Source organism: Petromyzon marinus, chromosome 52, assembly GCF_048934315.1.
Source record: "Petromyzon marinus isolate PM22_M1 ecotype Great Lakes invasive population chromosome 52, UKy_Petmar_22M1.pri1.0, whole genome shotgun sequence".
NCBI lineage: Eukaryota > Metazoa > Chordata > Hyperoartia > Petromyzontiformes > Petromyzontidae > Petromyzon > Petromyzon marinus.
The window spans coordinates 2,509,607-2,575,552 of NC_133718.1; the positions used below are offsets into that span (position 1 = coordinate 2,509,607).

General features: G+C 53.2%; 2 protein-coding genes across 4 annotated transcripts in view; both read left to right on the plus strand.

Moving 5' to 3' along the window:
* The first annotated feature begins 13,933 nt into the window (after positions 1–13,933).
* Positions 13,934–59,727, plus strand: LOC116953548 (insulin gene enhancer protein ISL-1). 3 transcript variants are annotated; one of them, XM_076075113.1, is made up of 6 exons: positions 13,934–14,777; positions 35,401–35,588; positions 54,358–54,617; positions 56,019–56,308; positions 58,423–58,587; positions 59,391–59,727. In XM_076075113.1, the coding sequence occupies exons 1-6, from the start codon at positions 14,577–14,579 to the stop codon at positions 59,502–59,504; spliced, it is 1,218 nt and encodes a 405-aa protein (XP_075931228.1). In that variant the 5' UTR covers positions 13,934–14,576; the 3' UTR covers positions 59,505–59,727. The 3 variants fall into 3 exon arrangements, with proteins under 3 accessions (XP_075931228.1, XP_075931227.1, XP_075931229.1); XM_076075112.1 differs by having other exon boundaries at positions 35,404–35,588; positions 58,414–58,587; XM_076075114.1 differs by having other exon boundaries at positions 14,627–14,777; positions 35,399–35,588; positions 58,414–58,587.
* A 2,626-nt stretch (positions 59,728–62,353) lies between these two features.
* The window catches only part of LOC142931282 (insulin gene enhancer protein ISL-1-like), a 14,294-nt gene continuing 10,701 nt past the window's right edge, over positions 62,354–65,946 (plus strand). Inside the window, exon 1 of the mRNA XM_076075020.1 lies at positions 62,354–62,592. Coding sequence (XP_075931135.1) covers positions 62,354–62,592 — 239 coding nt within the window. The remainder of the gene's footprint in view (positions 62,593–65,946) is intronic.

The window sequence follows — 65,946 nt, forward strand, 5'->3', positions numbered from 1 at the left end:
AACACACACTCACACAAACACTCACATAGACAAACACTCACATAGACAAACACACACACACAAAGACACACACGAAGACAAACACACACTTAGACAAACACGTAGACACACCAATACACAATCGATACCTCGTATAGCCTGAATAGACTGTAAGAACACGTGCTGTTACATTGTAAGAACACGTGCTGTTACATTGTAAGAACACGTGCTGTTACACAGCACACGAGGGTTAGGAGACACAAATCAAAGACAAAGATCCCCCGCATAGCCTATCCATACTGTTGCGGCAAGTGCTGTTAGCGAGCACCTATACAGGCCACACACATAGACACAACACAAACAACAAGAACAACAACAACAACCACCGCCGTTTGCCACTAATTGGTGGTAACGTCAACCACTTCGCTTGTGCCAGGCCCGGTGCACTTTGAGGCCACGAGAAATGTGGGAAAGCCACCGGCACCCCGCTCCTCTTTTAACCCAAATCCTTCTCGTCGTCTCTCTCCCCGTTCCGTCTCCTCCTCCTCCCGTGCGCCGAACCCTTTCGCTCTCCCCTTCCCACGCCCCCTTCACGTGGCACACCGCGGGTGTAACAAAGGTTGCTGGTAACGAGCAACATCCGAACGCCGACATTAAAACTCGAATGTTTGCCGGGACCGATGTTGATTTGGTTTCGCTCCGGGCAGGATCAGCCGAGATAGTTCCAAATCGCCGCTCCGAGTCTCGCGTGACGCACTCATTACGCACGATCCCCGTCATCAGTGAACCGGGTGATTCGCCTCCCGTGGATTGTGACGTATAGCCCCCCCCCCCCCACTCTCCGGCCTCTTCTCCCCATTACCAACCCGCACTGACCACAAAGGTGAAGTATGGTTAAATTACCCCCCACCCCACCACGACTGACGCGACTTGGGGAGGCATTCCATCCAGAAGTGGTTGGGACTCGAACTTGGTTTCGCGTGGCTTAGATCGCAGTGGCCTCACCACTGCGACATCGCCCCCCACCCCGCTCCCTCAATTATAAGCTCTTAAATTAAGCATCCGTGTATTAAGCGACGTGTAAATACATTACCAATAATGCTCTCGCGTTAACATGCCCGTGCAAGTCAAGGTAAGTGAACAGCATAGTTAACACGGTGCACAATGTGTGTTGCGTAATAACACGAGCGAGGTACAGGCGCAGCCCTGCAATTGCCCGTTCACCCCACTGTTGTCGGTAGGGCCTCCACCAGAGGGAACTCTAGAGAGCGTGGGGTGTGTTCGGCCTACTCTTCCACGGCTGGCCCCGACGTCTTGGAAGAAGCGTGCAACCTCTCCGTGATGTCGTCATCATCGTCGTCATAAATCAACCCTCGTCACCCCCATTGCTGTTGCGTGATCTGTCGTCAACGTGTTCCTCTCTCTCTCTCATGCTTTCTTTGGTGCACATCGGTGCCATTGTAACGTCGACAACAACAACAACAAACCACGACCACGTCGGCGTGGTCGTGGCACGCGGTGCAACTTCGCTGGCGCCCGGAGACAAGCGGCGTCCGGGCGCCGTGGATGTCCGCTCTTGTGAATGGTGCCACGGAACCTTGAGGGTCTTTGTAGTGTCCGGTTTGATGAGCTCAAGGAGCGCTTCGGTATTAACGCCTCACGCGCTCATTCAGGTACGGGGAGGGGGGGGGATTGCGAGAGGCACGTGGGTGCGAGAGTGTGGGGAGGAGGCTCGTGAAGGACGCTGCTGCTGCTACTGGGCAGTTGGAGGCAGTCGCCCTAAAAACAACAACGGAGAGCGGAGGAGCGACGCTCACAACAACCAGCGGAGCGCCGGGTGGCTAAAGCACAGCAAGTTGGCACAGCAGGGGGCACAGGTGGTGCATCGGCCACTCATCTCAGTCAGTCGGTCGCCCCGTGGCAGCTGCTGGGTCTGCCCCGTGACCTCCTGCCGGCAGGCGTCCGGCACTTCACGTGGCCTCAATGTGCACCTAGCCTGGCACAAGCGCCGTGGTGACGTCACCGCCACTTAGTGGCGAATGGCGATTGTTGTTGTTGGTGGAGCGATAGTGGAGCGGTTAGCGCATCGCTACGAACCTGGCGATCCGGGTTCGATTCCCGCTCACGGCACAACACCAGTGACGATTATTTGAACCTGTCCTGGGCCTCCCGTAGGTCGACTTAGTCTCAAATGAGTACCTGGTGCGGTGCGTAAACATCGCCACTGGAGAGACAAAGGCGGCCGGGCGTGATGCTGGCCACCCACCCCCTCGTGTGCCGTGCTGACCTTCATAGGTGCTCGCAAACAGCACTTGCCTCAACAGTCTGTTCAGGCTATAGGGGGATCTTTGTGTGTGTGTGTATATATGTGCTAAATACAATTTATGTTTAACATAAATAGCATCCACGTTTGTCACACTACGTGCAGGCATTCTATTGTTACGTATCATTGAGTATGTGAACGCATGTCTCCAACGTTATAGTTGTATAGTACGTACGAATCCTGGTGCAAATGTATACAGTCATTGTCTACATGTGAACAAAAATAATACGATTTTGATTTAAAGCTTTCGTGACTGCAGGGATTCATATTCTTGGTTCTTTCGGTAAAGTCACCACGTAGAAGGGAAACAATAAAATAATAAAAATATAAAACAATAAAATTCTCACGACGTTTCGACTGCAACACAAACAATCATCATCAGGTGTAAAAACCACAACAAGAAAATTTTCTTGCTGCGAAAATTTTATTGTTTTACATTTTTATTTTTTGATTATTTTATTGTTTCCCTTCTACGTGACTTTACCGAAAGAACCAAGAATAATAAAAATAATACGATTGTGTACCGTATTTTGCATGATGTGTGTATCTATTTGTGCACAGCAGGCACGCATACATAAACCGCGAACGTCTCATATGTGCAAACCTGTCAACCCCTTACCAGTGCCCTCCTACCTTATTGCAGACCAATTCAGACCTTTTTGGGCCACCCCGTGCCCCTTATACATCTGAACGTTCATCATATAAAGTCCTATCACGAGGGAGAAACACAAACATATAGACAATCACCACTAGTACACTCATCACAAGTACACTCACCACTACATACCTGTCAACCCATGTTCAGTGTCCTACTTTATTAAAGACCAATTCAGACCGCATTGGTCACGCCGTTCCTTATAAATCTCAAAGTTAAGCCTACAAAGTGCCAACACAAAGGAGAAACACAATTTTTTAAAATATTTTTTGGCCCGTATTCAAACGGCTGTACGCCGTGTGTACCTGAAAACTCAATTTCCCTGTACAAGAATACGGGCTAAAACCGCCTTGGGTTGGCAGCTATGTATCGCTACATCCGGGTCGTGTTATGTTATGTGCGTGTGTGCATGTATTTTATAGCACGATACGTCCCGTGTGCACGTGTCGTGGAGCATGGGAAGGCTCGTGGCAAGGCACCACAACGAGTATCGATGCAGCCATCACAACACCGCGGCTCGCCCTCGTTCGCCCTCCCCCCCGCCACAACTGCCCATGAGCGGGCACGCTGACCTCGCTCACCGGACACATCTTCTACGGGCTGTGAGCTCGACAGAGGAAGGGGGAAGGGAGGAGGACCCCAGGACCGCCTGGGTCGTCATTTGCGACCGATGTCAGACGTGGCCGAGACTCGGAACGACGGGGTAGCGGGGGGGTGTCACGGTTAGCGCACGCATGCACATGTACAATGACAAAAGACAAAGATCCGCCCGTATAGCCCGCGCAGACTGTTGCGGCAAGTGCTGCGAGCGAGCCGCTATACTTGGGAGCCGCACGAGGGAGGAGCGACGGTAAACACCACGCCCGGCCGCCTTTGTCTCCCTCGTGGCGATGTTTTACACACCGCACCAGGGACTGGTTTGAGGCTGAGACGACCCGTTAATTTATACGCACACGCGTGCAAATACATTAAATATGGAGGCACACTCATAGATGAGATAAGGATCCTCGGCATGACCTATACAGACTTTTGGGACAAGTGCTGTTAGCGAGCTCCTATTAAGGCCGGGTCATTCGCACGATGGGGTGGTTGGTCAGGACCACGCCCGGCAGGCTGGGTTCGTAGCGCAGTGAGCTAACCACTGCGCCACCCATCTCCATAGATGGGTGGCGTCTCGCACACAGACACAACAACAACAAACCATGACGTGAAGTGCAACATCAGCACTGGGGGAAAACAAAGGCGGCCGGGCGTGGTGTTGGCCGTCGCACAGCACTTGCCCCAACGGTGTGTCAAAGACTATCCGGGGGATCTTTGTCTTTGTGATGTCAATGCACGTGTGTGCGTGTTTATACAGCACTGCATGTAGCGGTGAGCGCTACGCTGCGCTACAAAACCGGCGGCCCGAGTTCGATTCCCGCTCACGGCCAACAACCGGTGACGATTATCTCAATCGGTTCTGGGCCTCCCCTAGGACGACTCAGCCTCAAATTAGTACCTGGTGGTGTGTGTAGTAAACATCGCCACTGGGGAGACAAAGGCGGCCGGGCGTGGTGCTGGCCACCCATCCCCTCGTGTGCCGTGCCGGCCTTCATAGGCGCTCGCTAACAGCACTTGCCCCAACAGTCTGTTAAGACTATACGGGGGATCTTTGTCTTTTATACAGCACTGTATGTCCACGTGTTATATTGTCTACATTAAATTACCATTGATTTATTTTCTCACAACGAAACAAAAACAATATGTGATTGTGCCTTGAACATTTAATCTCTTTAAACATTAGGGAAATATTGCTCATTCTATTGGCGGCACGTGTGTAACTCTCTATATATTGGCTTGTAAATAAATATACATGCATTAGTGTATATATGCGCGTGTCTGTGCGTGTGTTCTATTTACATCTATGCGTATGGTGTATGCATTGTGCGTAGTTGTGTATTATCTCAAGACAGCGCATATATATGTGCATAGTTGTTCATACGTAGTACTATGAACGTCTGTACCGTTGGGGTAATTGTGAAATTGTGTATGTGTGGGTGTGTATGTAATAATTATTTATGTAAGCTTGTCTGTAAATATACTTAGGTCTTCATGTCTACAATGTGTATTTTTTTCTGATATGTATCGATGTATGCCGCGTCTTAATGTATGTAGCTATGTTTGTAATTGTGTGTAACTATGCATATGCGCGCACGTGTACTAATTTCATGCGTATTGATGATCACGTGTGATGTATGAGTTATGTAATTATTTACATATTCATACGTGGCACATATGTATAGTATGCATTTTCGCACGCTATGTACTGTCATGCATGTATGCAGATGTCATGCTCTCTGTGTACGTACACATTTGCATAGTCGCATGTGCCGTTGTGTTGCTAAGTCAGTGTATTACGTCGTGGGAATCAGCAAACGAATTCTCAATTTTAAGAGGCCATATCGTAATACGCGCTATGCGATGCAATTAAATTTGTTTAAATATTTTACGTGCAATGTGGCAGTCTTAACACACTTATCCAGTATATCTCTTGCATACATACTGCATTATGAAATAGCTATGAAACAGCTGTTGTATTTATGTGGACGTGTGCATGCGGTAGAGCAAATACGGAGGGGGAGCCCTGCGGTGAGCGGACCGCACTATAAACCTGGCAACCTGAGTTGGATTCCAGGTCACGGCTAACATCAGTGGCGAACGATATCTGAATCGTTCCAGTGCCCCCACACCCTCCCACCCCCACCTCTTTCCCTACTTCACCAACCCGCATTGACCAGCGTGGTGAAGTATGGCCAAACAGACCCCCGTCACGACCGAAACGGCGTGGCGATGCCGGATTTCAATCACCAGTGGGATTGACTCAGGGGCTCTAGATCATTGTCACCATACCCAATATAATACACGGAATGTACATGTGTACACGTGTGTACGTGTGTGCACGTGTGTACGTATGTACACGTGTATACACGTACAAAGGCGGCCGGGCGTAGCGTTGGCCACCCACCCCCTCGCGTGCCGTGCCGGCCTTCATAGGTGCTACTCGCTAACAGCACTTGCCCCAACAGTCTGTTAAGGCTACACGGGGGATCTTTGTCTTTGTGTGTTCACGGAATCACCATGAAGTGACGCTGCTTCTGCGCTGGAAGTGGTGCAACAAGCACAATTAACAACGACACTGGACACATTCGTCACGAATACTGTGGCCTTAAATCGATAAAAAATATATAATTGGCAACGTTTCGGGCAATTACCCTTTATTATCGCTCAGTTATCCTCCTTCATGTGCTAGGAAGAAGGACCATTGCCCGAAACGTCGGCTGCTATGTATGCCCCCCTGTTCCTTTCAAGCCCGGAGTGGTATAGACTTCAAGACTTCAAGTGCCCAGTGACATTCACACTGCACTTGGAAGAGGTATGACTACCCACTCTTTACCCCACCACCAGCACACGCGGCATGGCCACCGACTACAGCTGCCGCATGGGTGGGCAGAAGAGGTGGGGGGGGGGGGTGCCTATAGTTTTAATTGCCGCGTCTGGAGATCGAACTGACTACTTGGACACTTGTGCTACGTCTGATGACAACTATTGTAGTTCTATTATTAATGGTTATTGATATCAATGTGGTTACATTTAGTCCATCAATTCCGCTCACGGCTGCGAACTAGCCTCGGCAGAAATGTATCTCAACGGGTGCCAGTGGGTCTCTCCTTGGTCGGCTCAGCCTTAAATGTGCAGCCCCCGGTGCAGTGTTGTAAACATCAGCACACGGGGATACAAAGACGGACGGACGGGCGGGCGGGCGGGCGGACACGCGCTCGCTGACAGCACTTGCCACGTAGGTATGCCTTTAACGAACACGTTGTGTGTTGCAACAATCGCAATGATATTGCATCGATATAAAATAACACCGCATGATGGCGGTTACAATATATATTTTTTCTTTTTCAAAATGCATTGCATTCTTACCGAAACACACACACACATTTACTGTGGTAGTCACTCACGAGTGGACGGCAGATGGATTTCACAGCGACGGACGTTCAGCCCCCAATGGCCCAAAAACGCCCAAGCAGGCCAGCAACAAACAGCACCATTTAAGTTGTAATTGACAAATGCAACGCGTTTTCTCGAATTGCGACTTACAGTCAGAAGAACTTGGGAGCGGAGGGGAAGGGGGGTTAGAGACGATACGCACAACATATACACAATATAAAGTAAACAATGTGTTTACGTGCATTGCGGCCGGGCGCGTCCAACGGTGCTCGCCGGTACACTGATGTCCATCGAGACAGAGACACGAGGCTGCGTTGGAGTCGACTCGCGGAGTCGGCTCCAGACACCGACGCCCGGACTCTGAATTCGACATCGCGTGGCAAACAAACGACCACACGCACGCACGCGCGCGCGCACACACAGGGAAAGAAGTCCCCCAACTCAGTCATTCGTCAACAACAATGCTTGCTTGCGCGCGCGTGTGCGTGGCTGGGGTGGGGGGGGGCTTTCAAGGGAACAAAATATATAATAGGCGACGTTTCAGGGAATGGCCCTACTTCGTATCACATTGTTTGGTGAGGCCGCGAACAGCCACAACAATGAACGCGTTCGTCAACGACGGCACTGCGGTCTTAAAGGGAACACAAATATATCATAGGCGACGCATGTGCTATGAAGAAGGGCCATTGCCCGAAACGTCGTCAACGATATTTATTTGAAGGCCACGGTGTTGCTATGGACGAATGCGTTGAGTTGTTTTGCGCTATTCTTGGTTCTTTCGGTGATGATGACTGCTTTGCGCTGCAGTCGAAACGTCGTGAGAATTTTATTGTTTTATATATTTTGTATTATTTTATTGTTTCCCTTCAACGTGACTTTACCGAAAGAACCAAGAATATGAATCACCGCAGTCACGAAAGCCTTAAATCAAAATTTGTTTTGCGCTGTTAATTTGTGCCTGTGCGCCGCTGTCAATGCAAGCAGCGACAGCAGGCTGCAGTGTCACAAAATCAACGATTTGTTCAATGAGACTTCAGACGATGCGACGACGGCCCCGATAATTCAACGCGAGCTCTCCCTGCGCCTGCGAGGTCTCCCCGAAGTGGCGGAAAGTTTTAAAATAAATAAATAAAAATCCGCTCCGAGTGACTACCAGACTTGTCTCCTCCCCCCACCCCGCCCCCACCCCCTCCCACAGTGAACGTCAATTTCATCCCAACGTCCTTAAGAGGCGACGCAAAGAGGGCACCGGAGAGACGCCGTGAACTTTGTACTCTTTTGGTCATTTCGGTAAAGTCACGCGGGTAGAAAATGCATCAGGTGAGACAAACGCAGCAGGAGAACCGCTCCTGCTGCGTCAGCAGTTCTCCTGCTGTGTTTATCTCACCTGATGACGGTTGCTTGCGTTGCGATCGAAACCGTCGTGATCTCATAATTTTCTACCCACGTGACTTTACCGAAGGAATCAAAAGAATGTGGATTCCTGCGGCCACGAGAAAGCTTCAAATCAAGCCGTGAACTTTGCCGGAGTTTGCTGTTGCGAGCCTCAAAGAGGTGACGCGCGCGGAATTGGTGAGCTGCCTGGCCCATTTGGTGGCCGTCTGTCGAGGATAATGACGCAGCGGCGAGCCGAGAGGAGGGACACGGCGGGCGAGAGGTCGTCCAGCCATCTCGGAGGACGACGAGGAGCGATTGCGAAATGAGCGCGCGTAGAGAGGCAGGTTCTGTGGGGTGAGATTGCTGCTTCGCTCGGGCAGCTTGGGGGAGAAATCTTCATCCAGCAGTTGGATTGATCACGGCTGATGGTAGTGGTGGTGATGATGCTGATGATGCCGGTGATGATGTTGATGGTGGTGACGAATGGCCTCTTTGAGTTTGAATGTCTCCCGCTACAATTAGGGGCCGACTTGTGATCGCTGTCACTTGACCCGGCCCCTTAACCCCGGCCACGATCACTCGAGACGATCGCCCGGACAGCGCCCCAGCCCCGCGCTGCCACTCCGCATTGTGCCGCGCGGACGTTCAAGAAGACGTCCCAAAGCTGAATGGGAGCAGCTCCCATGGTCAATCCACTGCTGGATGAAGGCCTGCCTCTCTCTCTCCCTCCAAGCCGTCGCCACCTATCACCACGGCCCTGCGCTGTAACGATCCCTGCCCGGGATAAGCTGCACGTGAATCGATTGTGACGTTTTTTTCTTATAATTTTATTGGAATTAATGGACAAGCATCGCAATGTGTGGCAGGATCCTCCTAGTACCGCGTTATGAGACTAAGTCAGGCTCCCCCGTACGTACATACAGTGTATGTGTGCGTGTGTGCATGGGCAGGGTTTTTGGCGGTTGTTGCTGTACGGATCTCCCGCGCGTGTTCTGGTCTGAGAGCAGCTCCCGGCACGTGGAGCGAAACGTCGGACATGCTGCCGAGCAATACACGGTGGCACAGGTCTGAAAACGCAGCACGACCATGAAAATCCACGCAGCACTAAGATCGATAACTTCCGATAATACCGCATTCTCCGTATTATAAGACGCCCTAACCCCCTCCTGTATTTGAAAGCCAAAGTTAAGGGCACGTCTAATGATCCTGTAGGTCCGTGGGGGAGGGGAACGGCGGCGCAGTGGTTAGCGCGCTGCGCTCCAAAAACCGGCGCCCCGAGTTCTATTCCCACTCACGACCAACACCAGCGACGATTATCTAAACCGGTCCTGGGCCTCCCCTAGGTCGACACAGCCTCACATGAGTACCTGGTGCGGTGTGTAGTAAACATCGCCACTGGGGGAGACAAAGGCGGCCGGGCGCGGTCCTGGCCACTCACTCCCTTGTGTGCCGTTCCCGGCCTTCGTAGGTGCTGCTCGCGAACAGCACTTGCCCCAGCAGTCTGTCGAAGGCTTTTTTTTTGCGTAACCACATTTGCACAATTTGATCGACGCACCGAGGGCACACGCGGAGGGGGGGGGGGGGGTCTTACTTTCGGGAGCGGCTTATAGTCCGGACAAGAACGACGGCCGCGGACCTCGCGCGTTTGCGTGCGGACTGCAACGGCGCAAAGCCGCGCCCCCCCCCCCCCTCGACCGCTCCGTCTGGGTGGGGTTCGCGGCTCGGATCGTGGCGCGCGGTGGGTTTGGTGCACGGTGGTCTCGAGGCTTCACGGAGTGTGGGGGGGTGGAGGGGGTGGTGACGATGACGATGACGGTGCCTTTGCAATTGCGACACCTAAACTCTGTGACTCACTGCCACTTCGGGGTCAGGGGGACTTCTGGAGACACTGAGAAATCATCTTCAAAATCTCGACGAACAAAAACGTACCTGTTCAAAAAGGGCTATGTCTTTTGAGTCATTTCCAAACGTTTTTCTCACGTTTTCTTTACTTGGTTGTTGTTGTTAAATAATTTTCCGCCCTTCCACGCACAGCGAGCTGAGGGCGATTGCTTGACGGCGCTTTATAAGTGTACATTATCATATTACCACCCCCATGATGCTGCTGCCCGCATCCACGCCGCCCTATCCCCCTCCACCCATAATGTTTACCACTTCCGCTGGCGGTGGCACACAAACAACAACAACAAACAGCACTCAACATGTTCGTCAATAACAGCAGTTGTGGCTTCAGAGGGAAAGAAAAACATGTATATGAATAAGGGCCATTCCCCGAAACGTCGCCTAATTATATATTTATTCAAGGACAGGGCCATTGCCCGAAGCGTCGCCCATTATATATTTATTTAAGGACAGGGCCATTGCCCGAAACGTCGCCCATTATATATTTATTAAAGAACACGACGTCGTTATTGACGAATGTGTCGTATTTTGTGTTGTTCACTGTACAGCAGCAGCACCAACTCATTTGTTCAGTGAGAATTCATCAATGACACATTCATAAATAACGCAATCGCCTAGCCTCCCTATCTCTCCATGCGATGTGAAGAACAGCGACTGCCCGAAACGTCGCATATTTATACTTTCTCCAGCGGTCAACGTGATGGATGTCCTTCTCCTCTGCTGCGCCAATTCCACCTCTCAGTCCGCACTGATTGAAAACTTTCAGCTGCAGGGCCCTTTGGCACGTCAAGTTTTATTAACTACACACACGCATGCATAATTCTCGCGAGTATATATTCCATCCATGTATCATCATCATGTATCGTCGTCGTTTATTTAGCCATCACAGATTCGTACCCATTGCTTCCACTCATCTATTTCATTAAAGTTCGTCTCCACCAATTACATTCATACGTTGCACCGTTAGTTTAACACGTAGGAGGCTTTCGCGACCAATATAAACGTTTTTTGGGTAAGATCGCGTTATTTATAAATGTGTCGTAACCCTCCACCACCCGACACGGCCAAACACCGTTGTTAATTATCTGTAAATTCCTTTAATAATTTACGTGTATTAGTAATGCGCCTTTCACTGATGTCTCAATGCGCCCTGTAAGAATACGGTTCAGGAAAGGCTAAGAGAGCCGGAGAAGCTACAGGGAACAAAAGTGACTTACGAAGATTTGTTTTTTTTTAGATGACGCTTAGAAGAGTCCACATTATCAGATAAACGAATTTCAAACGGTAGGGAATTCCACAACCGAAGCGCAGTCACAGTGAACGAGAAGACATATATCTCGTGTGTATATATAATAAATCAAGGTAATTATTGAAAATCGAAGTGAGATGACAATTTATTGAATAAAGAGGGGAACTTGAGCTGTCTTTTTTTTGCCGCGACGATGTTGATGAGTGGCGCGGCCGGCGGAGGAATCGCCACGTCTCCCACTTGCTGAGAGCTGAGATGATGGGTAGGCGGAATATGCGAGGTCGGCTATGCGAACATTTAATTTGTTTTAATATATATAAAGATGCCTGCACTGGTCGGTTAATCGGGCGGATATGCGACGTTGTCCTCCGATTAGCACGTACGGTGCGACAAAAGTTCAACATGCACGCGTGCGTTCGGCATTGAGCATGATGATGATGATGGCAGGTGATTTATTTCGGGAAGGCTGCAGTTCTCGTGATGCGACTATGAACGCAACTCTGACACCATCGTCGTCGTCGGCTGTGATCGATCCACTGCTGGATGAAGGCCCGCCCCCCAAGTCGTTCCCATCAGTCACCATCCTGAGATTCAGCAATATCGTACATCGCTCTTACTAACTGGCTGGGTTTTTTTAAAAGGAGCATTGAACACCCCAGCGGAGCAGGGCACGCGTGAGAACGGGGCTCTCGAGAGCCGGCGACACGCGCGCACACGGCCACCGAGCTTTGAGACGCATCCCAGCGTTCGCTTTCATTGACGGAGCGGGGTGGGTGGGTGGGGGGGGTTAGTGCGTCTTATGATCCGGAGAATGCGGCGATATCAGAGGCGTATCGGTGTCAGTGTCTGCGCGGGGCTTCGCGGTCGCGCTGCGTTTTTGGCAGCGTGTCCGACGTTTCGCTCCACGTGCCGGGGAGCTGCTTTCGGACCCGAACACACGCGGGAGATCCGCACAGCACAACCGCCAATAGCTCGGCCCACGCAGTCCTTAGCGTATCATGTTTACCAAAGATAAAGAATCCCCATATAGCATAAATAGACTGTTGGGGCAAGTGCTGTTCGCGAGCACCTATGAAGGCCGGCACGGCACACGAGGGAGTGGGTGGCCAGGACCACGCCCGACCGCCTTTGTCTCCCCAGTAGCGATGTTTACACACCGCAACCAGGTACTCATGTGAGGCTGAGTCGACCTAGGGGAGGCCCCGGACCGGTTCAGATAACCGTCGCTGATGTTGGCCGTGAGCGGGAACTGAGCCCGTGTCACCGTGTTGGGTGCGCGTCGTGCTAACCGCTGCACATGCACACTGTGTACACGGACAGGGGCAGCCTGTGCGTATACACGGTGGTGAGAGGTGGCGGCGGCGGTAGGCGGCTTGCAGAGAGACAGGCCTTCATCCAGCGGTGGATTGACCATGGTTGATGACGACGAATTAATAATAATATCATCGTCATCGTCTTTGTTACTTCAGTCAACACGAAAAGGACAAGGACGCGGATAGATCTGAAACCGGCCCCAGATGCGCACCTCCGATTGGCACGGTTAGCTACGTACGGTGCGAAAGAAGTTCAGCATACACACGAAACTGTACAACCTTCCCGAGGTCGACTCAGCCTCCGATGAGTGCTTGATGCGATGTATATATATACACATCGTCGTGGTGAGTGCTGTTAGCGAGCACCTATTAAACACACTTACACGCATACGAATTGCATACACACAACGTAAACAAGACTCCCTGGCATATTTTGGAGGAGCGGTGGCGCTTCGGTTGGCTCACTGCGCTATTAAACCCTTTGCGACCTGTGTTCGACTCCGAGCCACGGGCTAACATCGGCGGCGTTGTGATTGATTTCGCAAGCGGCTCTTTGCCAAACGCGGCAACTGACCCCCCCCCCTTGGTGAAGTATGGTCGTCAAAACAAACCACGTGACCAACACGGCCGCGAGGGGGCCTTCATTGACCGCGGCGGTGATGACAGCGGAATAACGGAATTCGCGATGTCCTCGCTCGCGATATTCTCCGTAAACGTTAGTCGACCAAAGACAAAGATCACCCGTATAGCCTGAACAGTGAGCGCACACGCAAGGGCGGCTCGGTAACACGAATGGGGGAGAGGGGGGCATCACCACGCCCGGCCGCCTTTGTCTCGATGTCTCACAACATGGCACCAGGCGCTCGTTTGAGGCCGAGTCGACCTAGGAGAAATCCCAGGACCGGTTCGAATATCCCCGCTGTCCCTGTCATTGCTCGCGAGCGGGGACCGTAGCACGGTGCGGCGCTAACCACCACACCACCGCTAGCACCGACCACCACCATACTCCAAACAACACCCACCCTTCTTCACCTCCTACCTCCATCCCTATCCTCCTCCTCCTCGCCCTCTCCCCGTGCCTCCCCCCTCCCTCTCCGCCTCCCTCGCTCCTCTCCCTCCCCTCCCTCCCCTCTCCGCCAACTAAACCCGACCTCGGCTGCCCAATGAACACGCGCAGACGTGGTGCTGGGGTCGTGGAGGCTGGGCGCGCTGTCGCATTGTGGCTCAGCTCTCTCGCTGCTTGCCCCTGCCGCTGCTTCTGCCTCTCGTCCCCCCTCTTCAGCCTCTCGCGCTGAGAGTCCCGTGCGGGCGCTCTTCTCTCTCGCCTCTCGCTCGCTCTTTTCACAAGGCACACAGCGAGAGCGAGAGACACGCACGCGCGCGCGCACGCAGAGAGATCGAGAGTACGAGAGAGAGAGTTAAAGAAGGGGGTTGTTGCATCTGTGGCTGCTGAGCGGAACGGCTGTGGTGGGCGGCGGGGGGGGTGGTGCCGAGACGGAGTCGATTCGTGAAGGGAAATGCGGCAGCGGTGAGTCAGCCGGCTGCTCGCCTAACCACATACCCACACCTACCGACCATCCGACCCAGCCGCCTACCAACCAACGCACCTAACCTCCTGCATCCACCGACCCACCCAGCTACCTACCTACCGACCAACTCAACCCATCTTCCGGCAGATACAACATTCAACAACAACAGCCACTCACAACAACCTCCACCACCAGCAGCAACAACAGTCGCACCCCCGCCCGCCGCCACCCCGTGGCGCGGTGGCTCCAGAGATGCATGGCAGGGTGCACTGCGCCTGGCACGCGGCTCGCCTCATCGTCGCGTGAAGGAGGACTCCCCATCACCAGCATCACCACCGCCGCCTCTTCCTCCTCCTCATCGGCCGAGGAGATCGAGGCGGAGGCCTCGTTGGCCGTGGCGAGAAGAAACACGGCGAAGAAGACGAGGACATGGGTGATATGGGAGACAACTCCAAAAGTAAGTGGCGACCGACCCGCGTTTGGAGGAGCTATGGTGGTCGCTCTCGTGGTGCTGGTGGTGGTGGTGGAGGAGCTATGGTAGTCGCTCTCGTGGTGCTGGTGGTGGTGCTGGTGGTGGAGGAGGAGCTATGGTAGTCGCTCTCGTGGTGCTGGTGGTGGTGGTGCTGGTGGTGGTGGTGGTGGAGGAGCTATGGTAGTCGCTCTCGTGGTGCTGGTGGTGGTGGAGGAGCTATGGTAGTCGCTCTGGTGGTGCTGGTGGTGGTAGTGCTGGTGGTGGTGGAGGAGCTATGGTAGTCGCTCTCGTGGTGCTGGTGGTAGTGGTGGTGATGGTGATGGTGCTGGTGGAGGAGCTATGGTAATCGCTCTCGTGGTGCTGGTGGTGGTAGTGGTGGTACTGGAGGAGCTACTCTGGTGGTGGCTCTCGGACGCAGACCTCCACCGGCACGGGGCTCGGTGGAGGAAGATTCGTGGTGGTGCTGCTGCTGGTGCTGCTGGTGGTGGTGTTGGTGGTGCTGGTGGTTTTGGTGCTGCTGCTGGTGGTGCTGGTGGTGGTGCTGGTGCTGGTGGTGCTGGTGGTGCTGCTGCTGGTGCTGCTGGTGCTGGTGATGCTGGTGGTGGAGCCGACCGCTCACGCTGTCTGTTGTTGCTCATGCTGCTGCTGTTGACGTTGCTGATGCTGCTGTTGTTGACGTTGCTGATGCTGCTGTTGTTGATGTTGCTGATGCTGCTGTTGTTGACGTTGCTGATGCTGCTGTTGTTGATGTTGCTGATGCTGCTGTTGTTGATGTTGCTGTCACTGCTGTTGTTGATGTTGCTGATGTTACTACTGTTGTTGTTGATGCTGTTACTGGCTGCTGTCGAACCTATTGCTTCTGCAGCAGATGCTGTTGCCGCTAGTGCTGTTGCTGCTTCAGCTATTGCTGCTGCTGTTGCTGTTGTTGCTGCTGCAGCTGTTGTTGTTGCTGTTGTTGCTGCTGTGGCTGAATTTGAATCCAATGCTGCTGACACCTTGGCCATGTCGCTATTGCACACGACGGCAACTTCCGTAAACAGTTTCAAATGTGTAACGTGCGTGTGTATGTGTGTGCATATATGTGTGTGTGTATATATATGTGTGTGTGTATATGAGTGGGGAGCGATAGTGTAGCGGTTAGCGCTACGCTGCGCTATGAACCCGGCGACACGGGTTCGATTCCCGCTCACGGCCAACACCAGTGACGATTATCTGAACCGGTCCCGGGCCTTTCCTAGGTCGACTCAGCCTCAAATGAGTACCTGGTGCGGTGTGTAAACATTGCCACTAGGGAGACAAAGGCGGTCGGGCGTGGTGCTGGCCACCCACCCCCTCGTGTACCATTACCGGCCTTCATAGGTGCTCGCTAACAGCACTTGCCCCTACAGTCTGTTAAGGCTATATGGGGGATCTTTGTCTTTGTATATGAGTGTGTGTGTGTCTATATGTGTGAGTGTGTCTTTGTATATATGCGCTCGCTAACATCACTTGCCCCAACAGTCTAAGTAGGTTACACGGGGATATTTGTCATTCCATTAATATGTCTATGTGTGCATGCATGTGTATATATGTGCGGAGCGGTGGCGCAGTGGTTAGCGCACTGCGTTACGACCGTCGGCGACCTAGGTTCGATTCCCAAGAACAGTGCCAAATATTAGAACCGGTCTGGGCCTTTGCCTAGGTCGACTCAGCCTGAAAAGAGTACCTGGTGCGGTGTGTAAACTGTGGAGACAAAGGCGGCCGGGCGTCGTGTTGGCCTCGCGTGTGCCGTGCCGGCCTTAATAGGAGCTCGCTAACATCATTCACCCCAACAGCCTGTGAACGGTGTCTATTGGGGGATCTTTGCGTGCGTATGTGTGTGTACAGATGTAGGTTTATGTACAATAATATTCGCTCCGTTATATTGCATGTACGTACTGCGTATGTGTGATTGCATATTTGCGCATATGCTTGTGTCTATATTTTTTGTATGCATACGTGTAATATAATATGAACATTACATCTGCATGATGTGTGTGCATAATCATGATATTAATTTACAGTCCTTTGTCAATCCACTGCTAGATGAAGGCCTCCCCACTCCGTGTCGGTCGTGGAGGTTGTTTGGCCATACTTCACCGCGCTGGTCAGTACGTGTAGAAGAATGGGTGTGGGTCCAGACGTCATCACCAACCCACGTGTGTCTACTGTGTGTGTACTGTGTAGGTGTTTGTGTGCATTGTGTGTGTACTGTGTAGGTGTTTGTGTGCATTGTGTGTGTACTGTGTGTGTACTGTGTGTACTGTGTAGGTGTTTGTGTGCATTGTGTGTGTACTGTGTAGGTGTTTGTGTGCATTGTGTGTGTACTGTGTAGGTGTTTGTGTGCATTGTGTGTGTACTGTGTGTGTACTGTGTGTACTGTGTAGGTGTTTGTGTGCATTGTGTGTGTACTGTGTAGGTGTTTGTGTGCATTGTGTGTGTACTGTGTAGGTGTTTGTGTGCACTGTGTGTGTACTGTGTAGGTGTTTGTGTGCATTGTGTGTGTACGTGTGTGTACTGTGTAGGTGTTTGTGTGCATTGTGTGTGTACGTGTGTGTACTGTGTAGGTGTTTGTGTGCATTGTGTGTGTACGTGTGTGTACTGTGTGCGTACTGTGTAGGTGTTTGTGTGCATTGTGTGTGTACGTGTGTTTGTGTGTACTGTTTGTGTACGTGTGTTTGTGTACGCGTTTTCGTGTGTTTGTACGTGTGCTTATGTGTGAACGTGTGTTTTGTGTGAACGTGTGTTTTGTGTGTGCCCGTGCGTGTTTGTGTGTGTACGTGTTTGTTTGAGTGTGTGTACGTGTTTGTTTGAGTGTGTGTGTACGTGTGTTTGTTTGTGTGTGTACGTGTGTCTGTTTGAGTGTGTGTGTACGCGTATGTGTGTGTGTACGTGTGTTCGTTTGAGTGTGTGTACGCGTGTGTGTGTGTACGTGTGTGTGTGTGTACGTGTGTTTGTTTGAGTGTGTGTACGCGTGTGTGTATGTGTGTGTATGTACGTGCGGTGGAGTAGCGGTTATCGCGCTGCGCTACGAACCTGGTCACCCAAGTTCGATTCCCGCTCACGGCCAACACCAGTGACGATTATTCTGAACCGGTCCTGGGCCTCCCCCAGGTCGAGTCAGCCTCAAAAAGAGTACCTGTTGCGTGTGTATGCATCACCATTGGGGAGACAAAGGCAGCCGGGCGTGGTGTTGGCCACCCACCCCCTCGTGTGCCTTCATAGGTGCTCGCTAACAGCACTTGCCCCAACAGTCTGTTAAGGCTATACAGGGGGGGGGGGATCTTCGTATTGATCATGTGCATGCCCGTGTATGTAAATATAAACGTGTATATATGTGTGTGTTTATGAGTGTACGTATGTGTGCGCATTTGTGCCTGTGAGTCTGCGTATATAACATTGCGCATAATGGAACGTACATGCTGCCTGTGTTATTACATCTATGCTACGTGCTATGAAGAAGGGCCATGGTACGAAACGTCGCCTATTTGTTCTTCCTCTGAAGGGAGGCTGCGCTCGTGCGCTGCCAACTCAGCAGCATCGCCAAATTATTTGTTGATTATTTTACCGATGAGTTTGTGTGTATATGTTTACACACCTACACGCATAGTACATTATACATTTTCATGCGTGTGTGTTTTTGTGTACGTGCGTGTTGATGTTTTATATATGTGTGTAAACGTGTGTATGCGCGTGTGTACCTGTTGTGTACATGCTTGTTTGTTGGTGGTATGCGCGTGTGTGTACTATGTACGTGTGTACGTTAAACTTCTTTCGCACAGTATGTAGCCAACCGTGCTAGTTGGAGGTGCGGGTTGACTCGGACCCAAAAGAGTACCTTGGTGCGGTGTGTAAACATCGCCACTGGGGAGACAAAGGCGGCCGGGTTGTGTTGCTGGCCACTCACCACCCCCCCCCCCCCCCCACGTGTGCCGTGCTGGCCTTCACAGGTGCTCGCTAACAGCACTTGACTCAACAGTCTGTTAAGGCTACACGGGGAATCTTTGTCTGTGTAGCACACGCACGTGCGCGTGACGAGTGAGTTGTGGCTCAGAGCCCCCGCGCTACGGACCTGGCGCTCCCGAGTTCGATTCCCGCACAGGGCCACTAAAAAAGGTTAGTGGCGAATGTCTTGAACCGGTTCGCAGCGCCCTCCCGGTCGCCGTGGGTGAACATCGCCCCCTGGGGAGACAAAGGCGACAGGGCGTTTTGCATCGTGCCGATCTGCCTTGGTGCTCGCAAACAGCAACACCGCCCCTGCACCCTGTGTAAGGCTACACGGGGGATCTTTGGCTCGACGGGCAGATGTATACGCGCGTGTGTCTGCGTGTATAAGACAAAGGCGGCCGGGCGTGGTGCTGGCCACCCACCCCCTCGTGTGCCTTCGTTAGGTGCTCGCTAACAGCACTTGCCCCAACAGTCGGTTACAGGCTACACGGGGGATATTTGTCTTTGTGTGCACTGCATACATACCTACGTGCGTGTGCGTCTGTATATGTAGGACTGTGAGTTTGTGTTTGTATGTGTGTGTGTATATGTGTGCGTGTGTGCATATCGTGAGGAGCGGTAGTGTAGTGGTTAGCACGCTGCGCTATGAACCCGGTGATCCGAGTTCGATTCCTGCTCACGGTAGCGATTATCTGAACCGGTCATGGGCCTTCGCTAGGTCGACTCGGCCTCAAATGAGTTACCTGGTGCGGTGTGTAAAAAAAAAAATATCGTCACTGGGGAGACAAAGGCGGTCGGGCGTGGTTCTGGCCACCCACCCCCTCGTGTGCCGTGCCGGCCTTCATAGGTGCTACTAACAGCACTTGTCCCAACAGTCTATAAGGGGGATCTTTATCTTTGTTTTGTGTATATATTATATATGTGTGTGTGGTAAAAATGCTGCTCCCAATCCGGCAACCCGAATTCGATTCCCGCTCACGGCCAACTTCAGTGGCGAATTTCTAAGCCAGCCCCGAGCCTCCCTTAGGTCGATTCAGCCTTAAACGAGTACCTCGTTCGGTGTGTACACATCAGCACGGGGGAGACAAAGGCGGCCGGGCGTGGTGGAAGCCAACCCGCATCGAGTGCCGTTCCTGCCGCGCAAAAGGTGCTCGCTACACTTGCCCCAAATGTCTGTGAAGGCTACACGGGGGAGCTGTGTAGACTTATTTTAAACGATATACACAACATCATGTAAGAGTGTATATATATACACACACTGTATATATTTATATAAAATGCGTGCGGATGTTGTTTAACGAGATTAAAATTTTTGCATAACTTCGATTCACGTTTTAGCGAACACGGTTATTTAAAATATATTTTATTGAAAATATATACTTAAAAATATATTTTTTATAGATTAAAATAGTATATAAATATATCGAGAGGCTATATTTTGTCCCAATTGCACCCCTAAATGTGCACGGGCGGTGCTGATGGGGTGGGATAAACCACCAGCCGTGGGAAATAGAAAAATCCTTCCGGGCGATCGGTCATCATTGGGTACGGGACGTGGTGGGGGGGGGAGGCAGCGAGGAGAGGAAGCGACGCGCAACACCGTAGGTCGCGCACGGAGCTCCACATCAAGCTGCTCTTCCTCGTAGACGGATCAATCCGGAACGTCGAACCTGGAGGCGCTGTCTGTGTGGTGGTAGTGGTGGTGTAGCGGTTAGCGCTACGCTGCGCTACGAACCCGTCAGAGACACGAGTTCGATTCCCGCTCACGGCCAACACCGGTGACGGATTATCTGAGCTGGTCCCGGACCTCCCCCTAGGTCGGCTCAGCCTCAAATCAGTACCTGCTGCGGTGTGTAAACATCGTCACTGGGGAGACACAACGGCACTTGCCCCAACAGTTTGTTAAGGCTATATAGGGGATCTTTGTCTTCGGTGGTGGTGCTGGTGGTGTATCTGGTTGTCGTGCATGTGCGCGCGTTGATGTCTGCGGTGGTGTATGGGGAGCGGTGGTGCAGCGGTTAACGCACTGCGCTACGAACTCCGGCCGCACGAGTTGGATTCCTGCTCACGACCAATAACAGTGGCGATATTCACAACCGGTCCCGGACCTCCCCTAGGTCGACTCTGCCAAAAACGAGTGCCAGGTTGCAACGTATACAACTTCAGCACTGGGGGAGACAAAGGCGGCCGGGGCGTGGTGTTGGCCACCCCCCTCCCTCATGCGCTGTGCCGGCCTTCGTAGATGCTCGCAAACAGCACTTGCCCCGATCAGCTGTATCACCATACGGGGGATCGGCATCTTTATCTTTGGTGGTGGTGTGTTAATGATTACTTTGGATAGTATGTATGTACGTTGTACTCTCGTGGTAGTGCCTTACGCCGACGATTCCGACTCCGTGGTTACAACGGCTTCATTTGAGCCGTGTCTGTCTGACACGGCCCAGCAGGAGCATGCACACGTACCCGGGCACACCACATCGAGTATGCATCATCCTCGATGGCTGCGGCCGTTAATGTTCCGTGGAGAGAGACACGTGAGACCTCGTCTCGGCAATGGACGCGAATTTCTGCATCGCCTCGATCGTGAGCGATGGCTTTGTGAGGATGACGAGGAAGCAGGATGAGTCCTTCATCCAGCAGCGGATTGGCCATGGCTGACGACGACGACGATGATGATGGCTACGACTAATGACGCAACGGAGCAGCGTTCATTTAGCAAACGAATTGTAATGAGTCCGGATGCAGCGTTCCCCGCGGCTTCCATTCACGATAACTCTCTACACGTACTGCGAACGTTCGCTTACTGGCCGGAACTACGGCCGCGGACTTACGTGGGCGCGTGGAGCGAAACGTCGGACATCGTCAGCTGCATAATAGCAGCGCGACAACCCGCGCCGTGCACCGCTACGTGCACTCTTACGTCGACTCTGCGGGGGAACAAGGCACATTGCTCGAAACGTCAGCCACCGATGTATTTCGCTGTTTTAGGGCCGTGTTCATAACGAGTTTCTCGGTATGTTCATGTGTGTGTCTGTGTGATTGTGTGTGTGTCTGTGTGTGTGATTGTGTGTGTGTCTGTGTGTGTGTCTGTGTGCCTGTGTCTGTGTGTGTGTCTGTGGGGAGCGGTAGTGTAGCGGTTAGCGCGCTGCGCTCCGAACCTGGCGACCCGGGTTCGATTCCCGCTCACGGCCAACACCGGCAACGATTATCTGAACCGGTCCTGGGCCTCCCCTAGGTCGACTCAGCCTCACACGAGTACCTGGTGCGGTGTGTAAATATCGCCACAAGGGAGACAAAGGCGGTCGGGCGTGGAGTTGGCCACCTCCACCCCCTCGTGTGCTGTTCCGGCCTTCTTCATAGGTGCTCGCTAACAGCATTTGCCCCAACAGGGGATTCTTTGTCTCTGTGCGTGTGGGGAGCGGCAGTGTAGCACACGAAGCTGGTAGAGACCCGAGTTCCATTCCCTGCTCACGGTTAAAATCGGCGAGAAATATCGAAGCTTTCTCCAGTACCGAAGGCGACGTGTAAAACATCAGCATCAGGGAGACAAAGGCGGTCGGGTGCGGTACTGGACTCGCCACGCCACCCGATCGCACTTTCCCCAACAGTCTCTGTAGGCTGCACGGGGAATGTGTCTTCGCGTGCGTAAATGTGCGTGCGCGCTGAACCTCCCCTGGGTCGATTCATCCGAAAATTCGGTCGGGCGTGGTTGCTGTTCCACGCACCCCCCCTCGTTGTACCGTCCTGTGCCGGCCTTCATAGGTGTTGCTCGCTAACAGCACTTGACCCCAACAGTCTGTGTAGGCGATTTTGCGGATCTTTGTCTTTGCACGTGTATTTAGCTATGTGCGTGTGTGGGTGGGAAGCAGTAGTGTAGCGGTATGCGCGCTGCCCTACAAACCTGGCGTCCCGAGTTCGATTCAATAATACCAGTGGCGATTTATCTGAGCCGGTCCTGAGCCTTCCCCTAGGTCGACTCAGCCTCAAATGAGTACCTGGTGCGGTGTGTAAAAATTCATCGCCACTGGGGAGAGAAAATTCGGTCGGGCGTGGATGCTGTTCCACTCATCCCCTCGTGTACCGTGCCGGCCTTCATAGGTGCTGCTCGCTAACAGCACTTGCCCCCAACAGTCTGTTAAGGCTACACGGGGGATCTTTCTCTTTTTGATACATTTCGGATTATTAAATTACTCCCGAACTTTTTTTCCCCCCGCTAAAAAGTCGACTCCCGTGGAATTGGGTGACGTCACTATTGTCAGCACGAAGATGTTTTTTTTGCGCGACTGTCGAATGTAAAAAAAATCGGTCCGAACGGCCCCCGCTCCAAAAAAACAATCCCACGTGTGCATGTATTGTTTTATTAGCAATGCAGAAGGTCCATTACGGAAACGTCACCAATGATATATTTTGTTTTTGTTCCCTTACGAGGCGAGTTGTTAATGACGAACGCGTTGCGTGTCCGAGTGTAGTTTGTACGCACCGCACCGCATAGCGCACCGCACCGCATAGCGCACCGCACCGAACCGCACCGCATAGCACACCGCATAGCGCACCGCATAGCGCACCGCATAGCGCACCGCACTCCCAAGCCGGGGACGCGAGTTCCATTCCCGCTCACGAACCAATGACAGTGGGGAATATTTGCATCGGTTCCGAGCCTCCCCTGGTTGCAAATGTTTAATCATCAGCACTGGGGAGACAAAGGCGGCCGGGCGTGGTGCTGGCTACCCATTTCCTTCATGCGCTGTGCCGATCTTCATAGACGCTCGCTAATAGCACTTGCCCCAACAGTCTGTTGAAGGCTATACAGGGGGGGGGGGCGTCTTTGCCTTTCTGGTTATACGAACGGTATGTGTTGTGTGTATTCCACGCACTCGTGTCGATTATGGGGGCTCTTTGACCATACTTCACCACGCTGGTTCAGTGCAGGTTGTATCGGGAATGCGGGAGTGACGGGTTCTGATACCACGAGCCACTGACGTGAAGCTGTGGCCGGGAATCTAACCCAGGTGACAGCAGTTGGCGGTACGCTCACGATCCCGAATATATACCCGTCATTGACATTTAAAGTAATTTGCGCAAATATATATGCGTCGATGCGCTCTCAAAACAAATTGATAACAATCAATAGACAAATGTTTGGCTATAATGAATACTTTTTTAAACCGCTGCGTGACTATGCCGCTCACAAGCTGTAGCGCACAGTGAGATGAAGCGGCCACACGTGGATCGCACAACACTCGGCAGAGAAGTCGCACTGATCCTTCGTCCAGCGGTGGATAGACCGCGGCGACTGCTATCGTCGTCGTCTGCGTTGTTATCACGAAGCATGTGAGAGGCCGCGTGCCTGGACTCGCAGTGTGAGACGGGAAAGAGGGAGACGTGGATCGGAGCAGTGGGCTCACCGGGCTCGCGTTCACCTCCCCCCCACCCCCACGCGTTTCGGGGATCTCGCTGCATCCTCACACCGGGCAACCTGCGCGCGCTCTCCCGTGACCGGGGGAGTCGAGAGGGGCCGGTGGCGGTGGCTGACGGCTCTGATTTCTTACTGTATTGGGGGGGGGAGGCTGGAGATGGCGGTGGGGGTGGCGGGGTGCTGGATCGGCCACTGAACGGCACGGAGGAAGGGACCTTCTGTCCTGGATTGCATTCACCGCGATTCGTTCATCCAATTCCGAAGACAAAGGCTGGGGGGGGGGGTGCTTTGGTCGAGGCTGTGGCGGTACAGCGCCGCTTTAGAGAAGGAGGGGAGGGGGGGTCACGCAAACGTGGAGGCGTCCTCGTCACGTCATCACGTCGGCGCGTGGTCAACGCGAGCCGGGGGGTGGGGGTCGCTTGGGGCAGGACGCACGCGGGGGTCCGGGCCGCGAGGCTGGTGACGGGAACTGACGGGGGAGCCACGGGTGGGCAACCCCACAGAGAGAGAGGGGAGACGACCGCCCTGTGCGGAGACGGAGCTCGCTCGGTGCTCGCACGGAGCCGGCTCACGGAGCCAGCTCACGGAGCCAGCTCACGGAGCCAGGTCTCGGAGCCAGGTCACGGAGCCGGCTCACGGAGCCGGCTCACGGAGCCAGCTCACAGAGCCAGGTCTCGGAGCCAGCTCACGGAGCCAGCTCACGGAGCCAGGTCTCGGAGCCGGCTCACGGAGCCAGGTCTCGGAGCCGGCTCACGGAGCCGGCTCACGGAGCCGGCTCACGGAGCCAGCTCACGGAGCTAGGTCTCGGAGCCAGGTCACGGAGCCAGCTCACGGAGCCGGCTCACGGAGCCAGGTCTCGGAGCCGGCTCACGGAGCCAGCTCACGGAGCTACGTCTCGGAGCCGGCTCACGGAGCCAGGTCTCGGAGCCAGCTCACGGAGCCAGCTCACGGAGCCAGCTCACGGAGCCGGCTCACGGAGCCAGGTCTCGGAGCCAGCTCACGGAGCCGGCTCACGGAGCCGGCTCACGGAGCCAGCTCACGGAGCCAGCTCACGGAGCCAGCTCACGGAGCCAGCTCACGGAGCCGGCTCACCGTGGAGCAGTGAGTTGGACCTCTGGCGTCCATCGCGTGAGGGATGGGGAGGTGGGGTGGCCGATATTGGGGACGTGAGGTGGCCGATATTGGGGCAGAGGCTGCTGGGTGCTGCTGATTTATTTAATTTTATACATTACATAAGGCGTGCCTGACGTTTTACACGAATAGGATTGTCAAGAGATGTCTTTAGTTAGCGGTACATTGCGTGCATATATTTTTTTTTATAATGCTTAACGTACTTGCGTGCAATAACGTTGGCGTAAATGCTGATGATACTCTAGAAGGGCTCCTCGGTAGGGCTAAGCGTCGTGAGCGACGTGAACGATAAGTGACGTTCTCCAGAGGGAGCTCGTCGATTTTCAGGTTAGTTGGGTTCACTTCGAGCAGTGAGTGGTCCTTAACCTGCACTGCAGCCGTGCGCCCCTTTCTGTTCTCAATCGATCAACAATGTTAATACATACCGAGGGTTTTGTGAGACAAAGTAAAGTTGGCACGTGTACGTGCCCCCACGTGCTTAATTTGTCCTTTCGATTATCTGCCTTCGAAAAGAAAAATCTGGCCGTGCCTCGCCACCACCCGCCTCGCCCCCAGAAAGGGCATCTCGCAACCACGGGGTGTGGCGGGGGGGGTGGTGGTGGCGTGCACCCCCAGGGTAAGAAGAAGAAGAACCACACTGACTTAGGGAGGGTCAGGGCCGACTATGGCTCAGAGTCTCACGCTAACCACCCCCCCCCCCCCCCCCCCCCACACGAGTAATTCCGCCGGCGTTGGAGTGCGACGCCAAAGCCGCAAGAGAGCGAAGTGAAATCCCTCGCGAGCGCAATGCCAAACAGAACGAGGGGAATTGCCCGAAACGTCGCCGCCTGTTGATCGAAGTTACCGTTTAAGGCCGCGCAGTGAAGTGTTGAGTTTTACAGCGTGTGCGGTATACGCACGCGTGTGTTCATTGCGGTTTCAATTTACAAGTGCTTATTTTTTTTGTTTGTTACCAACAATGAATCCTTGAACGATTGTAATCGTTACTCCTATACTGTCCGCACGTGCGCTGCACCGTGGCGTAGAATATGGGAGACGCGGTGGTTGGAGCTGTTTGCGTGCATTGTGCTCTGAAACCGGCTCCCTGAGTTGGATTCCCAGGCCACGGTGTCGAGTTATATCGGCCACCACCCCCTAACCCCACAAAAAAACCAAACTTAAGCAACATGGATTTAAAGCTTTCGTGACTGCAAGGATCCATACTCTTTGGTTCTATTATTTTTTTTACCTACGTGACTTTACCGAATATAACCAAAGAGTATTAACCAACCCGCACTGACCGGCGTGGTGAAGTATGCTCAACCCCCGAAACTATTAACACGGCGTGGAGGGACCTCTATCCACAGCAGTGGAATGATATGAAGTGCTTTACCCATTATCCATAATGGAGGCTTTTTGGGTCAGAGCGTGTGAATATATAAATGTGTCGTGAAACCCGCCCACCACCCGACACAGCCAAATTGGTAAGGTTCGTCACACCGGTGTGTCGTAGAGTAAACCCACGACAATTGCAAATGTTGTGGGTTTGCTCTCCAACACGTCCGTGTGCTGAACTAGTAACGAATTGCCACGTTTTGTTTACGTGACAAACCTTACTAATTGGCTGTGTCGGGTGGCGTCGGCGGGTTTAACGACGCAACATTTATATATTGACGCGATCGCACCCCAAAAAAACTCTATCATTGATAATATTGCTCGCTAAAGCCTGCTACGTGTTAAACCGACCTCAACTATTCCAACCGAATTTTTTTTTGTCTGGTTTATAAACCGTTCCGGAAAGTAAGACGCACCTCCGAGCTTGCGTCCGATGACGAAGTTATGGGAATCTTGGTCTCCCACGCACACAGCCACCGGACTATAAGACGCGCGCACCCCCAATTTGGCTTGAAATACAGGGAGGCTAAAAGCGCGTCCTATAATCCGGACAATGAGGTGGCACGTGCTCCTCTTTTAACGGGGGGGGGGGGGGTGGTTGTGAAACGGTGACCTCAATTGTAGATCGTCGTGTTCAAAGTCGATATCCCGTTTGGAAAGTCGGCAAATCGCGAACCGTTCGGAACGAATCGCCGCATCCGCCCTGGGATTCTCGATTGAAAAGTCTCTAGACGCCCCCGAGGGGATATTGCTTGCTTACTGGGATGGTATGTGGTGGTATGTGGCGGGGGGGAGGGGGTACCCACACTTGACCCCACCTTAATACGATCGACTGCCGTGCATACTCTTTATTCATACTGCAGGGTGGAGCAGAGGCGGTGGGGGCGGTGGAGGGTGTATTTATTGTGGGCATTGCGGTGGCAAGGAAATGTTAACTACCTCGCCTGGTACGCAGGAGGTCGTGGGTTCGATCCCGACCCTAACGCCTGCTGTATATTTGCAGTTTGTGTGTCTCTCTCTCTGTCATCATCACGGTGGCTAGGAGATGTTAACTTACTCGCCTGGTATACAGGAGGTCGTGGGTTCGATCCAGACCCTGACGCCTGCTGTATATTTGCAGTTTGCGTGTCTCTCTGTCATCATCACGGTGGCTAGGAGATGTTAACTAACTCGCCTGGTATACAGGAGGTCGTGGGTTCGATCCAGACCCTAACGCCTGCTGCTGTATATTTGCAGTTTACGTGTCTCTCTCTCTGTCATCATCACGGTGGCTAGGAGATGTTAACTACCTCGCCTGGTACGCAGGAGGTCGTGGGTTCGATCCCGACCCTGACACCTGCGGTATATTTGCAGTTTGCGTGTCTCTCTCTCTCTGTCATCATCACGGTGGCTGGGAGATGTTAACTACCTCGCCTGGTACGCAGGAGGCCGTGGGTTCGATCCCGACCCTGACACCTGCTGTATATTTGCAGTTTGCGGTGTCTCTCTCCCCGTGGTCGCGTGGATGGTGCGATGTGTAAGCATCGCTACTGGGGAGACAAAGGCGGCCGGGGCATGGTGCTGACCACCTACCCCCCTCGTGTGCCGTGCCGGCCTTCATAGGTGCTGGCTAACAGCACTTGCCCCAACAGTCTGTTCAGGCTATACAGGGGATCTTTGTCTTTGCGTGACTTTGAGAGGTCGTGTGCTTAATGTAAGGATTGGGGGGGGGCGGTAGTGTAGTCGTTAGCGCGCTGCGCTACGAACATGGCTACCTGAGTTCGATTCGCGCTCACGGCCAACATCAGTGGCCCAATCTCTGATTCTGTGACCGGGCCTCTCCCTCATGCACTCCCAGAAGTCCGCGCGGCCGACGGCGCGTGTAAAACATGGCTTGGTGCGTTATTTTTGTTTACCTGGATGTGACCGATGCGTGGAAGATACTCGGCCTCAAAATGAGTGCCCGGTGCGCTGTGTAAACATCGCCACTGGGGAGACAAAAGCGGCCGGTCGTTGGGTTGGCCACCCCACCCTGTCGTGTACCGTTCCTGCCTTCGTAGGAGCTCGCTAACAGCACTTGCCCCTCGCCCAAAGTCTGTTGAGGCTATATGGGGGGGATCGGTGTGTTTGACCATACTTCACCACGCTGGTCACAGGCGTTGCTGAAGGCGGGGAGTGTCCTGCATGTGTGCGTGCGTGTATTTCTAGACGCGTGAACGTAGACACGTTCTCTTACGGTGGCGTTGTGTTGATGAGTTGGTGCCTGTGAGTGCGTTATAATTACAGTATAAAGTGTGTATAAATATATATACACGACCGTACAGATGTACACAGGATGGTAAATTAATACACCCGTCACGTATTTACGTTGTGCTCAAGGCTCTGATGCAAAGCCGCTAACGAGCTATGTAAGGGTTTTCATAACAATTGCTCTGCTCCTCGACAATAAGTTTGCTCACCGAATGTTTATCAAGTATCGTCTGTACACTCTGTGTGTGTGTCAACGGTGGGGGCGGAGCGGTGGCGCAGCGGTTAGCGCATTGTGCTACGAACCCGCTTAACCAACCCCGGGTTCAATTTCCCCGGGGCCGCAAACGATGATCTGAACCGTGCCCCCTGAGTCCCTTGATCGATCCGGCCTCAAGTGGTGCGGTGTGTAAAACATCGCCACTGGGAAAGACAAAAGCGGCCGGGCGTGGTTCTGCCCACACCCCCCCCCCCCCATTCGTGCGTTGTGCCGCCCTTAATAGGCGCTCGCTAACAGGTCTAGTATACGTTGCATGCACACACTGTACGTTTATGTACACAAAAGACAAACATGCACACACGCAAAGACAAGATTTCCCGTATAGCCTTAAGAGACTGTAGGGACAAGTGCTGTTAGCGAGCACCTATTAAGGCCGGCACGGCACACGAGGGGGTGGGTGGCCAGCACCCCACCCGTCCGCCTTCGTCTCCCCAGTGGCGATGTTTTACACACCGCACCAGGTACTCATTTGAGGCTGAGTCGACCTAGGGGAGACACAGGACCTGTTCCTATAATCGTCACCGGTGTTGGCCGTGAGCAGGGATCGAACTCGGCTAGACCAGGTTCATAGCGCAGCCGTGCTAACCGCTACACCACCGCTCCCCCACACACACGCAGACACACACACAAAGATCCCCATATAGCCTTAACAGACGGTAGGGGCAAGTGCTGTTAGCGAGCACCTATGAAGGCCGGAACGGTACACGAGGGGGTGGGTGGCCAGCACCACGCTCGACCGCCTTTGTCTCCCTAGTGGCAATGTTTACACACCGCACCAGGTACTCATTTGAGGCTGAGTCGACCTAGGGGAGGCCCGGGACCGGTTCAGATAATCGTCACTGGTGTTGGCCGTGAGCGGGAATCGAACCCGGGTCGCCAGGTTCATAGCGCAGCGCGCTAACCGCTACACTACCGCTCCCCCACACACACGCAGACACACACACACGCAGACACACACACACGCAGACACACACACACGCAGACATACACACACACGCAGACATACACACACACGCAGACATACACACACACGCAGACATACACACACAGAGGCAGAGTACATCCACTCGTGCGTACAGACGCGCACAAGCACCCGTATACGCACAACATGCACCACTTAGCCCCCAAGCGCACTGACCGATTGCTGTTGGCGAACACCCAGTAAGGTCAACCACACGGCTCGCAATGGGGTGGCGTGGCAAGGACTACGTCCCCGGCCCCCTTTGTCTCCCCAGCACACGGTGTATGTATGCGTACACACGGTGTGTGTACGCATACACACAGTCGACCTAGGGGGAGGCCCAGGACCGATTAAAATAATCGTCACCGGTGTTGGCCGTGAGCGGGAATCGAACTCGGGTCGCCGGGTTCGTAGCGCAGCGCGCTAACCGCTGCACTCCTAAGACACACGCACTAATGCACATGAAGACACACACACAGATCCACCGGATAGACGTCAACTATTTTTTGGGAAAGTGCTGTTAGCGAGTAGCACCTGTGACGGTGGGCACGGCACACGAGGGGGTGGGCGGCCGCCAGCAGCCTTCGTCTCCCGAGTGGCGATGTTTACTACACACCGCACCGGGTCCTCGATTTGAGGCTGAGCCGACCTAGAGCGAGGCCCAGGACCGATTCAGATAGTTGTCACTCGTGCTGGGCGTGAGTGGGGTTCGTAGCGCAGCGCGATGACCGGTGCACTTCCGCTCAGCCTTTGACGCACACTCACGCATCATTGCACGGTACTGTACACGCTACAGAGACAAAAGATTCCCCCGTAACTCCGTTTACAGACTATTGGGGCAAGTGCCGCACGAGAGCAACTATTATTGACACGCGACGCCAAGCGTAATTTTTTATCACTGGGAAACACCCTCCACACCCTACACACACACATTGAAACCGCGTTTCGATATTTGTCGCTAAACCATTGCGATCGACGGTGTCGTCGTGCCGGTGTGGGAGCATTGTGGGTGACGGCGAAGACGATGACGACTCGGTTTGTGCGAGTCATCGCGAGTTCATCGGCCTGTCGACTCGACCGCGCCAACATTACGCAGCACCAGAGGCGGAGTGCAGTGGAATGCAGTGGTTCGCTTTGTCCCGTCGCATTAGGAATCTAGGGTGCATTAATTCATTTTTGATAATAATCGTAAACTCCTGAAAGTTCGCCCGTGTCCAGCAATTCAAACACTGGTTTCGATCGGTTGGGTCTCATCAGCAGAGTAGTAGGCGTCCAAGTATAGTTGTTGTTATACAATCAACATCAGGGCCGAGGCTTGTTAAACCGGGTCGTCCATGCTGTTGGCAAGAGCACTCCATATAAACTCCGGGGCCCTGTTCAACACCAAATACAAAAACAACAAAAAAAAAACGGCGTTGTTTAACCGAAGCTCATTGAGCGTCTCCGCGCATAAAGTGCAAAATAACAAAAGATAAAACTCCAACGCATCCGCCAACAATAATCACTGCGCGTGTGGCCTTCCAAAGAAAGCGGAACTCAACGGGCGACGCGCCGTGCGGGACCCTTCCTCTCGGCGCATCGAGAGAGGCGTATTCAAGAGTGGCGTCACGTATAAATATATATACACGGCACTGCAATTGAAATGTTTATGAAATCTGAAATAATGCTCAGAGTGATTTCCCCGCACAAGTGAGCTCATCTCCCGTTCACAGTCATAAGCCAGTGGTGGAAATTCCACTTTCATATGGCGGGCAGGGGTGGGGTGGTTTTATCCATAAGATAACCATTTGTTGACTTCCCCACAAAATGGAACCAATTTTATAGACCCTCCCAACCGGGAAGTGTGATTGGCTCTCCTGCTGAGCCACCTGACCAGATCACGGCGGGTGATAAGTAACCATCATTCGCACGGACTCGGTGAACTGTTACGCGGGCAATTAATTTATCCATTCCAATGCACGGCCTATACGTGAATTGCCCCAGAATTGTTTTACGGACAACATTATTTCCGAAAAGGTTTTGACTGATAAAATTGCCCCGAGCGCGCGTGAGCAATTAGCGACAGCATTTCTACTCGAGCGCGCGTTCACGTTCACATTTGCCCCAACAGACTGTTGGGGCAAATGCTGTTAGCGAGCACCTACGAAGGCCGGAACGGCACACGAGGGGGTGGGTGGCCAGCACCACACCGGGACGCCTTTGTATCCCCAGTGGCGATGTTTACACACCGCAGCAGGTACTCATTTTAGGCTGAGTCGACCTAGGGGAGACCCACGACCGATTCAGATAATCGTCACCGGTGTTGCTCGTGAGCGGGAATCGAACTCGGGTCTCCGGGGTTTTGTAGCGCAGCGTGCTAACCGCTTCACCACCGCTCCCCACACAATCGGCTACACATCGTATTGGTGCAGGCAGTGTGTGTATGTACGTGGGGCAGGTGCGACCCCAATTCGAGTCCCGGTCACGGCTATCATCAGTGGCGAGCGCTATCCGACCCGGGATCTGAACTCAATCCTGCAATAAACCCCACCTCGGTCGACTCAGCCTTACGCCTGTATAGGAAGTACCTGGTGCGGGTGTGTACAAATCGCCATTAGGGAGACAAAGGCGGTCGGGCGTGGTGCTGGCCACCCACCCCCTCATGTGCCGTGCCGGCCTTCACACGTGCTACTCGCTAACAGCACTTGCCCCAACAGCCTGTTAAGGCTACACGGGAGATATTTGTCTAACGCTCGCATAAATAAACGTTGCGTTATGGCTTGAGTCACGTGGTATGTATGGAAGTTCTAGAAGGGCTAGAGCAACGACGCGTTATGGATTGAGTCACGTGGTATGTATGAAAGTTCTAGAAGGGCTAGAGCAACGACGCGTTATGAAATGAGTCACGTGGTATGTATGAAAGTTCTAGAAGGGCTCTAGAGCAACGACGCCGAGTGACGTAAATTATCATGATGATGATTCCAGAAGGGTTCAAAGATTTAGGGCTGGGACGAATGTTGATTTGGTTTCACTCCGGGCAGGATCTCCCGCTAAACTCTCATTACGCACAGTACCATCCCCATCAGCAGCGAACCGAGTAATTCGCCTCCCGTGGAGTGTGACGCTAAAGCCGATATCAATCTGGTAAAATCCACTTAGGGCAACTAAAATATACATATATATCAAAACAAAGATCCCCGAACAGCCTTTAACATAGTGTTGGGGCAAGTGATATTCGCGAGCACCTTTTATATGAAGGCCGGTACGGGTGCAAGAGTGTGTTAGGTGACCAGCACCACGCCGGACCGCCTTTGTCTCCCCAGTGCTGGTTTGTGCACTTTGCAAACCTGGTCCTCATTCCGCGATCGAAGGGCCCTGGTGGAGGCCCAGAACCGAGCTCGGATTGCCAGCTGCACCGCGCATGCAGCGCTAACCACTGCACCACCGCTCCTTACCTTACGTGTGTGTATACAGTACACACACACTGATTTCTTTGACCGAAACGCCCCCCTTATTAGATATATATATATATTTTTGTTCCTTTTAAGGCTACAGTGTTACTGACTAACGCGTTGAGCGTTGTTAATTATTAATGATAATCTTCAACTCCTGTGTCAATCCGCGGCTTTGATGGAGGCTTCCCCACGCCTTGTCTGTGGTCACGGGGGTTTGCCTGTCCATACTTCACCACTGTGTTGTTGCGTTAGGGGTAAGAGAGGGGGGGGGGGGGGTGATAGGACGACTGTTCACTCTGTCGCTCGCGCCGAACACTGCGCTCACCCCCAACGAGAACGCGCGGCACGGAATCGCGGAAGCCCAAAACGGAGTCAAGGGATTACGCGGGCGGCGCGTGCAAGTCACCTGCGGCTTACCTGGCCACGGCGCGTGCATGTCACCTGCGGCTTACCTGGCCACGGCGCGTGCGTGTCACCTGCGGCTTACCTGGCCACGGCGCGTGCGTGTCACCTGCGGCTTACCTGGCCACGGCGCGCATCCAGTGGCACTGCGCGGTAACCTTGAATCTAACGGCCCCGGGGACTCGCCCTCGTGTCGACTCGCACGGACACGTGCTTCGGTGTCTGCACCGCACCGCCGGTGTTGCTTACACACATTGCGGGTGCGTGCGCTCTCGCAAACAGCTCACGCCCGGCCGCCTTTGTCTCCCCCAGTCCGTGCTGCTGGCAGTGCCACCGCGCGCGAGCGGTTTTGTGTGCGCCGTGCCAAACCCCTAATAGGTGCTCGCAAACAGCAGCAGAAGCAGCGATGTTTTCAAGGTGGCTCTTGTGCTTGTAAGTGGCGCTAATGTTAATGAATGGCTGTGTTGTGTGTCTCTCCCTCCCCTCTATCTCTCCTCCCCTCTCTCTCATCCCCTCTCGCTATCTGCGAGAGTCGTCTCTCGTGTTCCCACTCATGAATCCCCTCCTCCCTCCTCCTGCAATCTTCATTTCTGTCCATCGTCTTGTACACCTCCCCCCCTCCTCCATCCCCTCCACTCCTCCACCTCCCCCTCCACCACCGCCATCCATGCCCGCTATAATTTCGTTCTGACGTTGTCCGTGTGTCTGTCCGTCCGATTGTTTTTTTTTTCTCTCTGTATACCTCTGTCTCCCCTATCTGCATCCACGCTTGTGTTTACACGTACGTGTGGTTGTGTCGTTTTCACGTGTGTCTCTAACACGTGTGTCTCTAACACGTGTGTCTCTAACACGTGTGTCCCTGACACATGCCTGACTCGACACACGTCTGTCTGTCCTGTGTCGACTGTCTGTACATCTGCCCGTCTCTCTTCCCTCCACCGTTCCGCGATGTCTCTCTCCTCCCCGCGCCTCGCCTCCTGCCCGTCGGCTTCCACTCTCCCCACGCTTCGATCTGCCGACCTTCTATCTTCCTTATCTGCCTCCTCCTCCTCCTCCACGTCCCTCGCTGTCTCTCTCTCCCATCCTCACGTCTGTCTCTATCTGCGTGTATCATCGATACGTCTCTCGCTCCGTGTATCATCGATACGTGTACCGCCTTCCATCTCTCTCATCGTGTCTTCGTATTTATTCTCCCCCCCCCCTCATCATCATCTCACCATCTCTCTCCTATCTCTTTGTCTCTCTATCTCTGCGTCTCTCTATCTCGTTCCTCGGGCCCCCCTCTACCCCCCCACCTCACTGCCCTCCCCAATTTCACTTCCTCCGTCCATCTCTTCGTCTCTCTCCTCTGTATCCCCCCCCCCTCTCCACCCCCCCGCCCCCTCGCCTCCAACTCTCCCCTGTCGCTGCCTCAAGAGAAGCGGCTGGCGTCCGTGTGCGTTGGCTGCGGCGCCCAGATCCGCGACCCCTTCATCCTGCGCGTGTCCCCCGACCTCGAGTGGCACGCATCGTGCCTCAAGTGCGCCGAGTGCGCGCAGTACCTGGACGAGACGTGCACATGCTTCGTGCGGGACGGCAAGACCTACTGCAAGCGCGACTACGTCAGGTGCGTGCACGTGGTGTGTGTGTGTCTGTGCGTGCACGTGGTGTGTGTGTCTATGCGCGCACATGGTGTGTCTGTGCGCGCACGCGGTGTGTGTGTGTGTCTGTGCGCGCACGTGGTGTGTGTGTGTGCGTGCACGTGGTGTGTGTGTGTGCGTGCACGTGGTGTGTGTGTGTCTGTGCGTGCACGTGGTGTGTGTGTGTCTGTGCGTGCACGTTGTGTGTCTGTGCGTGTGTCTGTGCGCGCACGCGGTGTGTGTGTGTCTGTGCGTGCACGTGGTGTGTGTGTGTGTCTGTGCGTGCACGTGGTGTGTGTGTGTGTCTGTGCGCGCACGCAGTGTGTGTGTGTGTCTGTGCGTGCACGTGGTGTGTGTGTCTATGCGCGCACATGGTGTGTCTGTGCGCGCACGCGGTGTGTGTGTGTGTCTGTGCGTGCACGTGGTGTGTGTGTGTGTCTGTGCGCGCACGTGGTGTGTGTGTGTGCGTGCACGTGGTGTGTGTGTGTCTGTGCGTGCACGTGGTGTGTGTGTGTGTCTGTGCGTGCACGTTGTGTGTCTGTGCGCGCACGTGGTGTGTGTGTGTGCGTGCACGTGGTGTGTGTGTGTGTGCGTGCACGTGGTGTGTGTCTGTGCGTGCACGTGGTGTGTGTGTCTGTGCGTGCACGTTGTGTGTGTTTGTGCGCGTGCTGCGTTACGAACCTGGCGACCCGAGTTCGATTCCCACTCACGGCCAACACCGGTGACGATTATCTGTACAAGGTCCTGGGCATCATCCCTTAGGTCGACTCAGCCTCAAATGAGTACCTGGTGTTGTGTGTAAACATCGCCACTGGCGAGACAAAGGCGGTCGGGCGTGGTGCTGGCCACCCACCCCCTCGTGTACCGTTCCGGCCTTCATAGGTGCTCGCTAACAGCACTTGCCCCAACAGTCTGTTACAGGCTACGGGGGGGGGGGTGGATCTTTGTCTTTGTGTGTTCTCTAGAGACTCTGTGGGTGTGGTGGGGTGAGCGGGCGGTTGCCCCCGGGGTGCCCCTCCCAAGGTGGTGGGGGCGACGGGGGTGGGAGTGGGGGCACCGCTGGAGTTGGTAACCGGGCGGGAATGGTCAGAACGGAAGCGAGCGGTGGCTGCTGGTGGCTCACGCGCAGTGCTGGTGGGGTGGTGACAGCACCACCGCACTACGGCTCCACCTCAATCTGCTCCTCCGACTCAAACGCCACCGACCCGCCCCCACGCCACTCCAGTCCCCTGTATTATCACCTCCCCCACACCGATTCACCCCACGTCCCACCACCACGTGGAGTTCCAATATCAGTGATGATTAACGGAACCGATCCTGGGCCTCCCCTAGGGACTGCTCGGCCTTAAAGTGAGTACCTGGTGCGGTGTGTCGTAAACATCGCCACTGGGGAGACAAAGGCGGCCGGGCGTGGTGTTGGCCAACCGCCCCCTCGTGTGCCGGCCTTCATAGGTGCTCGCTATCAGTACTTGCCCCAACAGTCTGTTAAGGCTATACGGGGTGTCTTTGTCTTTGTGTACGTGTGTGGCATGAGCAAGCAATGGCAGGGCTTCACCCTTTACCTTCGCGGAATGCAAATATACAAATTACACGTCACGTGTCCAGCGTGTTACCTGTGGATAATTACCGACAGCGCTCATTTAACGTGCACGCTCATTTCCATTACACGGCTGTGGCCTTTCGACGAGACGTTTATAATGTGACCGCGCGTTAATTAGATATAGATGTCAATTAGATATACGGTGCGTGTGCGTGCAAGAGTGGGGAGCGGTGGCATTTGAGACTATCAAATGCCCCAACCCCGCACCTCCCTCCCCCACCTCCCTCCCCCACCTCTGTCCACCCAGCGATTTGAGTGGGTTCGCCAAAGCTGGTCGAACGGCAGGCCACGTATGGTGGGGTAATCTGTGGATAAGGCCCACGTGGGTCTTCCAAGGCGTCTGGCAAGTGTGGAAGGGTAGACCAAGCGCCATCCCTCGAGTGGCTCTCTTTTATACCCCCCCCCCACTCCATCTATTAGGAGGCCCTTTTGACGCGATGTGTGGAACCCCAGCCAACTCCTGCCAATGACTTAAAACTAAACTGAAAACTAAACAATTTTTTTTATTTTAACAGGTAAGGCCCCACTGAGCCATATAGCTATTTTTCAGAAGCGGCCTCGCCATCACAAATGATAGCTCAGCGAAGTGGCTCATCATCACGTGGGGATTTATAGCAGCCAAATATTCGAAACGCGTGATGTTGATTCTAAATGTGGAGGGGAAAACACGAGGACCCGGATACAAAATCCACACGACTACGGAGAGAGAGAAAACATCGCAAACTCCAAATATGCAGGCGTCAGGGTTGTGCTCGAATACCCGACCTCCTGTCTACCAGGCGAGGTAGTTAACATCTCACCACCGTGACTTCACGGGACCTTTAACGTCCACTGTCAAGCAGACAGCGGCGTAGCATTATTATTCTTCCGCTTATCACACCGGCAGTATGAATCAGGGCGGCCGAGTGGATTCGAACCGTGAATTCCAGCAAAAGGGGGCGAACGCCCTACCGCGTTGTCCATACGCGGGCCCCTTTTACAACTTCGACAGCGGCGCTGTTGTTGTTGCTGGCGACATGGCGTGCTGGGCCTTGGCGTCCGTGCCGCGCGATCCACACCCTGTGCGTGGCGTGCGCGACGATGGCATCGTGGGTCACGTGGCGTACTTGAACCCACGTGGGGGTGGGGGGTGATGCCCGCCCGTCAGCCCGGGGGATTCACCGCCACGATCGCCGTTGTGACCTCACGAACCACGTGGAGCAGCAGGAGCGTCGAGGCCCCCCTGACGGAGCCTCTGCCTCCTACCTCTTCCTCCGCTCCTTCCCCATCCTCTTTACTCTCATTCCCCATTATTTATCTTCTTCTTATTATTCCTCCCTCGTCCCTCTCCCGTTCCTTTCTCTTTTTCCCCGTTCAATGGCGTCCGTGACTGTCGCTCCCCCTCTCCGCGTGGTGCTGCCCGCGGGGTACAGAGTTGCTGAGATTTTATTCATTAGCGGCGTATCTTGGGTTACGTCTCACGGCGTGCCTTTTAACGCCGAGCGAACTGCGGTCGAAGGACGTTTACCATTAAACCGTTGTTACGGCAAAGCACCAACAAAATAAGATATCGAGTACAATTGTGGTGAACGATTACAAAGGTGGATTGAATTGATATCGCGATAAAAAATCGCCATCGTTAAAAATCTCGTCTCGAGATATTAAATCGCGACAACACCATGACACACGTGTGTATATATACAGTATATACACGCATATACTGTATATGCATGTACACACACATATACAATATATCCGTGTAGCGTTTAACAAGGCCCGACAGTGCTGTTAGAACGGCACACAAAAGGGTGAGTTGCCAACGCCACACCCGGCCGCCTTTGTCTCCCCAGTGGTAATGTTTACACACCGCACCATGTGCTCATTTAAGGCTGAATAAACCGAGCAGATGCCAACTATTTTGTAATTGTGTCTCCGGGTTCGTAGCGCCGTTAACCAACTGGCCTCCCGCTCGCCCACATATATATACAGTATATACACAAAGACAAAGATCCCCCGTGTAGCCTTAACAGGCTGTTGGGGGCCAGTGTTGTTAGCGATCACCTATGAAGGCCGGCACGGCATACGAGGGAGGTGGGTGGCTAGCACCACGCCCGGCCGCCTTTGTCTCCCCAGTGGCGATGTTTACACACCGCATCAGCTTTATACAATTTAGGCTGAGTCGACCTAAGGGAGGCCCAGGACCAGCTCTGATAATCGTCACCGGTGTTGGCCGTGAACGGGAATCGAACCCGAGTCGCCAGGTTCGGAGCGCAGCGCGCTAACCGCTATACCACCGCTCCCCACACATATCCATTCACATTCATAGACATCGCGTACTGTACATATATAGTGCATAGTCTGCATCATTACCATGCACATATACACAGTGTATATACACACAATATGTAATATACATGCATGCATTTTAAAATATGCATAATGCATATGTATACGTAATAACCAAGCGATACATTATCAAGCATGTACACAAAACGCGTTCCTGTTGCATGTACGTACGCTGAACTTCGTGCGCACCGTACGTAGCCAACCGTTGCCAATCGTAGGTGAAAATACACATACATTAATCGTACTGCACGTGAATATGCGCATTCATCCACAGTACGTAACACGTGCACGTGTACGCACCGCAAATGTTGCACACAGTTGGTAGATGCGTCCTTGTGTAGTGTTCATTCACGGTAGATGTGTACATAAAGGGCCGTCCATAAATGACGTCACGCACCTGGGGGGGGGGGGTGTCAGACATTTGTGACGATGTGTGACGAGGTGGGGGGGGTTTGAGAAATGTGACGTCACATCAAAATGCGCAACTTTAAATAAATATAGACAACCACGTTCTAGTTAATTAAATAGACTTTTTAAACAGGTCCCTGCAGGGTGGGCTGGTAGGACAAGTCTCTGCGCTGTCTATTGCTGATTTTACACCCGACAGCACGAGATTTCACTTCGTTAAAGTATTGAAAGGGGACGGACGGACGGACACATTAATCTATTGCAGGCTGGTACACTCAGTTTACAACTTCGTTCCTACCAGTATAAATGTTTTCTCCTACAACATCAGAGTGCAGCGCCACATTAAACACGCACTACAATGACAATAGTTTAAAGCGATTTGAAGCATGTTTTATATATTTTTTTCTGGGGGGGGGCAGAGCTTTGTGACGTCATATTTGAGGGGGGGTCTGACTGTTTGTGACGCCGTGTGACGAGTGAGGGGGGGGTAAAAAATCGTCCAAAATCGCGTGACGTCATTTATGGACGGCCCCTAAAGACGTGCTCGCCGCGTAGGCAGTCCAAATGCCGCGCGTGCGTTCACGCGCACACGCAGCGCTCCACACAACACGACTGTCGGAGCGAGTGCTGTTGACGGGCACCTACGAAGGCCGGCAACAGCTCAGCGCCACGCGCGGCCGCCTTTGTCTCCCCGGCTCGGATATTTCGTCGCCCACGTGGGCCGTGAGCAGAGAGGATTAACGTCGGCGTCGCCACCACACAGTGCCGGATTATAGACTCGTGCGGGGGCCATGTGGCATCTGTTATAAAGGGGGCCCGAAATATATATATAAAAAACTAAAATATTAAAACACGTACATTTTCAACTCGCATAGTAAAGTAATTGTATTTTTTTCCCTTTGCTATACAGCCAGATAATACGACAAATCGCACACCTTAAACACCCAGTCGTTCGTAAAAGCTGAAGGGCGGTATAGTCCTATAGTAATAGAGCAAGGGCAGAATCACCCAACCGGAATTGATCGTTTGAAACCATTCGGCGCGGGGCCCGTAGCTACTACATATGTGTAGCTACTACACATATGTAGTACACATATGTAGTAGCTACACATATGTAGCTACACATATGTAGCTACTGCATATGTGTAGCTACTAGTTATGTGTAGCTACTACATATGTAGCTACTTTGCTACGAGGATAAATCCGGCACTGCCCACCACTTGCGCTCACCGCTCGTCGCTGAATGATCTCTCCACGTACGCTACCGGATTGCGTAACGCGCGCGCACTCGTGTACGTCCGAGTTCCACACACGCGCACGCGCGCACACAAGACACCTCCACGCAGAGACATCGCGTTATCTATTGCACGCGCGCGATCGCGATCGCGTAATAGTTTTAAAAGCAAAAGTGTTTAAAAAAAGCCGTGCGATCAGATTTGTAAAGGGGTTAACACGTAGGCTTTCGCGACCAATATTATCCGGAATAGAGAGGGTTTTTTGTGGGGGGGGGGGGGGGGGGGGGGGGGTTAGATCGCGGAAACGTTGTCAATGTCGTGGGTTTACTCTCCAACGCACCAATGGCTGTGTCGGGTGGTGACGGGTTCAACGACACAACATTTATATATTTACGCGATATAACCGCGCAAAATATATACCCCGATGATGCTGGATGTAATCGGCAGCCGAAACGTCGAACTGCTCAAATAGTAAATGTTGTGGATTTACTCTCCAACACACCGGTGGGCTGAAATAGTAAACTAATTACTAATTTGCGCTTTTTGTTTACGTGACAAATCTTGCTGGCTGTGTCGGGTGGTGGAGGGTTACGACACAACATTTATACTTACGCGATCTAATCCAAAACACTTTATAATGATTATTAAGAAAGGCACAAGTGTCCGCCGGGGGGAGGAGGCGTCTTAGTTTCGATAGCGTCTTTATAATCCGGGGCATGCGGCCTGGTGAAGTCCTCGTCCTGGTTAAATAAAGGAACGTTGACGTTCTCGTCCTGGTTAAATAAAGGAACGGTGAAGTCCTCGTCCTGGTTAAATAAAGGAACGTTCAAGTTATCGTCCTGGTTAAATAAAGGGACGTTGAAGTTCTCGTCCTGGTTAAATAAAGGGACGTTGAAGTTCTCGTCATGGTTAAATAAAGGGACGTTGAAGTTCTCGTCCTGGTTAAATAAAGGGACGTTGAAGTTCTCGTCATGGTTAAATAAAGGGACGGTGAAGTCCTCGTCCTGGTTAAATAAAGGGACGTTGAAGTCCTCGTCCTGGTTAAATAAAGGGACGGTGAAGTTCTCGTCCTGGTTAAATAAAGGGACGGTGAAGTTCTCGTCATGGTTAAATAAAGGGACGGTGAAGCTCTCGTCATGGTTAAATAAAGGGACGTTGAAGTTCTCGTCCTGGTTAAATAAAGGGACGTTGAAGTTCTCGTCCTGGTTAAATAAAGGGACGTTGAAGTCCTCGTCCTGGTTAAATAAAGGGACGTTGAAGTCCTCGTCCTGGTTAAATAAAGGGACGTTGAAGTCCTCGTCCTGGTTAAATAAAGGAACGTTGAAGTCCTCGTCCTGGTTAAATAAAGGGACGTTGAAGTTCTCGTCCTGGTTAAATAAAGGGACGGTGAAGTCCTCGTCCTGGTTAAATAAAGGGACGTTGAAGTCCTCGTCCTGGTTAAATAAAGGGACGTTGAAGTTCTCGTCCTGGTTAAATGAAGGGACGTTGAAGTTCTCGTCCTGGTTAAATAAAGGGACGTTGAAGTCCTCGTCCTGGTTAAATAAAGGGACGTTGAAGTCCTCGTCCTGGTTAAATAAAGGGACGTTGAAGTCCTCGTCCTGGTTAAATAAAGGAACGGTGAAGTCCTCGTCCTGGTTAAATAAAGTAACGTTGAAGTTCTCGTCCTGGTTAAATAAAGGGACGTTGAAGTCCTCGTCCTGGTTAAATAAAGGGACGTTGAAGTCCTCGTCCTGGTTAAATAAAGGGACGTTGAAGTTTTCGTCCTGGTTAAATAAAGGGACGTTGAAGTTCTCGTCCTGGTTAAATAAAGGGACGTTGAAGTTCTCGTCATGGTTAAATAAAGGGACGTTGAAGTTCTCGTCCTGGTTAAATAAAGGGACGTTGAAGTTCTCGTCATGGTTAAATAAAGGGACGTTGAAGTTCTCGTCCTGGTTAAATAAAGGGACGTTGAAGTTCTCGTCATGGTTAAATAAAGGGACGTTGAAGTCCTCGTCCTGGTTAAATAAAGGGACGTTGAAGTCCTCGTCATGGTTAAATAAAGGGACGTTGAAGTCCTCGTCCTGGTTAAATAAAGGGACGGTGAAGTCCTCGTCCTGGTTAAATAAAGGGACGGTGAAGTTCTCGTCCTGGTTAAATAAAGGGACGTTGAAGTTCTCGTCCTGGTTAAATAAAGGGACGTTGAAGTTCTCGTCATGGTTAAATAAAGGGACGGTGAAGTTTCTCGTCCTGGTTAAATAAAGGGACGTTGAAGTTCTCGTCCTGGTTAAATAAAGGGACGGTGAAGTCCTCGATCTGGTTAAATAAAGGAACGTTGAAGTTCTCGTCCTGGTTAAATAAAGGGACGTTGAAGTCCTCGTCCTGGTTAAATAAAGGAACGGTGAAGTTCTCGTCCTGGTTAAATAAAGGAACGGTGAAGTTCTCGTCCTGGTTAAATAAAGGGACGTTGAAGTCCTCGTCCTGGTTAAATAAAGGGACGTTGAAGTCCTCGTCCTGGTTAAATAAAGGAACGGTGAAGTCCTCGTCCTGGTTAAATAAAGGGACGTTGAAGTTCTCGTCCTGGTTAAATAAAGGGACGGTGAAGTCCTCGTCCTGGTTAAATAAAGGAACGGTGAAGTTCTCGTCCTGGTTAAATAAAGGGACGTTGAAGTTCTCGTCCTGGTTAAATAAAGGGACGTTCAAGTTCTCGTCCTGGTTAAATAAAGGGACGTTCAAGTGCTCGTCCTGGTTAAATAAAGGAACGTTCCCTGTTGCTGATGACTCCAAGGGGAGTCGTGGGGGGAAGGGGGACAATGGAGTATTTTGGACAACGAGCTCGTTTCCCCATATCGTGTTTGGCAAACTTAATAAAATCCACCCTTATAATATTTATTTATACATGTGCTTATTTTGTTCGCGGCGATTCTGTTTACGCAAATTTACGCGTATTTTTTTGTTGATAATTAATCGCGATAACAACTTATTTGACGTATTTGTCTGGATTATAAAAAAAGCGCTCAGAAAAGTAAAACTGACCCCCCCCCCCCCCAAAAAAAAAAACTTGCGCCCGCTGTCAATAAAGTTATACAAATGCTGACCACACACCTACCGGATTATAAGACGCACCTCCCAGCTCCCAAGCGTCACTTTGTAATAAAGGAGGGCAGGTGCGTCTTGGAATGCGGCAATCATTTAATCGATCGACACCCTACATCGAGTTCCGCTCTCGAATAGGTGAAATGAATCGAAGGCGCTGCTCGATTGAAACGGGACTCGACGGAGCTTCCGCGGATGACGGCCCCGGCAGAGTTTTGGGGTTCGAGTTACAGAGGCGCGCGTCTTAGAAATCTGCGGCTCGCCTTACAACGTCGACAACAACCCAAATCGACGCCATTCGCGTCCGTGGCTGGCTGGCGCCGACGCGTTTTTGTTCACGAGCAGTTTTACCCAAGATCGTCCGAAGCTTTTCGCTATCGTTTCGATAGTAATCATAGACGCGGCCGAAGTTAAAGGTTCGTGGTAAGTTTGACGGGGGGGGGGTGGGGGGCTTCCGAGTGGTTGTCGCTTGCTTCGGCGCTTGTTGACAAATGTCAATCCTCACCTCCCACAAAGCGTCCCGAGAAACGTTATAGTTAGCGAGACTATTAGGGGCAAATGCTGTTGGCGAGCACCTATTAAGGTCGGAACAGCACACATTGAGTCGGGGTGGGGGGCGGCGGGGGGGGGGGGAGGGGCAACACCCACCGCACCTGACCAGTGCTGATGTTCACACACCACACCTGACCACTGCTGATGTTCACACACCGCACCTGGCCAGTGCTGATGTTCACACACCGCACCTGGTATTCGTTTAATGCTGAGCCGACCTAGGGGAGTGACGCAGGAGAGGTTCAGATATAACTCGCCGCCGATTGTTGGGACTCAAACTCGGCTTGGCTGGATTCACCTCCCCCCCCACCCCCGGTGGAGTGCGACGCTAAGGCCGATAGAAAGCGTTGCCCGGCCCTCTCCGAGTTACCGGGAACCCCGAGGTAGGGTCCTTGCCTATAACGTCGGGCAGCTCACCGGCCGGCAGTGAGCCAAGCGAGCGTGACTCGGCTGACGAGGACGCTACTGCCAGATGGACGGACGCGCGGGACGAGTTGCGCGTTGAACAAAACAAAAAACGATTTCACGTGGAGAGACGGACGTAGATGGGAAGGCGAGATTAGTAATGCTTCTTCATCCACAGGTCTGCGCGTGTGGCGAACGAACGTAACACCCGCTCACCGATTGTGCACGTGTCTCGTATGGGGCCGTCCATTTAGTACGCACGCACGCAGGGGGGAGGGGCTGGTTAACCCAAATGCGTTCGCTTGCGTATGGGGGGGAGGGGGGTCTCGATAATAATTTGTCTACATTGGCCTTCAAATGAGTTAGGCCGGCGGTGGACTATCTGTTTGCTTAAACACGTTAATATTATTACTCCTTGATCGTTTCTGCGTGGATTAAATATCGGCCGTTCTATAGGATTCGGGGGGGGGGAGGGAGGGGGGGTGCGTCAGGCTGTACATACGCAGGTGTGAGGAGGGAGGGGTCAGGTTTTGACAGAATTTGTGCGCACCTACTGAATGTATGGCCCCGATGCGCACGTGCGCGGAGCGGTGGCGGATGTCTGAACCGGAGCTGGGCCTCCCCTAGGTCGACTCGGCTTTAAACGAGTGCTGCCTGGTGCGGTGTGTGAACGTCGGCTACTTTGGGAGACAAATGCGGCCGAGAGTGGTTCTGGCCCACACCATCCACGCTCATGCGATTATGTATTTATTATTATTACAGTATAATATTATGTGTATATGATTTTGATGACATTAATAGTATTGTCACCAAAATACTGGAGATAATTCCAGGAATAACTCTTATTGTGTTACTCTATTTCGTAAATAAATATAGACATTATTTGTCTTGGTATATACTAACACATGTATGCACGTATGTATATTCTGTGTATGTGTGTACATATATCTCTGCGTGTATGTAACGCGTATGTGTGTGCATCTGTTGGTCAAATCTGCTAAGGGGCCATCCATAAATGACGTCACGCACCTGGGGGAGGGGGGTCAGACATTTGTGACGATGTGTGACGAGGGGGGGGGTGAGAAATGTGACGTCACATCAAAATGCGCAACTTTAAATATATATAGAGAGCACGTTATACTTAATTAAATATACTTTTTAGTAAATGTTTTCTCCTACATCAAAGTGCAGCGCCGCATTAAGTACGCACTACAATGACAATAGTGTTTTTTTGAGCGGGGGGGGCAGAGCTTTGTGACGTCATATTTGAGGGGGGTCTGACTTTTTGTGACGCCGTGTGACGAAGGGGGGGGTCAAAAATCGTCCAAAATCGCGTGACGTCATTCCAAACACGCTGTACGGCGTGTACACTAAACACTGTCTTTAAAAGTTGTATAATCTCCTGTAGATGTAGATGCCACTGGTTCTTCGTGTTCTGTAGATGTAGATGCCACTGGTTCTTCACGTTCTGCAGATGTAGATGCCACTGGTTCTTCACGTTCTGCTGATGTAGATGCCACTGGTTCTTCACGTTCTACTGATGTAGATGTCACTGGTTCTTCACGTTCTGCTGATGTAGATGCAACGGATTCTTCACGTTCTGTAGATGTAGATGTCACTGGTTCTTCATGTTCTGCTGATGTAGATGTCACTGGTTCTTCACGTTCTGCAGATGTAGATGCCACTGGTTCTTCACGTTCTGGTGATGTAGATGCCACTGGTTCTTCACGTTCTGCTGATGTAGATATCACTGGTTCTTCACATTCTGCTGATATAGATGTAACTGGTTCTTCACGTTCTGTAGATGTAGATGCAACTGGTTCTTCACGTTCTGTAGATGTAGATGTCACTGGTTCTTCACGTTCTGCTGATGTAGATGCAACTGGTTCTCCACGTTCTGTAGATGTAGATGTCGCTGGTTCTTCACGTTCTGCTGATGTAGATGCCACTGGTTCTTCACGTTCTGTAGATGTAGATGCCACTGGTTCTTCACTTTCTGTAGATGTAGATGCCACCACCGCCATCTGTTGCGCGGCGGTTGAACTTACGACTCTTGGTCCGAATACGCAACGGGACATACGGACCAGGTTTGTTCGTATCTCTGAAAGTTCGTAAGTCGAATGTTCGTAAGCACAGGAGACTATGTATAGGATCGCTACTAAGGAACAGACGAACCATTCAATAACCAACCGAGTTATTGCCACGAAATAAACCAATTCATATTAAAAGTAAAATAAATACATATTATGTAACGTGTATCGTGGGAAGGTTTTAACCGCGTGAAGACAAGTATCTTCACACTATTCATGCGCCTATTTACAAACCGGTCTCAGAAGACATTTGTAATGACGCGCTAAATCTCAGCTCTCAACTCCGTCTCTGCCTTCTCTGCCCATGCGTTGTGAAGGGCCATTGGCCGAAACGTCGCCTATTATATAATTTATTTGAATGCCACACAGTGTCATTGATTAATGAGATGTTTTAGTTCGTAAAAAAAGATCCCCGCGTATAGCCTTAACAGGCTGTTGGGGCAAGTGCTGTTAGCGAGCACCTATGAAGGCCGGCACGGCACACAACGGGGTGGGATGGGTGGCCAACACCACGCCCGGCCGCCTTTGTCTCCCCAGTGGCGATGTTTACACCGCACCAGGTACTCATTTGAGGCTGATTCGACCTAGGGGAGGCCCAGGACCGGTTCAGATAATCGTCACCGGTGTTGGCCGTTAGCGGGAATGGAACCGCTAACCGCCCCATGACAGATCACATATATAAATACGCACAGTGGCGCATACATTTGACGTTAGTATTTTGTTACATAATTATAATTGTTAAACGATCATCGATTCACAAATCGATAATAGATTCCAGTGGCGATTTATTTATTTTTATTCGGAAGAGGTGGCCGTACCCACACTTAACCCCCACCATGCACGCGACCTGCCCACATCGCCTGACGGTGGGTGGACACGGGGGGGGGGGAGGGGGGGGATTTAGGAATCGCCCCCCCCCCAATGGTTGCAAATGCCGCGCCGTGAGGTCGAAGCGACCGACGAGTCCCGTGAGCTGCTCCGGAACCTCTCCAAATCCAACTTGCTGCGTCATCCCTTCCACTCGCAGTCAAAGAGTAAACCAGCGCTTAGTGCCAGAGATCGATGTTAGTCGATATAAAGCGCACACAGACATATATATTGTATATACTGTATGTGTATGAGCGTGTGCGCGCGGCAAACGGGTAAAGGGCCGTCCATAAATGACGTCACGCGATTTTGGACGATTTTTTTAACCCCCCCCCCTCTCGTCACACGGCGTCACAAAAAGTCAGACCCCACCCCCTCAAATATGACGTCACAAAAAGTCAGACCCCCCTCAAATATGACGTCACAAAGCTCTGCCCCCCCCCCGCCCCCAAAACCATATTTCCATTTTGAAAATAAAACACGCTTCAAATCGCTTTAAACTATTGTCATTGTAGTGCGTATTTAATGTGGCGCTGCGCTCTGATGTTGTAGGAGTGTTGTTATAACAATTAGTGTTGTTATAACAATTCTATATTTATTTAAAGTTGCGCATTTTTATGTGACGTCACATTTCTCAAACCCCCCCCCCCCCCTCGTCACACATCGTTACAAATGTCTAACCCCACCCCCTAGGTGCGTGACGTCATTTATGGACGGCCCCTAACCGGTTTATTAACCGGTTTCCCCCCCCTCCCCCCCTACACGCACGCGTTTTACCGGTCACGCATTGCGGATTGATGATGTTGATGTTCGCCGCTGCGAGAGACGATCAAACTGGGTTCCGGCAGCGGGGCCAATGAGTACGTAGAGTGCGCTAACCGTTCCGCCACCGCTCCCGCCTCTAAACGGCAATGTTTAAAACCCCTTCACGGTTTAAATGGACGACGTTTGCCAATTCGTTGCGATCACCACAATCACGTTCACGCCTTTTGCACGCTGACTTGCAACGAAACACGTTACAGCGGAGTCACTCGGTGAGATTTCCAGCCGGGCGTTGAAACTTACAGATACGACGAATTTAGTCAACAGGAACCATTCGTCGTAAAGAAAAAAAATGTTTTATCTGACTTATTCCGAAACGTGTCTCCGTGCGGTCCTTAATCGATGCTCGCAAATAAAAGTCGCGTCCCGCCAAGGTCTCTGTGCAAAGCTGCATATACAGTACACCTCTTAACAACACTAGGCCCATAACAGAGGTTATTTTTGGGTTAGATCGCGTAAATATATATTAGTGTGTCGTTAAACCCGCCACCACCCGACACAGCCAATTCGTGACTGCAGGGATCCGTACTCTTTGGTTCTTTCGGTAAAGTCACGTCGGTAGAAAAATGAAATAAAAAATAAATCACGACGTTTCGATCGCAACACAAGCGATCGTCCTCAGGTGAAACAAAAATCTAGCGGTAGAACTGCAGAGCAACATAGCGAGAGAGTTGCGAGACAGCCGCTTTTGTTAGCTCTCTCGCGATGTTGTTCAGCAGTTCTACTTCTGGATCTTTGTTTCACCATTTGAGAACCTCCTATGCCAGTAGCAAAATATGATCATTGGTTTTTTTACCCTTCTATCTGGCAACAAAACTGACACCTTTTTTTTTGCGTCATCTGGTTCAACACCCATGTGAGACGAGGCTCTATATGTAAAAGCTGTCTCGGGTGTGGACCAATCAATTTCAAGGACAGTGCCAATACATTATCAGAGTTGTTATTTTTTGTTTGCATTCCGACCGCAGGTATTGTGGTCAATGCAAACATGACTCCATGTAAAAAAAAGGTGGCAGTTTTGTTGCCAAAAAAAGGGGTAAAAAAAACAATGATGATGCTGGATTTTTGTTTCACCTGAGGACGATCGCTTGTGTTGCGATCGAAACGTCGTGATTTATTATTTTTGTTTTTCTACCGACGTGACTTTACCGAAAGAACCAAAGAGTAGTCAGGTTTGTCACGTAAACAACACGTTGCTAGTACAGCAACACGGGTGTGTTGGAGAGCAAAAATGCACAACATTTACAATCTGAGAACGACGTTTCGCCAGTAATTACAATGACCTTTCATCAGGCGACAGTCAGATTTGTGGAGAAATCCTCCTGTTTCGTGATATATTTATATCTTTACGCGCTCTAACCAAACAAAAAACCCTGTGTTGTGGATTATGTTGGTCGCGTAAGCCTACCACGTGTTAAACTCACTAACAATAGCCTCGTCGGTCAGCGTTATAGAGCGTTGTGTCAGTGCTGTTAGCGAGCGCTTATTCAGTTGACCGCTCACGGCCAACATCAGTGGCTAGGAGATGTTAACTACCTCGCCTGGTGTACAGGAGGTCGTGGGTTCCATCCTGACCCTGACGCCTGCTGCTGTATAGTTTGAGTTTGCGTCTCTCTCTCACGTGCTCGCGTGGATGTGTATGCAGGTCCTCCGGTTTCCCCCTCCACATTTAGAATCAACATCACGCGTTTAGGGCTTTTGGCTACTATACATTTGCGCATGATAAGCCACTTCGTTGAGCTATCAATTGTGGCCAGGTCGCTTCTGAAAAAAAAGAGCTACGTCGCTCAGTGGGGACTTACCTGGTAAAATAAAATAGAAATGTTTATCGTAGTTTTAGTTTTGAATCGACTTTAAACGATAATCTCTCTGCGGTGTGTCAAAAACAATCAGCACCGGGGAGACAAAGGCGGTCGGGCATGACACTCACACGACACGCGCACACAACGTGTGGCTGCTCGGGCGGAGGTTAACAACTCCCTCCCGTCCCTCTCCTCCCTCTCCTCCCCTCCCTCTCCTCTCCTCCCTCCCCTCCCTCTCTTCCCTCCCACCCTCTCCTCTCCTCCCTCTGCTCTCTTCCCTCCCCTCTCCTCCCCACCCTCTCCTCCCCTCCCTCTCGCTATCTCAAGTCCGTGCGGGGGGCGGGTGAGATACAAGGGGGTAGGGAGGTAGGGTAGAGGGGGTAGGGGGTGGGGTAGAGGGGGTAGGGGGGTGGGGTAGAGGGGGTAGAGAGCTGGGATAGAGGGGGTATGGAGGTGGGGTAGAGAGCTGGGATATAGGGGGTAGGGAGGAGGGGGGTAGGGGAACCCGTGTGTGTGTGGGGGAGGGAATAGCCATCACTCGCCCTGCCACCTCGCCTGATAAGATCTGTCAATAGACATTCGCGGAAGCGTCATCGTAAGGTTTAGGAGCTGTCTGGCGCCCGCGCCGTCACTGCCGACTTTGTCAGTGTACAGCTACGGGGAGTGTGGCGGGAAGAGCGGTGGCGCAGTGGTTAGCGCCGCGCTGCGCCACGAAACCAACAACCCCCCCCCCCCCCCGAGTTCGATTCCCGCTCACGGCCAACATCAGTGGCGGATATTTTGATCGTCACGTGGGGCCGCCGTACGTGCAGAAGTTTCAAACGACTCGCGCAGTAGACGCGTGTTCGATTAAACAAAAACTCTCGGCCATTCGTGCGTTATGGCAGCAAAAAAATAATCGTCTGCAGTTTTTTTAATTTTCTATTTTTTTATTTTACCAGGTAAGGCGACACTGAGCTACGTAGCTCTTGTTCAGAAGCGACCTGGCCATCCCAAATGATCGCCCAACGGAGTGGTTCATCATCTTCATCGTGTGGATTTTTTTTTGTGTTGGCAGCCAAATACTCTAAAACGCGTGATGTTGATTCTAAATGTGGAGCAAAAACAGGGAGGACCCGGATAAAAATCCACGCTACCACGGGGAGAGAGAGAGAGAGAGACGCAAACTCCATGCATGCGTCAGGGTCGGGATCGAACCCACGACCTCCAGCATACCAGGCGAGGTAGTTAACATCTCCACAGGGAGAGAGAGAGACACGCAAACTCCATGCATTCGTCAGGGTCGGGATCGAACCCACGACCTCCTGTATAGCAGGCGAGGTAGTTAACATCTCCACAGGGAGAGAGAGACACGCAAACTCCATGCATGCGTCAGGGTCGGGATCGAACCCACGACCTCCTGTATACCTGGCGAGGTAGTTAACATCTCCTAGACACCGTAGCGCCCCCTGCATTGCGGGGTCCCGTTGCCTTCGCTCAACCATCTACTGCATTCGAGGAAACGTGACTGGTTGACAAGCAGCGGTGATGCAGAGACGGACAGCTGCAGGCCGGTGCCGTCCTTCTCAGGCCTCGTCAGCACATCGTGGTCACCAGTGGCCCATACTGAGACCGGAGTCACCCACACTCAACCATGCTAACCCCAACCGCTACCGAAAAAAATTGAATATTTTTTTTTGCGCAACGCATCGCCATCACTGCCTCCTGCGAGCGCATCGGAGCGACACGATTCGCCGTTGTCCGTTTGACCAGAGCGAGAAGCCAAAGCGGTTCGGATCCCGCTCATATGCAAGCCTGACCTTAGCCAGCTGAGTTAGCTGAGTTAGCTGAGCCAGCTGAGTTCGCTGAGTTAGCTGAGCCAGCTGAGTTAGCTGAGTTAGCTGAGCCAGCTGAGTTAGCTGAGCCAGCTGAGCCAGCTGAGCCAGCTGAGTTAGCTGAGTTAGCTGAGCCAGCTGAGTTATCTGAGTTAGCTGAGTCAACTGAGTTAGCTGAGTTAGCTGAGCCAGCTGAGTTAGCTGTGCCAGCTGAGTTAGCTGAGCCAGCTGAGTTAGCTGAGTTAGCTGAGCCAGCTGAGTTATCTGAGCCAGCTGAGTTAGCTGAGTCAGCTGAGTCAGCTGTGCCAGCTGAGTTAGCTGAGCCAGCTGAATTAGCTGAGTCAGCTGAGTTAGCTGAGTTAGCTGAGTCAGCTAAGCCAGCTGAGTTAGCTGAGCCAACTGAGTTAGCTGAGTCAGCTGAGTTAGCTGAGTTAGCTGAGTCAGCTGAGTTAGCTGAGTCAGCTGAGCAAGCTGAGTTAGCTGAGCCAGCTGAGTTAGCTGAGATAGCTGAGTCAGCTGAGCCAGCTGAGTTAGCTGAGCCAGCTGAGTTAGCTGAGTTTGCTGAGCCAGCTGAGTTAGCTGAGTTAGCTGAGCCAGCTGAGTTAGCTGAGCCAGCTGAGCCAGCTGAGTTAGCTGAGTTATTTGAGTTAGCTGAGTTATCTGAGTTACCTGTGCCAGCTGAGTTAGCTGAGCCAGCTGAGTTAGCTGAGCCAGCTGAGTTAGCTGAGCCAGCTGAGTTAGCTGTGCCAGCTGAGTTAGCTGAGCCAGCTGAGTTAGCTGAGCCAGCTGAGTTAGCTGAGTCAGCTGAGTTAGCTGAGTCAGCTGAGTTAGCTGAGTTAGCTGAGTCAGCTGAGCCAGCTGAGTTAGCTGAGCCAGCTGAGTTAGCTGAGTTAGTTGAGCCAGCTGAGTTAGCTGAGTTAGCTGAGCCAGCTGAGTTAGCTGAGCCAGCTGAGTTAGCTGAGTTATCTGAGTTAGCTGAGTTATCTGAGTTACCTGTGCCAGCTGAGTTAGCTGAGCCAGCTGAGTTAGCTGAGCCAGCTGAGTTAGCTGAGCCAGCTGAGTTAGCTGTGCCAGCTGAGTTAGCTGAGCCAGCTGAGTTAGCTGAGCCAGCTGAGTTAGCTGAGTCAGCTGAGTTAGCTGAGTCAGCTGAGTTAGCTGAGTTAGCTGAGTCAGCTGAGCCAGCTGAGTTAGCTGAGCCAGCTGAGTTAGCTGAGTTAGCTGAGTTAGCTGAGTCAGCTGAGCCAGCTGAGTTAGCTGAGCCAGCTGAGTTAGCTGAGCCAGCTGAGTTAGCTGTGCCAGCTGAGTTAGCTGAGCCAGCTGAGTTAGCTGAGCCAGCTGAGTTAGCTGAGTCAGCTGAGTTAGCTGAGTCAGCTGAGTTAGCTGAGTTAGCTGAGTCAGCTGAGCCAGCTGAGTTAGCTGAGCCAGCTGAGTTAGCTGAGTCAGCTGAGTCAGCTGAGTTAGCTGAGCCAGCTGAGTCAGCTGAGCCAGCTGAGTCAGCTGAGTTAGCTGAGTCAGCTGAGTTAGCTGAGTTAGCTGAGCCCTCACTATCTTTGTGACCCAGGTCGACGTTGCAGCCCCCGAGGCTCTACCCTGGGCCTCCTGAATTCCCACCTCTGATTAATCAAAATAAACTCTCTCTCTCTCTCTCTCCCTCCAATCTCGCTCCCTCTCTCTCCATCCCTCTCCCTCGCTCTCCCTCCGTCTCTCCCCTCCCCCTTCCCTCCCCCTCCCCTCCCCCTCCCCTCTCGCTGTGGGCGCCCGCAGGCTGTTCGGCATCAAGTGCGCTAAGTGTGGCGTGGGCTTCAGCAAGACGGACTTCGTGATGAGGGTGCGAACCCAGGTGTTCCACCTCGAGTGCTTCCGCTGCGTGGCGTGCAGCCGACAGCTCATCCCGGGGGACGAGTTTGCTCTGCGGGAGGACGGCCTCTTCTGCCGCGCCGACCACGAGCTCCTGGAGAGGGCCGGCACCGCCGACGGCATGGGCAGCCCGGGACAGGGGGGCGGCCGGCCCCTTCAGCTCGCCGGTGAGGAGGCGGGGGGTGAGAGGGGGTGAGGATGTTGAATAACAGCTAGAGGGTGAGTGAGTGAGAGGGAGGGTGAGTGAGTGAGGGGCTGAGGGTGGTGAGTGAGAGGGGTTGATGGAGAGGGTGAGTGAGTGAGAGGGGTTGAGATGGGGTGAATGTGGGAATGTGGGGGTGTATGGCGTGGGCGCAGCTATTCCAGATGTGCGTCTCCTTAAATGCAACAAGGGCAAATATCCCCCTCATAGCCTTAAAAGACGGTAGGGGCAAGTGCTGTTAGGTCCGCACGGTACGCAAAAGGATGGGTGGCCAGTAGCGTGTCCCGCTGACTTTGACTCTCGTGTGACAATGATCACGCATCATTGCACCAGGCTGAGTCGACCTAGGGGAGGTGCAGGACCGGTTCACATATTTGCAAGCGATGTTGGCCGTGAGCGGGAATCGAACTCGGGTCGCCGGGTTCGTAGCGCAGTTGGACGCCACGGTGGCTAGGAGATGTTAACTACCTCGCCGGTACACAGGAGGTCGTGGGTCCAATCGCGACCCTTACGCCTGCTGTATATTTGAAGCTTGCATGTTAACTACCTCGCCGGTACACAGGAGGTCGTGGGTCCAATCGCGACCCTTACGCCTGCTGTATATTTGAAGCTTGCATGTTAACTACCTCGCCGGTACACAGGAGGTCGTGGGTCCAATCGCGACCCTTACGCCTGCTGTATATTTGAAGCTTGCATGTTAACTACCTCGCCGGTACACAGGAGGTCGTGGGTCCAATCGCGACCCTTACGCCTGCTGTATATTTGAAGCTTGCATGTTAACTACCTCGCCGGTACACAGGAGGTCGTGGGTCCAATCGCGACCCTTACGCCTGCTGTATATTTGAAGCTTGCATGTTAACTACCTCGCCGGTACACAGGAGGTCGTGGGTCCAATCGCGACCCTTACGCCTGCTGTATATTTGAAGCTTGCATGTTAACTACCTCGCCGGTACACAGGAGGTCGTGGGTCCAATCGCGACCCTTACGCCTGCTGTATATGTGAAGCTGGCATGTTAACTACCTCGCCGGTACACAGGAGGTCGTGGGTCCAATCGCGACCCTTACGCCTGCTGTATATTTGAAGCTTGCGTGTTCTCGCCGTGGTGGCGTGGATTTTCGTCCGGGTCCTCCGTGGGTTTTCCCTCCGCGTTTTAGAATCAACATCGCGCGTTTTACAGTTATTTGGCTGCTCTCAATTTCCACGTGATGACGATAAGGCTCTCTCGTCCAGCTGTCATTTGTGATGTCCAGGTCGCGTCTGAGCTACGTATAGCTCAGTGGGGCCTTACCTGCTTTGTCTCACTCCTCTTCGCCTCCTCTCTCCCTCTCCCCTCTCCATCTCCGCCCCCCCCACCGCCCCCCGCAGCCGAGCCCATGTCTGCGGCGGGGCGCCACCACCCGCTGCGCCCGCACGTGCACAAGCAGGCGGAGAAGACGACGCGCGTGCGCACGGTGCTCAACGAGAAGCAGCTGCACACGCTGCGCACCTGCTACGCGGCCAACCCGCGCCCCGACGCGCTCATGAAGGAGCAGCTCGTGGAGATGACGGGCCTGAGCCCCCGCGTCATCCGCGTCTGGTTCCAGAACAAGCGCTGCAAGGACAAGAAGCGGAGCATCCTCATGAAGCAGATCCAGCAGCAGGGCGGAGACAAAACGGTGAGGGCCCCTCCCCCCCTCCCCCCCTCCCCCCCCTGCCCCCCCTCCCCCCCCACCCCCACGCTTGCTCGCTCGGTGCCTCGTCGCTCCCGTGAATCGAGAGATCAGCTGTTCTTTTGATGGCTCGGTTCTCGATGGATCGATAGATCAGCTGCTCTTTTGATGGCTCGGTTCTCGATGGATTGATAGATCAGCTGCTCTTTTGATGGCTCGGTTCTCGATGGATCGATAGATCAGCTGCTCTTTTTATGGCTCGGTTCTCGATGGATCGATAGATCAGCTGCTCTTTTGATGGCTCGGTTCTCGATGGATCGATAGATCAGCTGCTCTTTTGATGGCTCGGTTCTCGATGGATCGATAGATCAGCTGCTCCTTTGATGGCTCGGTTCTCGATGGATCGATAGATCAGCTGCTCTTTTGATGGCTCGGTTCTCGATGGATCGATAGATCAGCTGCTCTTTTGATGGATCGATAGATCAGCTGCTCTTTTGATGGCTTGGTTCTCGATGGATCGATAGATCAGCTGCTCTTTTGATGGCTTGATTCTCGATGGATCGATAGATCAGCTGCTCTCTTTATCGCTCGATTTTTGATTGCTCGATGGATTTGATAGATTGCTCACTCGCTTGATCGCCTAATTACTCTATCCGTTGATCGATGGATTGACCGCTGGCTGATGATGATGACGACTACGGCAGAGTTAATCACGATGTTGATTATGGTGTGTGGTTATGATGGTAGTGATGATGGTGATGATGATGGCAATGGTAGTAGTGGTAATGGTAGTGATGGTGGTGGTAATGGTGTGTAGTGGTGATGGTGATGAGCCTTCTCTAGTGGTGAATCCAGCCGGAGCCGTAAGGACATAGCGAGGAGCGGGGGGGGTGGGGGGGGAGGTGGTTGGGAGGGCGGTGGGTGGGTGGTGGGGAGTGAGCGCGGCCAGAAACGCCTCCGCACCGGTGAAGCTGTCTGTGCCTCGCTTTCCTATTCGCGACGCTGCTGCATTTGACTCCTTTTGCTTTAATCTCTGGGGATTCTCACCTGGCCACACAAAACACGCTTCACTTGACTTACGTGCCTTTGCCTTTTTGTCTGCGCGCGTGCCTCCTCCCGTGTGTCTCCTCCCGTGTGTCTCCTCCCGTGTGTCTCCTCCCGTGTGTCTCCTCCCGTGTGCCTCCTCCCGTGTGTCTCCTCCCGTGTGCCTCCTCCCGCGTGCCTCCTCCCGCGTGTCTCCTCCCGTGTGTCTCCTCCCGTGTGTCTCCTCCCGTGTGTCTCCTCCCGTGTGTCTCCTCCCGTGTGCCTCCTCCCGCGTGCCTCCTCCCGCGTGTCTCCTCCCGTGTGTCTCCTCCCGCGTGTCTCCTCCCGCGTGCCTCCTCCCGCGTGTCTCCTCCCGCGTGTCTCCTCCCGTGTGTCTCCTCCCGTGTGCCTCCTCCCGTGTGTCTCCTCCCGTGTGTCTCCTCCCGCGTGTCTCCTCCCGTGTGTCTCCTCCCGCGTGTCTCCTCCCGTGTGTCTCCTCCCGTGTGCCTCCTCCCGTGTGTCTCCTCCCGTGTGTCTCCTCCCGCGTGTCTCCTCCCGCGTGTCTCCTCCCGTGTGTCTCCTCCCGCGTGTCTCCTCCCGTGTGTCTCCTCCCGTGTGCCTCCTCCCGTGTGTCTCCTCCCGTGTGTCTCCTCCCGCGTGTCTCCTCCCGTGTGTCTCCTCCCGTGTGTCTCCTCCCGTGTGTCTCCTCCCGTGTGTCTCCTCCCGCGTGTCTCCTCCCGTGTGTCTCCTCCCGCGTGTCTCCTCCCGTGTGCCTCCTCCCGTGTGTCTCCTCCCGTGTGTCTCCTCCCGTGTGTCTCCTCCCGTGTGTCTCCTCCCGTGTGTCTCCTCCCGTGTGTCTCCTCCCGTGTGTCTCCTCCCGTGTGCCTCCTCCCGTGTGTCTCCTCCCGTGTGTCTCCTCCCGCGTGTCTCCTCCCGTGTGCCTCCTCCCGTGTGTCTCCTCCCGCGTGTCTCCTCCCGTGTGTCTCCTCCCGTGTGTCTCCTCCCGTGTGTCTCCTCCCGCGTGTCTCCTCCCGCGTGTCTCCTCCCGTGCGCCTCCTCCCGTGTGCCCACCGCGCCGTTTGTCGCAGAACCTGCAGGGCCTGACGGGGACGCCGCTGGTGGCCGGGAGCCCCGTGCGGCAAGACGGGCCGGGACTTCCGGTGGGCGCTGTCGACGTGCAGACGTTCCACCAGCCGCCCTGGAAGGCTCTCAGCGACTTTGCGCTCAGCAGCGAGCTCGACCAGGGGCCCTTCCAGCAGCTGGTGAGGACGCTTGCTCGCCGCGCACGCACGCTCGCTCGCGCGAGCAAGCGCACAAACAAACGCACGCACATAAAACGCACAAACGCGCGTGCATACGCACTCATCCACGCACGCACAGACACACACGCAGAGAGACCGGTGCTGGCCGTGAGCGGGAATCGAACTCGGGTCGCCGGGTTTGTGGCGCTGTCCGCTAACCACTGACGGTGTGGCGATGTTCATGGTGGTCATGGTGGTGATGATGGTGGTGGTGCTCGTGGTAAGTGGTGGTGGTGGTGGTGGAAGTGATAGTGGTGATGATGATCATGGTGGTTGTGGTGGTAGTGGTGATGATGATCATGGTGGTGGTGGTGGCTCGTGGTGGTAGTGGTGACGATGATCATGGTGGTTGTGGTGGTGGTGGCTCGTGGTGGTAGTGGTGATGATGATCATGGTGGTTGTGGTGGTTATGGTGGTGGTAGTGGTGATGATGATCATGGTGGTTGTGGTGGTGGTAGTGGTGATGATGATCATGGTGGTTGTGGTGGTGGTGGTGGCTCGGGGTGGTAGTGGTGATGATGATCATGGTGGTTGTGGTGGTGGTAGTGGTGATGATGATCATGGTGGTTGTGGTGGTGGTGGCTCGTGGTGGTAGTGGTGATGATCATCATGGTGGTTGTGGTGGTGGTAGTGGTGATGATGATGATCATGGTGGTTGTGGTGGTTGCGGTGGTGGTAGTGGTGATGATGATCATGGTGATTGCCGTGGTGAGTGGTGGTGGCTCATGGTGATGGTGGCGGTGGTTTCTCGCCGTGTGGAGCAGGTGAACTTCTCGGAGGGACGGCCGGGTTCCAACTCGACGGGCAGTGAGATCACCTCGCTGTCGCAGCTGCCCGACACTCCCACCAGCATCGGCTCCAGCCCCATCGAGGCCTGAGCAGCAGCAGCAGCAGCGGCAGTGCGGCAGAGCAGCGCCCCCGGCCTGGAGCGGACGTGTGGCAGTCGGCTGGCCGGGCCGATGGGGCCGGCCTGTTGGTTGATGGGTCGTTTGGACAGTCGGTCGGTCCGTCAGCCGTTTTCGCTGGTCGCCTGGTCGGTCACTCGGCGGTTAGACGGCCGGTCGGTCGGATGATCGGTTGCCCTGCTGGTCGATGGGGGGGGAGGGGGGGGTGGTGGAGGACGACGACGATTGGAGCCGTGGGTGGGGGGGGGGGGCGGCATTGCGAACGTTGGAGAGGTTGGGGGGTGGGGGTTGGGGCGACGAACTGGCGGACTGAAATAAAACCACGGGGACCGTGGAACCTCGGGGCGAGGAGCGGCGCGAGAGAGCTCGCGGGCCTGGCTCGCGGAGGAGCGATGACGAGGGGCCACGCGCGACCCCGCGTGACCCCGCGACCCCGTGACCCCGCGACCCCCTGCTCCATCGCTGCGGCTCGTCGCGCGTGCCGTGAGACGTCGCTCTCTGCGCCCGACTGCCAACGAAGCGTCGCGCTCTCGGGCTGGGGGGAGGGCCACGCGTAGTGACGCAGCAGCTACACTTCTCCAATCCCTGCATCCCCCCTAAGCCCGTGTACATAGATGCGGTGTACATACGAAGGAGCAGGTGGCGGCGGCGTACGTACACGGTGTACGTGCCGGGGTGTGGCCGGCAGGGTCCGTGCCTGCGGCCCTCCCCGCAGTGTGCATGGATGATTACAATCAGAGCGATGACAACGGAGATGTTGGTGTGATGTCGATGATGAAAACGATGGTGATAAAGGAGGATTATAAATGAACGTCAAGTTCGTGACATGGTCAATTTGAAGTTGTTGACGTTATGAGGATGATGATGATGATAATGGCAGTGATTAGGAGCAATGCCGGAGAGCGCATTGGGGGTAGCAACTCCTCTTCATGAGTGTTATGGAGCCAGACAACAACAGCAACAAGGACCACAGCAGAGTACAGCAACAAGTGCAGCAACTACCGCGGAAACAATATTGACGACGACTACGAGTCCACCAACGACAACAAAAACCGCGACCGGCAACCGGCGATCGAGAACGTCGGCAGCCGGCCGCAGCGCCGCAGCTCGCTGTGGAGGCAACGGCCACGAGCAGAGTCGGTCACGAGCAGAGTCGGTCACGAGCAGAGTCGGTCACGAGCAGAGTCGGTCACGAGCAGAGTCGGTCACGAGCAGAGTCGGCCACGAGCAGAGTCGGCCACGAGCAGAGTCGGTCACGAGCAGAGTCGGTCACGAGCAGAGTCGGTCACGAGCAGAGTCGGTCACGAGCAGAGTCGGTCACGAGCAGAGTCGGCCACGAGCAGAGTCGTCCACGAGCAGAGTCGGTCACGAGCAGAGTCGGTCACGAGCAGAGTCGGTCACGAGCAGAGTCGGCCACGAGCAGAGTCGGCCACGAGCAGAGTCGGCCACGAGCAGAGTCGGTCACGAGCAGAGTCGGTCACGAGCACAGTCGGTCACGAGCAGAGTCGGTCACGCGCCCCCGCCGAGGGTTACGGGCGACTAATGAATAGCCACGCGCACGTCCGCCGCTCGGCATCTCACGGCTACGTCGTCGCTGCAATTCTGCCGCTTCGTGCTACAGGGGCCTCCAGAGCAGCGGACGGGAGTGATCCCGCCAACAACAACCGTCCGGCGGACCGGCAAAGTTCGCTCGACGGGCCCGACCCTGATCCCCCGTGAGATGCTTTGCGTCTTTATCGCCACTGCAACCGAGCCGCGCCGGTCCCACGTTTTTTTTTGTTTTACCCACCTCGAGACCCGAGCCATGCTCCTTCGCGACGCTGCACAGTGTCCTCCGACCGGCGCTCACGCAGCGTTTACATTCCCCCCCCCCACCCCGCGCGCCTGGCCCTGCTTGGCCCCCAGCCAGACCCAAGAACGCCTTCCCGCGAGGCCGTCTGTCGTCGCACGGTTCGGTGCCGGCTCGGCGCGGAAATTTAGCCAGCCGGGGGGGAGGTGGGGGGGGGGAAGGAAAGCGCACACACGGCTCGGATGTGCCAGTGGAACAAGTGGGTAAGAGAGGCCCAGACAAGCCCAGGGTGTGCCTTGCTTACAAACAACACTGCTGCAAAACCGTGGCTCCCCAAGGCCGACAGGCTGATGGACCAGGGGGGAAACAATGTTTTACTTTGGGGGGGGGGGGAGGGAGGGGCAAGAGATTATTTTGAGTGTGTCTGTATTTATATACGCGAGTTAAGAGGGGCATATGTACTGCATATGTGCATGTATACATATGCCGTGTCATGTGCGTGTGTGTGTGTGTGTATGTGTGTACACGCGTCAGGCGTTTTTAGCCCGGCACGCGACGGGATGGGATGCTGGGGCCGTGACTGCGATGGGATGCGTTGGGATGTGATGGGATGGTGTCGTGATGATGTCGTGATGACGCAGCCCACGTGAGTGGCTGCATTATTCCCGTTGGAACACAGAGAGAGCGAGAAGGAGTGCACATATCAGAATCTATCGCTAACTGCACGAGCTATAACCACACCGGCTAACCAGCACATAACCACAACTAACCAGAGACTAACCTCACCAGCTCACCAGCACATAACCACAACTAACCAGAGACACTATAACCACACCAGCTAACCAGCACATAACCATAACTAGCCAAGCAGCCGTTAGCACTGTCCCTAGTAGCCCAATCCCTAACCTCTCCTCACGACGTTTCGCCCCCCCTACCCCCACCCACCACCGCTTCAAATCCCATCCGCGCGTCGCGGGTAGTCACCTCCACCAATCACCGCCGAGCGATTGAACTCCGCGTGGTGACCGAGGCAATGAGCGGTCGCCGCGTCATTGAGAGCACGCGCCGCGTCATTGAGAGCACGCGCCGCGTCATTGAGAGCACGTGCCGCGTCATTGAGAGCACGCGCCGCGTCGTTGAGAGCACGTGCCGCGTCATTGAGAGCACGTGCCGCGTCATTGAGAGCACGCGCCGCGTCATTGAGAGCACGTGCCTCGTGTTACCCCGCCCGGCCCAACAGGCGCCGTGCTCCTCGCTCATACCGGCGGTGGGGCGAGAGTTTTTCCGTCGAAAAATTTGCGGAACGCCGACGGCTAAAAAAATAAAATTTGGGTTTTTAAGTTTTTTTAAAGACACACACGGGCTGCGTCGGTTCAAACGCCACCCCAAGTTGCGCACGAAACTCGTCTTGGTAGCAAAAAAAGTTGGGGGGGCGTAAACTCGCGCCAATGCCGTGGAAGTCCGGTGGTGTCGGCGGCAAGGGGGGGTCGGTGTCCTCCAAACTGCTCCGGGGAGCTCGTCCGGAGAGGGCGAACTCGCCCCCCCCCCCCCCCCCATCTCCCCCTCCATACCTAACTCTTTCACGCTGTCCGTATGTGAGTTACCCACACTTGACCCCACCAACACACACACATACACACGCGCGGCCTGTCGATCGATCAACTGGTGGCGTATCCTATTAACACCGCTGGGTTTGAAGCGGAGGGGGGTGGGGGTTAATGAACTTGGCCATTACTTCAACTGCCGCGCAGGGAGATCAAATGGAGCCGGCGAGCTGTGGAGACGTGGATAGATAAACTTCTGCATCCCCGCAATCAAACAAACCAACAAAAAAAATCTATCTTCGCCCATCGATCTATCGGCCTCGCAACCCTATTGCGTTGTTAACCCTCGGCACTGGTTTAATCGGGCAGTCTCGATCGGGTTTGCCCCCCCCCCCACCTTTCTGGGGATCATCAGCAGGGATGACCACCACCACCACCTCCTCAGCGCCACGCCCTGTGCGGTCAATCCGCATCCATCACTCACGTGCGGATCAGTCCGATGCGGTGCGCGCGCGCGCGTAACATCAAAATCGACGGCGGTGCGGTGAGTTGGGACACTCGGTGCAGTGAACCGCGAACCTCGCCCGAGTCGCTCAACCACGCCACCCCCCCCCCCCCCCCCCCCGCTATCGGGAAGGCGTCACAGCGAGTTCGGACCACGTGACTGTTCCATTTACCCCCCCCCCTCGCACCCCCCCCCCTCGCACCCCCCCCCCCCCCCCCCCCATCAGCGACCGTATCGTCAACTCCACGCCGCGCGTCTCTCTCCTCCCTTCCCGTCTTTGTATCATAACTAAATAATTATTTAATTTATTATCAACACAAGGTGTGTGGGGGGAAGGGGGGGACAAGAAGAGGTGAAGGGAGGGGGGGGGGGCGGTGAACTTGGCCGTTACAATATTTGGAGATTTGTAAAATAGAGAATATTCACACGAAAAAAATGTTCAATTTTTTTTAACTATTTCAATCCCACGAGACCGAGGTGAGGTGTCTGCGCGTTCCCCCCCCCCTCTCTCTCGCTCCTCGTGCTATCATTTGTTCAGTGTTGATGCTGTTGGCTGTCGTTATCATTATTATTATTGCCGTGGCTGTTATTCTAATTATGACGATGATGATCACGTGCCCTATAACTGCCAGACTTGCGTGGCACAGGAATTCCCCCCTCCCTCTCTGTATCTCGTTCCGTTTGTAAGAAAGAATCATAATTAAACCTTTGCTCTTGTCTAACGGCGGCGTGAGGAAGTGACGTGGGTATGTGTGCGTGTGTGTGTGTATGGGGAGCGGTAGTGTAGCGGTTAGCGCGCAGCGCTATGAACCTGGTGACCCGGGTTCGATTCCCGCTCACGGCCAACACCATTGACGATTATCTGAACCGGTCCAGGGCCTCCCCTAGGTCGACTCAGCCTCAAATGAGTACCTGGTGCGGTGGATAAAAACATTGCCACTGGGGAGACTAAGGCGGTCGGGCGTGGTGCTGGTCATCCACCCCCTCGTGTACCGTTACGGCCTTCGTAGGTGCTCGCTAACAGCACTTGCCCCTACAGCCTGTTAAGGCTATACGGGGGATCTTTGTGTGTGTGTGCGCGTGTTGAACTTATTTCGCGCCGTGCGTAGCCCACCGCGAACCTCGCCCGAGTCGGGCCAATCGGAGGAGCGGGATGTCACGTGATTTACCTTCGGGCGAGCAGCCACGCACGTGGCTGCTTCAACTTAACAGAGTTCGAACCCACTCCTCTTAACGACGGTGATTGTTTCCACGAAACCGGTCGTGAAGTGATTTGGTCGTTAAGCAAGTTTAGGATGCACGTTAAAGGCTTATTTCGTTCCGATAGCATCGAAAGTTATCCTTTTCCACCCAACAAAAAGGTATTTATACTATTTAAACAATGGATATTAACACGTATACCCTACACTACTATACCATACACTACTATACACTACTATACACTACACTACTATACTCTACACTATACACTACTATATATTACACTACTATACACTACTATACACTACACTACTATACACTACACTATACACTACTATATATTACACTACTATACACTACACTAATATACACTACACTACTATACACTACACCACTATACACTACACTACTATACACTACACTACTATACACTACACTACTATACACTACACTACTACACACTACACTACTACATACTACACTACTATACACTACACTATACACTACACTACTATACTCTACACTACTATACTCTACACTACTATACACTACACTAATATACACTACACTACTATACACTACACCACTATACACTACACTACTATACACTACACTACTATACACTACACTACTATACACTACACTACTACACACTACACTACTACATACTACACTACTATACACTACACTATACACTACACTACTATACTCTACACTACTATACTCTACACTACTATACACTACACTACTATACACTACACTACTATACACTATACTCTACACTACTATACACTACACTACTATACACTACACTATACACTACTATATATTACACTACTATACACTACACTACTATACACTACACTATACACTACTATATATTACACTACTATACACTACTACACACTACACTAATATACACTACACTTCTATACACTACACATTGGGCTATATGTTGGCACTAAACTACTATACACTGCACTACTATACACTACACTATTATACACGGCACTACTATACACTACACTACTATACACTACACTACTATACACTACACTATACGCTACACTACTATACACTATACACTACACATTGAGCTCTATGGAGGCACTACTCGACATTGCACTATACACTGCACTACCATACACTTCACTATACACAACGATACACTACAGTACTATACACTACACTACTATACACTACACTACCAGACACTGGTGACGTGCAGTGAGGTCAATGGCTGGGGAGGGGGGCGTGGCCTCACTGAGGGGGCGTGGCCTCACTGAGGGGGCGTGTTAGACACATCTGAGGCAGATGAGATAGCTGCCTCCCCTAGTGCTTTTTCATTGCTGTGTCAGAGCGGGTTCGGTTGAAGGT

Bases quoted from the DNA above. Each gene is read 5' to 3' on its own strand.
- LOC116953548 (XM_076075112.1), top strand. From the start codon at position 14,577: ATGGCAGGGTGCACTGCGCCTGGCACGCGGCTCGCCTCATCGTCGCGT. The intron at 35,589-54,357 runs GTGCGTGCACGT...GGGCGCCCGCAG, and splicing joins TGCAAGCGCGACTACGTCAG to GCTGTTCGGCATCAAGTGCG. The intron at 56,309-58,413 runs GTGAGGGCCCCT...CGTTTGTCGCAG, and splicing joins AGCAGGGCGGAGACAAAACG to AACCTGCAGGGCCTGACGGG.